At 45.3% G+C, this 59,187-nt stretch overlaps 1 protein-coding gene across 1 annotated transcript; it reads left to right on the plus strand.

Moving 5' to 3' along the window:
• The first annotated feature begins 14,043 nt into the window (after positions 1–14,043).
• Positions 14,044–50,348, plus strand: TCTN1 (tectonic family member 1). Its single transcript, XM_044275772.1, has 15 exons — positions 14,044–14,391; positions 16,244–16,364; positions 22,798–22,919; positions 26,703–26,857; positions 31,388–31,475; positions 33,525–33,631; positions 34,239–34,259; positions 34,474–34,599; positions 36,528–36,647; positions 39,167–39,249; positions 45,277–45,417; positions 47,021–47,192; positions 47,434–47,556; positions 47,684–47,835; positions 49,939–50,348. The coding sequence occupies exons 1-14, from the start codon at positions 14,082–14,084 to the stop codon at positions 47,825–47,827; spliced, it is 1,833 nt and encodes a 610-aa protein (XP_044131707.1). The 5' UTR covers positions 14,044–14,081; the 3' UTR covers positions 47,828–47,835; positions 49,939–50,348.
• The last annotated feature ends 8,839 nt before the right edge of the window (positions 50,349–59,187 follow it).

The following is a 59,187-nucleotide window of genomic DNA, read 5'->3' on the forward strand; positions in this document are numbered from 1 at the left end:
CACGGCGATTCCTCGCTGTATGACAGGGACTGCGGGTACAGGTATGATCCCATAATCTGAGTCGCTTTGTCCCGGTCATACAGACACCAAATATGATTGAGTTATGATTTCCAGAAGGCCAGATCCTGCCCGAAGCCCATGTCAGGCTGAACACAATTATTAGGGTTCTGAGGCTGTGGGTGCCATGAGGTCGGAGTTATGGCTTCTGATATTATTTCATTCATCTACTGAATGGCTTAGACCACCCACTGGTCTAGCAGCCTGTGGGTGGCTGTGCATTTTAAGTAACCCCCTCCCAGGTCTTCATTAGGATGTCCAAATGGTTTTCAATTAGCAGGCCTGTGCTAAATGGGGGCTTCTTCTGATAATGTGCAGTTTCTCACCTAGTCTTCAGACGCGCTGGCATGGAGAGGCACCATGTGCATTTACTTAATAGATTAATTAGCCGCTGCTATACATTTAGCTATTGATAATGTAAGTCTAGGAGAATATGAGATCTGTCTATCTCTCTATCTATCTGTCTATTTACCTCGGATTTCGTTACAATATTTTTTTCCATTATGTAATTCGTGTACGGGATAAATATTTTTATATTTTAGTAGTACAGGCATTTTCTGACACGGTGATGCCCATGATGTTTATTTTTTATTGTTTATGTATTTATTTATTTTATTATAGGAAAAGGGAGTGATTTAATTTTTTTAGTTTTTGAAAACTCTTTTTTTTTTTTACTTTTTTTTAGGCTCGCTAAGAGACTACATACAATATGCAGTATTCTGATTTATTTTGCTTAGTTAGGACTACTGTAGCTCTATTTCCTGTTATCCTATGGAGGCCTGCCACCTGCAGGCCTCTATAGGAAATGCAGCTCTGATACGCTGTGTCTCTTCAGAAAGACTCACATTAGAACACAGGAATGGCTTCTGTATCTGTATGTGTGGCACTGGTATCATAAGGGTTAATGTAACTCTATTTTTTAGTTAATGTATTTCAGTTTTGCTGTGTGTTTTCCCTTTGCTGGATGGAAATGCACCATAAATGCAGGTATGATGTTGCAAAAACATGGTTTTTGTGTGTTTCTTTGCTCCACCAAAAACACATCACAGCCTTGACGTGTGTCAGCACCCTCAGAGCCCCCTTTACGGTAGTGAAGTCCCTTTAGTGTTAATAAAATAAAAACACTAATACCGAGCTCCGATGAACATCAAGCTTTTCCCAGCAGTGGTGTGGTGATATCATCGCGCCTGCTGACCTGAGAAACAGAACCCACAGGCTGATTCTGCCGCCAGATAATAATCCCCGGCCTGTGCACCATCCTTCACAGCTCAGCAGGCGCAATGACTTCACTGCATGGCGCCTGCAGCGGGGGAAAGCACCGGGCGGTGAACAGTGGAGAAGAAAGCAGACAGCTACTTGCTTCACCATTGCATTCAACTCTATCTCCTTCCTCAGGATGCAAATACAGCTGAAATCAGGACATGCCTCATCCCTTCCGGGGCCACAGAACATCTGCTGAAATCCGGGACTGTCCTGATGGCATCAATGCTGATGGGGGTCATTTCCAAAAACAATTTTACGCAAGTTTTTTTGCAAAAAAATAAATAAATATAGTCACAAGACTTTCCACTTAGGAATGCCCAGGGATTGGCAGGGGCCGGGCCAGGACTTTGCCTTTGGCAAACTTACAATCATTTACATGTGAAAACAGGCATAAAGGAAGAGTAAAAACTACTCCAGTCAGTTTTTGCTCCGGCAGCGTAGGGGAGAAAACATGGTCTTTGTAAGGCTACTTTCACACTTGCCGCAGTGTGTTCCGGCGGGCAGTTCCGTCGTCGGAACTACCCGCCGGATCTGCCGGTTTGGATGTGACTGAATCCACGACTGAATCTCACAAATGCATTGCAAGAACGGATCCGTCTCTCAGCTTGTCATGCGGACAGAGGGATCCGTCTTGTATTTTTTTTCTTTCACATTTTTACAAGTCTGCGCATGCGCAGGCCGGAAGGACGGATCTGGCATTCTGAATGCCGGATCTGGCACTAATACATTCCTATGGGGAAAAATGCCGGATCCTGCATTAAGGCAAGTCTTCAGTTTTTTTCGCCGGAGATGAAACCGTAGCATGCTACGGTTTTATCTTTTGCTTGACCAGTCAAAACGACTGAAGACCTCCTGATGCATCCTGAACGGATTACTCTCCATTCAGAATGCATGGGGAAATAACTGATCAGTTCTTTTCCGGTATAGAGCCCTTGTGACGGAACTCTATGCCGGAAAATAAAAACGCTAGTGTGAAAGTACCCTAAATGACCCCCATTGTGTTTATGGGTCCAACAATGGGTACCGGTGCATGAGATAAAATTACACGGTGTCGTCATAATAGGTACTATCATTGACATTTCCAAATATGTCCCATTTAAGATTCTGCTGTGATGGGACCATGGCACAGCCAGGGAGAAGGAGACGCCCATTGAGAAACCCTGGCATCTCCTCCCTGTACCGATGCTCAGTATTAACATACTGGGCAGGAAAACAGCAGGGAAGCACAGCGGGGCATGCAAGAGGTATTCGAAAAAAAAGCAACCAGGGTGGCAGCATCAGCAGACGGTACCCCACAAGAAAGGTAGTTAAACCAAAAGATTTCCATGAAAGGCCCTCTTTAAATGACACACTAACTTTTATTAGAAGATTTAGATATAGGTGAATAAGTGAGTGTATGTACAGCTGAATGACATACATGATTCAAAAGTTATTGGAACGCACCCTCCTCCTATTAAAAATCTCTTCTTCAACCACCACATGTCAAAGGAGTCGGGCATCCCCTTTGTGAACCCATAGCAGGGCCGGTGCAACCATATAGGCGAACTAGGTGTTCGCCCAGGGCGCCAGCCTGCTGGGGGCTCCCTGGTGGGCTCCCTCTCAATGGGGCTGCAGCCCTGGGTGAGCGGCTCTTGAGCCGCCCCCCAGTGCCCTTACAGGGGGGCCAGGAGGTTGAGGTCCTTCTTAAATATGGCAGAGCAGGCATCTGCTTACCCTGATGCCTGCTCTGCCAGTAAATTACCGGAGGAGAGGAGGCGGGCGGCAAGGGAGGCTGTTCTAGCAGCTCCCCACTCCTCCCTCATGCGCCCTCTGTGATGCCGGAATATGACGTCATTCCGGCCCCGGCAAACTAAACGGCGAGCTGGAGGACTGAGGAGCTGCACCACACTGGACCCCAGGGAGGTGAGTGTTTAAGTGTTTGACTGAGTGAGTGTCTGCCTGTGTATTTATGTCAGTGAGTGAGTGTATGTATGTCTGTCTTTCTGTCAGTAAATGTGTATGTGTGTCTGTCATTGAGTGTCTGTGTGTGTATGTCAGTGAGATGAGTGTATGTCAGTGAGTGTGGATGTCTGTCGGTCACTAAGTGTCTGTGTGTTTGTCAGTGAGTATGTTCTGTCTGCCAGTGAGTTAGTGTCTGTCAGTGAGTTTCTGTGTGTGTGTTTCAGTGGGTAGGTGTATGTCTGTCAGTGAGTGAGTGTGTGTCTGTCTGTCTGTCAGTGAGTGTATGTGTGTCTGCCAGTGAGTATATCTGTCAGTGAGTGTATGTGTGTCTGTCAGTGAGTTTCTATGTACGTCATTCAGTGCGTGTCTGAGTGCGTGTCTGTCAGTGAGTGTATGTCTGTCTGTCAGTGAGTGTATGTGTGTTTGTCAGTGAGTTTCTGTGTACGTCATTCAGTGAGTGCGTGTCTGTCTGTCAGTGTGTGTGTGTGTCTGTCAGTGAGTGAGTGACATGAGGGGGTGGCAAAATGGATCTTTGCCTAGGGCGGTAAAAATCCTTGCACCGGCCCTGACCCATAGTGTGCAATAGCATGATTTCACAGTCGGGGACTGTTGTAGACATGGACTAGTACATATGATGTCATTATTGGTAATGTCAATGACATAGCCTGTCCAGCAGTGACCTCACAAGGAGCTCTAGGAGTGCCGGTCCTATAGATACATTGTATGGCACACAAATATAATCGCTGTCATCAGTTGCCCAAAATATTACAACATGATTTTATTAGTCTATTTAAATATAGCTAAATAAGTGAGTGTATGTACAGAGCTGAATTAAATATATGATTCAGGAAAGTACAGCCCACATAATAATCATCGGAGCCTATCCACCCTTCCCTATTATAAGCTCTGTTCACAGTATTATTCCATTGTGGGCAGGTCTGGGTGCCTGAATTTAAACTGAATAGAGGGCTGACAATTTAATGATTTTCCTAGTTTATGACGTAAAGTCATGATTTTATTAAAGAAACGGAGGCGAGTATTGCATTCTCTTCCTTTACTAAATTCCATAGCAGCAAGAAGAGTAACCATGGTAACAAAATAAACACCCCTAAGGGTAACCCCTCCCTCCAATCAGTCCATAAGTAGCCCTTCCTCAGCGAACACTTCCTCTTTCTTTGTCCAACTGCAACATCAACGAACGTCCATAAGTCACTGGAATCTACCAAACCGGTGCACTCCAACGGGAGACGACCATAACTCCGAACCAAACTTGTAAAGAGCCGCACAGACACCTGCCCAGATCAGGAAAGTCAACCTAGGAGAAAACGGAAAACAAACAGCATGGTAATCTCAGAGCAAAGAATACTGTAAAATAACAATAGCACCACAGCCGAATTAAACTGGCAAATACATATTAAATAAATAACATAACCAAAAGTGGAAAATCACAGATACATAAAATAGAATATACTGTTTATCAAAAATATATATAAAAGGAAACCATCTCAAAGGGAGGGAAGGGAGGGCAATACTCACCTCCATGTCTTTAATAAAATCATGACTTTATGTCATAAACTAGGAAAATCATAAAATTTTATCACAAGACACGGAGGCTCCAATTGCAAGTTCAAAGCGAAGAAATAACAGACGAAAATGCATGAGGACCAGGCCTAAAATAAAAATCCCTAAAAGTAGAGGCCCTGGACCAGTCCGCTAGTCTCAAAATATCTTCCAAACGGGCTCCCGAGACCGCCATAGACGTAGCGGAAGCCCCTCGAACCGAATGTGCTGTAAAGACAGAAGTATCGATGCCCGCAGAATCCACTTGACCCAGCGAGACAGGGTAACACTAGTAACCGGGGTAAACGGCCTGCGAAAGGACACAAAAAGTTGAGGCGAGTCCCTAGGCCGCAGGGACGCAGTCCGAGAGAGGTACTCCCTAAAACATGAAACCGGACAAACAGCGGGGCAACCAGAAAAAGCAGGGTAGGCGACTGTTGTAATACCAGTCTTGGTACGACGAGATATATTGAAAGAAATCCCCTTGGGAGTGAACGAAACCGCATCAAAGTCCAAGGCACGGACATCCAAAACGCGCTTACAAGACACCAGGCAGAATAAAGTGACAAGCTTTGCCGAAAGCTGACGTAACGAAAGATCCGAATTTGAAGGCCAACAAGACAAGAAGTCAATGACCAAGGACACATCCCACAAAGAGGAGAACCGCGGTCTAGGGGGTCTAGAGAGACGAGAACCCTTGAGTAACCGGCGAACCAGAGGATGCTGGCCTGCCGGAAGACCAGAGAAACCTAGATGACGGGAAGAAATGGCTGATCTGTACAAATTAATCGTACGATACGCCTTGCCATCCTCGAAGAGGGAGGACAGAAACTGCAAAACATCCTCTACAGGAGCCGTAACGAGATCCAGGTTCCGTTCCAAGCACCAACGAGACCAAGATCCCTAAGCTGCCCGGTAGGCCCGAATGGTACCGGGGGCCCACGCACTTTCCAGGAGAAATCTAGTCGTCTCCGATATTCCAGCGATGTCCCAGCGACCCCCGAGATCCTGCACGCCAGAAGACGGAGCGCGCCGTCCAACAGAAGGGGGTGGTGCTGACCCAGTGGACCCCGAAGAAGATCCGGCCGTGAAGGAAGAAGATGTGGGTCCGCAATCAACAACTCCAACAGCTGTGGAAACCAAGTCTGCGGACGCCAAAATGGGACCACCAGAACTAACTCTGCCCCTTGGCGACGCACCTGAGAAAGTACCTGGGGTATCAAGGCGAAGGGTGGAAAAGCATATGAGAGAGTGCCCGACCAATCCTGGAGCAACGCGTCCACAGCCTCCGACCGAGGGTCCGGCCTCCAACTGTAATACCTGGCCAGCTGGGCGTTCCAACGAGAACCAAACAGGTCCAAGGAGAACGGGCCCCAAAGGGATTTGATGGAGGAGAACACCGTTGAATCCAACTTCCAGTCGCTGAAGTCCGAGATGTAGCGAGAACTCCAATCTGCGTGGACATTGAGAAGACCTGGAATATACTCCGCCACCACCATGACTCCTTTGTCCAGACAATAGGACCAGAACTCCTTCGCCAGATGTGTCAACATTGCTGACCGAGTGCCGCCCATGGAGTTCACATAACGTACGGCCGACACATTGTCCATCCTGAGTCGTATACAAGCACTGACCTTGCCGTTGACAAAGCTCTGAATCGCAAAGGAACCCGCCAGCAGCTCCAACGCGTTGATATGCAGAGAGGATTCCGACGTTGACCAAGGGCCTCCGGTGGACACGCCATTGCAGCGAGCACCCCAACCCTGCAGACTGGCGTCCGATTCTATCACCACGTCCGGCTGAGGACCCACGATAACCATGCCATTCCACGCGTCGAGATTGTGAATCCACCACGTCAGCTCGTCCCTGGTGTCTTGATCCAGGACCACCGACTCCCCGTAGGAGGCACCCGCCTGCAGATGGGCAATCTTGAGCCGTTGAAGCGCCCGGTAATGGAGCGGGGCCGGAAAAACCGCCTGAATTGAGAAAGAAAGAAGACCCAAAACACGGGCCAAGTGATGTAGGGAAACCTGAGGCAGCCGGAAAGTGTGGCGCAACTCCTTGCAGATGGCTCGAACCTTGGCCATCGGAAGACAAAGAGTGCGATTGGAAGAGTCCACCCGGAACCCCAAGAACTCCATGGATCTGGATGGTTGAAGACAAGATTTCTCTTGATTGATAACAAACCCCAGACCGGTGAGAAGGGATACGGACAAACGCAGATGTGCTAGGAGAGTTGGCGGATCCTGGGCAATCAGGAGCATGTCGTCCAGATAGATTATCAGACGGACACCCTGACCCCGAAGCCATGCAACCACCGGCTTCATGAGTTTGGTGAAACACCATGGGGCCGACAACAGGCCAAACGGGAGGCAAGTGAACCGCCATATCTGCTCCCCCCACAGAAAACGCAGCAGGTCCCTGGACTGCCTGGCAATCGGTACCGTGAGATAGGCATCCTTCAAATCGAGTTTGACCATCCACTCCCCCGGAAGGAGCAGGTCCCTGAGAAGATGTATGCCTTCCATTTTGAAATGGCGGTACCGTACATAAACGTTCAGACTCTTCAGATTTATCACCGGGCGAAACTGTCCCCCCTTCTTCTCCACTAGGACAATATCGCTGATCACTCCCCCGTGGGGGCCTGGAGCTCTTTCTATGGCACCCTTTTCCAGAAGGGATGATAGTTCTGCGTCTATGAGCTTGCGAGACTATAGAGAGAAGACCCACTCAGCCGACCTAGGATGGTGTAAACTATCGGGGTCAAACAGGGGTTCCCCTGATGGGTCAGTAAGGGGAGCGTCACCTAAGGCGATAGCCCCCGCGGCCCCACTAGTAGACGGCCAGGACACCGGGATGTAATCGTCCACATCAGGGTCAACCATAACACCCTCAATATCGTCATCCGAACCACCCGGATGGTAACTCAAAGCCTCCTCATCAGACTCAATTTCAGAGTTATCACTAGGCTCGTGCTGAGTGCGAGCAGACTTCCACCGACGCGACTTTTCTGCCTGGCGTGGACAGGCTCGTTTGCGTGTGCTAGGCACGCTCTCATGTGATAGAACAGCGCTATCATTAACCGGGTTTCTGGAGGCAGTAGCCGCAGGCGGCGGAGCGCTGGGGGAGATCAGAGGGATAAGGGCCTGCGAGATGGATTGGGTGACAATTGAGGACATAGATCCCATTGCAGATGCAATAGCTTGGGATATAGCCTGCTGTAAGGCCAGGGCCTGAGGGTCAGTAGGGGGCACAGTAACAGCACCAGGTGAAGGGGAAGATCCCTGGGACATGGGGACCAGAGAGCTGGCTGCAGAAGGGGTCGGATCCTGTGCAGGGCGGGACATACTGATGTAAAGGAGTTAGTCACTCCAGAAGAATCTACTAAGAAAGAGCCGACGGAGTTACCCTACCTAACCTGCAGCGCTGGGTACACTAAAATGGCGACTGGACGAGAGCGCGGCCGAGAGAGGAATCGCCACGCCCCCCCCCTGCTAAGCGGCGCCAATAGGAAACGGAAGGAAAGAGAGGTGCCGCCCCCAGAAAGGACCGCCCTGGGAAACGCCTCCCAAGTGCGACCGAGGACCCCAAGATGGCGCTGAGTCAGTGCATGAGGACTTCCAAGATGGCGCCCGAAATCCCGCGACTCGCGAGACTTCGGGTGCAGCAAGAGGATTGTGCGAACCAACCTGGAAGATGGCGCAGACCGCCCCGAAGAAAAGGGGGACACCGGAGCAGGAAAACCCTGGTGAGAGGGAAGGGACAGGCAAAGGGGGGGCCGCGGGATGAGCAGGGGAAGGCAAGCAAAATAAAGGGCACTATGAGGAACCGTCAACAGTATATATAATGAATAAGACCGTAAGATTGAGGGCAGACAGACACCTAATACAGCTGGGTGCGACTGCCCAGAACAGGGAAAAAACTATATAACCAGGAAAAACAAAAACAAATGGAAAATGTTAGACACACAAATTGACAACACTCAAACTACTTATCTGCTATGGAGCAGCAAAGAAAGAGGAAGTGTTCGCTGAGGAAGGGCTACTTATGGACTGATTGGAGGGAGGGGTTACCCTTAGGGGTGTTTCTTTTGTTACCATGGTTACTCTTCTTGCTGCTATGGAATTTAGTAAAGGAAGAGAATGCAATAGGAGCCTCCGTGTCTTGTGATAAAATTCTGGGATAGCTGTTTAGGACACACAAAGAAGCCCCCCCCCCCCCCCATGTTTGGCCAAACTGTCTTCATTGGAGGGTGAGATTGAGAACATACAGTCACTTCTTCATGTATATAATTAAATTAAATAATAAAGATTATGATGTAATATTTTGGGGCACTGGATAAAATGGATTTTGTTGTAAGGGCATTGTTGCCCGTAGTGGGTAACATCACGGCGATGGTGACATATGGGTACTGTGATATAAGGCCCCACAACTAAAATTTTGGCTGTTTAACCCCTTCAGAACAGTTTTCACCTTCTGACCCAGCCTAATTTTGCAAATCTGACATGTGTCACTTTATGTGGTCATTACCTTGGAAGGTTTTTACTTATCCAAGAGACCCTGACTCTATTTTTACATGACACATTATACTTCATGTTAGTGGTAAATCTGGGTTGATATGTTTTACCTTTAAGAAAATAACATTTACAGAAAATATTAAAAATACCAAATACAATTTAAAGACAGTGATATTTAAAAACAAAATAGCTAATAATTATCATTCACCAGATATATACTTTATGTTGGCATCATTTTGTTTTTTTAGGACGTTAGAAAGCTTAGAATTTTAGAAGCGATTTTTCAACTTTTCAAGAAAATTTCCAAAACCGACTTTTTTTAAGGACCAATTCAGTTATGAAGTCACTTTGAGGGGCTTACATGAGATAAATCACCCATAAATGACCCCATTTTAAAAATGATACCCCTCAAATTATTAAAGACTGATTTTAAAAACGCTGTTAACCTTTTAGGAGTTAAATTAAAATGGAGGTTACATTTGAAAATGTCATTTTTTTCCCCCCAGAATTCCTATTTTAATTCATTTTATAAGGGAAAATAATTAAATCTACAGAACACCTAAACCAAACCCGAACTTCAGTGAAGAAGTCCGGGTTCAGGTCTGGGTCCCACATTCAGTTTTTTATCACTCGCGTGCAAAACGCATTGCACCGCGCGATAAAAACTTCTGTCAAAACTGACTGAAATTGCATATGCACTTGCGCAGGTTTCCCGTGATGCATCCGGAGCTAATCTGGGACACGGACAGTATGCCAATTCAATGTCCACTATGTTGTGCCCAATTTGTGCTACTGTGAAAAGTCAGCTCTCTATTAGGGCTCAAGCACACAAAGGCATTTTTTGTCCGTGTCCATTCTGTTTTTATACGGCCCATATGCAGAACCATTTCATTAGAAATGACTCAGTGTGCATTCCGTGTCTGCATGTCCATTCCACCAAAAAATAAAACATGTCCTATTCATTACGGACAAGGATGTGGAATGCACATGGCCGGTATCCCTGTTTTGCGGATCCACAGTTTACGAACAGCAAAACAACAACGGTCGTGTGCATGAGCCCTTAGGGTCCATTTACACGTCCGTAGTGCATTGCGGATCCGCAATTGCGGACAAGAATAGAACATGTTCTATTTTTTTCAGAATCCGTGGACCGGAAGAACGGTGGCTGCGCTCCGGAAATGAGGATGCGGACAGCACAGTGTGTGCTGTCCACATCTCTTCCAGCCCCATAGAAAATGAATGGGTGCGGACCCATTCTGCGGACGTGTGAATGGACCCTTAGGCCTCATGCACGCGACCGTTCTGTTTTTTGCGGTCCGCAAATTGCGGAAACGCGGAAGCCGTCCGTGTGCCTAGAAATACCTATTCTTGTCTGCAAAACGGACAAGAATAGGACATGTTATATTTTTTTTTTGTGGGGACACGGAACAGAGTAATGGATGCGGACTGCACACGGAGTGCTGTCCGCCTCTTTTGCGGCCCCATTGAAGTGAATAGGTCCGCACCCGAGCAGCAAAAACTGCGGCTCGGATGCGGACCAAAACAACAGTCGTGTGAAAGAGGCCTTATACTGTGTTTCCTGATTGTAGAAACACACTAAATGTGGCCCTAAACTGTTATCTGGAAATACGACAGGGCTCCAAAGTGAAAGTGCACCATGCACACAGGAGGCCTAATATGGTGATCTACACAGCATTGGATGAACGTTGCTGAGGCTCTGATGTGAAGGGGCCCAATTTTGGAAACTACACCCCTCAAGGAATTTTTGAATGGTTTAGTGACCATCTTGACCCTGCAGGTGTGGATGGTGAAAAGTGAATGCGTGAGATCTGAGGACTATGTCAGAATGTAATAAGGTGGGAAAATTACAGGGCACATAAAGGAGAAGATTAATACTGCGTAGATGAGTGGTAGACTTTAAAGCAGTCCTTTATGCCCACGCCAGGTTCCATGGTGATAAATGGTGTCCTTTTGTATCACTCTCTCCTTGCTGTTTGGAGGACTTCACCAGGGGAATGTTGCCATGGTACTATACGGGCACCATCTTGAAACTAAAGAGATGTTTCCTTTCTTGCCTGCAGATCCAAGTAATACATAAGAGTTATACAGTGCTATCTGTACGATGTGCACGTACCACAACTTTTCCGCAAGGCATGTACGACTTCAGCAATTTATCTGAAAGATCTCCTCCCCCTATTTTCCTATTGTAGTACAGGATGGAGTCTGGTTTGGGGGCAGTGGCACCTCGTACAAGGGCAGGGGAGCTGGTATTCCCGTGAACGGTGGTCAGTACAAGAACATCCCTCTTGTCCTTGTACTTAACCGCCAACATGTTCTCATTGAGGAGAGCCCTGCTGTCTCCTTTTCAGAGTCAATGCCCAATCAGGCATGGGGGAGGTTGGCACTTGATACTGGCACATGTGGGGGTTGGCACTTGATACTGGCACATGGGGTGGGGGGTTTGGCACTCGATACTGGAACATGGGGGGTTGGCACTTGATACTGGCACATGGGTGGTTGGCACTTGATACTGGCACATGGGGGGTTGGCACTTGATACTGGCACATGGGGGGTTGGCACTTGATACTGGCACATATGGGGGGTTGGCACTTGATACTGGCACATGGGGGGTTTGGCATTTGTTACTGGAACATGGGGGGCATGGAGAGGCACTTGTTACTGGCACATGGGGGGTTGGCACTTGATATTGACACATTATTATGGGGCACTATGGGGGCTTCTACTGAGGCCACAAAGAAGGGGTATTTTATATGGGGTGCTCTGTGTGGTACTAGTATTATCAGGATTATTATCTGTTTCTGCAGTATAGTATTGGGGTGATTTGTCCAGAAGATGGGAGGATGATGGAAAAGTAGTAAACTAAGATTTTTTTGTTGTTGTCAAACTGCAGAGACCGAAAATGGCGACAAAATGGTGGTCTGGTCTGAAGGAGAAGACGAGGACAGAGAACATCTACATCAAAGGAGACGTCACTGGATGCAAGAGGTATGGGGCGCTGTATTTATGTAGTGATGGGGGGAACATTAAAATCAGCAAGTGTCGTATGTGTGTGTGGGTCTGGGGGCTCCTTATTGTTTTTCGCCCTATTTCACCGAGAACTGGCCCTCATCGTGCTCACCATGTGGTGAGCGCAGTGATGTCAGCACAGGTCCTGCTAAATGAACATAGATTACATCATCAAAGGTCCTTTTGCAGCTCCTGAAAGAAGAAGATGTCGGCTGCGTGAACAAGCGGGTGAGGTGAGTAAATATTTTTTATTTTTTAACCCCTCAATCCACATTTTAGTAAGCATTCTGTATTAAGAATGCTATTATTTTCCCTTATAACCATGTTATAGGGGAAAATAGTAAAATCTACAGAACACCTAACCTGAACCCGAACTTCAGTGAAGAAGTCTGGGTACCACAGTCAGTTTTTTATCATGTGTGTGCAAAACGCATTGCACTCGCGCAGAAAAAACTGAGCAACGCAATCGCAGTCAAAACTGACTGAAATTGTTTGCGCACTCGCACGATTTTCCCTGATCCCAGACGGTATATTAGGTATATATAGCAGTAACATCAGCAGTAAACAGGTTACCAAATGACAGTGATAAGATACAAGCATAAGCAGTAAACTAGTGGTATCAAGGCATCATTGAGCAAAGGCTAGAAGGGTTCAGCCAATGAATTAGTGCAGATAGATGGATAATGATTAAACCCAAGTCATCAGTGAACAAGGCTGTAAAGTTACAACTAACCAATAGCTGCCGACAGTAAACCCTTTTACCAAAGTAGAAGAGAGGGGAAAGGGAAGGCTGGGAACATGGGGAGGGGGAGGGGTGCTGGCTTATCAATATCTCATTAGAGACAGTTTTTTATGTTAAAGGGAACCTGTCACCGGGATTTTGTGTATGGAGCTGAGGACATGGGTTGCTAGATGGCCGCTAGCACATCCGCAATACCCAGTCCTCATAGCTCTGTGTGCTTTTATTGTGTAAAAAAAACGATCTGATACATATGCAAATTATCCTGAGATGAGTCTTATCCCTGAATCATCTCACGTACAGGACTCATCTCAGGTTAATTGGCATTTCTATAAATAAATAAAAATACACAATAAAAGCACACAGAGCTATGGGGACTGGGTATTGCGGACATGCTAGCGGCCCTCTAGCAGCCCATGTCCTCAGCTCTATACACAAAATCCCGGTGACAGGTTCCCTTTAAGGCTCAGTTCTGTGATCCAATGAATAAAAGCGAGTGAGAGGGCAATACCACCACTGACAGTGATGTGGGGATTGGGGGGAGACACAAGTGAGTATCACATAAAAAATGGACCCTATAGGAACTCTAGGCGGCACAACTGACTTTTTGACCTTGTTCATACTTCAGTGATTTGTGAGCCAAAACCAGGGGTGGAGGCTACTCACACATAAGGAATAATGGAAAGGTTTACACCTGTTCTGGGTGTTTGACCCGCACCTGGTTTTGGCTCACAATCACAGACCAAGTGACTGAAGTGTGGACCAGGCCTTTCTTCTTAGCAGGTTTTTATGCAAGGCCAATTCTATAAGGAAGCCACAAGATGGCGCACGTTACAGCTGGAGAGCTGGCTTTTCATCCTTGTACGTTCTCTCCCTAAAGACTCTCACACGGCAACCGCAGGAAGTACAATGACGTCATTTCCTGGAGCCCGGGCAGGATCCTGGTTGTTTATAGCAACGCAGAGCAGGCGGCCGCCATGCCTGGATGTCAGCGCTGTGTGGCGGTTCTGTTGGTGGCCGCAGTGTGCCGGGTGGCGTCCTTTGGCACTGAAGCTCCCGAGCATTCATCTGCGGATAATATAACGGAGCTCGGCGAGCTGCTGGGCAATGGTACGGCGGCAGCCTCCACCTCTGAGCCTCTCCCCGCGGAGACCCTGCCTGTGCCCACACAGCTCCAGGAGGCACCAGGAGAACTGGGCACCACGGCTCTGCCACCGGTGACTGTCACAGGCCCCACCTCCAGCGATCTCCCCCAGTCCCGCTCCATCCCTCCTCTAGTAACCACGGGTGAGCAGAGCCATATCCGTACCTAGCGCTGCTCCAGATCAGTCTCATTATATGGAGAATCAGGGCAGACTGACATAATGGAGGCTTTCATCTGTGCCTTGTTATATGGAAACAATAGGAAGATCTCTATAAGGGGGTCTGCTGTGATGTGCTAAAGATTTACTGTCAGACATCTGCATGTCCAGTACCACAAGTCACACTGCTCGGGGTTTCCAGACCTCCATTCACACACTGTGGATTTGAGGGCTTGCAGAAGATTGGAAATCCATTGCAAACTCGTTTCTGCTATGTTAGGCCTCTTGCACATGAGCGTTGTGTGGCCGTATTGCGAAACACGGGCACCGGCAATCACGGAGATGCGGAACGGAAGCAAGGATTGGAACCCCACGGAAGCACTACGAATTGCTTCCGTGGTGTTTCTGTCCGTGTCTCCGCACCGCAAAAAAGTAGAACTTGCAGTATCACGGACCCATTCAAGTTGAAATGGGCTCGATCCGTCCCGGCTGCTGCACGGACGTTGCCCGTTCATTGGGAGACTGCAAATTGCGGTCCCCGATGCACGGAATGGATGCACAACGTTCGTGTACAAGAGGCCTGAGAGTGGTTCACTTTTGCAGTAGAATTCATAAGTATGTTGCAGATTTTCATTGCTAATCCATTCGGTGTGGACATACTGTAGGCTTACTTACAATGCAGTCGTAGTACAAGTAAATCCAGGAGTTGTTAAAGAAAACTTGTAGAGAAAGTGTGATGTAATAAAATTGCAGATTGAGGAGCCATTTAAGTCAATACAGGATTCACACAGCCGGCAAAGGAGTCCAGCGCCGCCCCGCATCCTCCGAATCTCCTCCTTGCTCCCCGACGTCACAAAGTTAGAGCGCCGTAATCTCACAATGCTCGAGCTAGCGCATGCGCAGTGTCGGCATAGTGTTCCTTCCCCCGTGCTGGCATCAGCCTCAGGGAACGAACTGCCCATGCGCTAGCCCTCGCATTATGAGATTACGGCTCTCTAGCTTTGTGACGTCGGGGAGCAAGGAGGAGATTCGGAGGATGCGGGCGGTGCTGGGCTCCTTCACGCTGGACTTATCTCAGGTTAATTTGCATACGGATCAATTTTATTTATTTTTTTAGACAATAAAAGCACACAGAGCTATGGGGACTAGATATATTGCGGTCGTGCTAGCGGCCATCTAGCAACCTATGTCCTCAGCTCTATTCACAAAATCAAGGTGACAGCATTACGGACAAGGATAGGACTGTTCTATTAGGGGCCCGCTGTTCCGTTCTGCAAAATATGGAATGCACACGGACGCCATCTGTATTTTTTGAGGCTCCGTGTTTTGCAGACCGCATAATACATACAGTCGTGTGCATGAGCTCTAGGGCTACATGTGACTTTGGCTGCCTGACATGTGGCGTGGTCAGATACCGCAGTATTGCAATGCTACATAATGAAAGTGAATGTGGTCATGTGATCTGCTAGTGACCACAGCTGTGACAAACAAGTTGCCAGAAATCAAGCAGGTTGGGATGTTTGTCAACTTGCTTGTCACAGTTGTGGCAACTTATGGGTTGCAATGTATCCGTATTCACCTATTCATTATGTTGCATAGTCACAATCCCATAGAAATAAAAAAAGGATTTGTCATGAGGAGTATACAATGCTATAAACAGAATAATACCTCTAAAAACAATGTTTCCATTCCCTGACAGCAAGCAGTCATTTTGGAAGTGTGGAATTCTGCACAAAGAATATTAAGCAGTTGTACAGTATAGGTTGGTTATGTTAGGCAGTTCAGATCCATATCTGTACTTGTCTTTGACACTTTTGATTGCACTTTGTTCTCCTCAGTGGCCTCCCTGTGTGTCTGTGACCTGCTGGTGGACGAGTGTGACGTCAACTGCTGCTGTGATCCTGACTGCAGCGCTACTGATTTTAGCGTCTTCTCCGGATGCTCCATTCCCATTGTAAGGTAAGTAAAGGTCTCTGATGGGTTTAAAGTAGTTATCTGACTCTTTGTAACTGATGACCTACACCCAGGGCCCTGCAATCAGCTGTTTCACAAAGCCCTGACATTACTGTGGTCACAAGTAACACAGAGTCAGATAACCCCTTTAATCTTTATTAGGCCTCATGCACACGGCCGTTGCTTGGCCATTCTGTGCATTGGTGACCGCAATTTGCACGGGCAACATCTGTGCGGAATCCGTAGACTGATCCAGACCCATTCAACTTGAATGGGTCCGTGATCCGTCCAGAGGCACGGAGAGAAACCCAAGAAGCACCCCGTAGTGCTTCCGTCGTATTTCGTGCTTGCATTCCGACCTGCACCTTCCGGATTGCGGACCCATTCAAATGCGGTGATGCGGTGAACACACGCATATTGCGGACCTACTTTTTGCGGGCCGCAATACGGCCACAGCCAGGCAACGGCCGCGTGCATGAAGCCTTATCCTTATTTACTCAGCTGTCATGCATATCTGCACCGCCATACTGGTTATTATTTCACTGATATATATATGTTATAGGGCAGGTTGGGGCTGCTGCAATACACGTCACATTGCCCAAGATGGCAGCATAACACTGCAACGTCGCAACTAGTGAAAGTGAGGGAGGTGACTGCGCCTTGCAAAACAAGAGGAGTGAGGGCCCTACAATCTCTGAGGACTTTGATGGGGTTTGTCTAAACGCATGTGAATGAGGTGCTTTCATCTTTATACATTGATGGCATCACTGGGGGTCTGATCTCTGAGAATGGAGGGGCCTCACTGCTGGTTTAGTGAGCTCCTGGTCCTCCCGGAAATCGCAGCTGGTGGCCAGTGCTGCAGTCCCTTCATTCTCAGTATATTTGGGGATCCCCAAGGTTGGACGGCAAACAACCACAAAGTGATGGTGTAGCCCTGCAATATGCTATGAGATTGTAAGATCAGAAAACCCCATTAAAACGGATGAGAGTTCTTTCGTCCCCTTTACCACTGTGTAGGGGAAGACACTTGTTCAGAACAATAAATAGCGAACAGAGCATTTGTCACTGTTTGAAGACGCATTAAATCTCGGAACAACATAAGAATTTTCAACAAAATACAAAGCTGGCATTTGGCCACCATAGTGACAAGGTTCTGGGACTAGAGCTAAATGGAGTGATAGTGCACATATGATGCTCCATTTAAGGCCTGTTTCACACTGGTGTTAATGGTTCCGACATGGGACCAGCCTGCCGGATCCGTAACTACCATGTGCTGCTGGAAGTCTGTCCGGCCTTATTCGCTATAATGGGGACTGGTGGAGACATGGCAGCAGCATAGTAAATATGCCGAGAGGCAGCCAGACAAATGCCACTGCCTGCAGCTGCCCATGGCAGGTACGGATCCTGCAGGCTTTTCCCCCGCCAGAACTATTAATATCAATGTGAAACTGGCCTAAAGGGGTTTTCTGAGATTTATATATTTTTTTCCACTGATGACCTATTCTCAGGGAAGATCATCAGTATCTGATCAGTGGTAGTCCGGCACCTGGGACCCCTGCCGTCCAGCTGTTTGAGAAGGCAGTGGTGCTCCTGTGAGCGCCGCGGTCTTCTCTCTGCTTTTTGTAGGCCAGTGATGTCACATTCATTGATCATGTGTCCTAGGAGCAGCTCAACCCCATTGAAGTGAATGAGGCTGAGCGCTATACAATGTACGGCGCTGTGCTTAGTGAGCTATGAGAAGGCCACTCACAGGCGCCCCCGTGCCTTCTCAAACAGCTGATTGGCAGGGGTTCCGGGTGTCAGACCCCCACCGATCAGATACTGATGACCTATTCAGAGAATAGTTCTTGTGATCGGCATGGGCCCCATTGGTCGAACCCCTGCTGATCAGACACTTATCCCGCCTATCCGGTGTATATGCGATACATTGTCTTAATGGGACAACCCCTTTAAAGGGAATTTGTCACCATATACCTCAATATTAAAGTAAGACCACTGTTAGATCCTTTATGGTATCTTATTCCAAATGTATTCACCCCTTCCTGATTGGAGCCACCGTTACTGAGAGAGGCTGCTTTTTCGAATATGCAAATTAGCAGTTTGCACCTCACCACAGCAAAAGCCCCACTCCTTATCGCTGACAGGGACAGGCAGTGGAGATATGATCTTGCTTGGCCCTGTGTTACTGCGTATGTGCCATCGCTTTGGGATTCTGCGCACGTGCACTACGGCCCTTATGCTTGCCTAGACTGAAGCATGTGCCGATTCCTGAAGCGATGGCGCACGCACGCTCACACAGGGCCATGTCCCTTTCACCCATAGCAATAAGGAGCGGAGCTTTTGGTGCAGTAGATGCAGATAATTTGCATATTCGAAAGAACTGCGTTTCTCAGTAACAAAGGCATCGATCAGGAAGGGGACAAGAATGTTTTGGCTCGAGATACCATAACGGATCTGACAGTGGTCTTGCTTTTATATTGAGTTATATGCTGGCTGACTCCCTTTAAAGGGGTTGACGACCCCAGCTATCAACTGATCTGTAGGTCTGATTCTTGCTCCTTACTCCAGTATAAGACATGTGCTAGTAAGGGCATAGTCACACAGCTGACCCGTTTTTCTGTTGTGGATTTGCAGTTTGTCATGCCACCTATCTGTACACAGACTAGCCCTGTTACATGAGGTTGGTCCATTCATGGCTTCCCGGACACGGGTTTAGCATCAAGAAATGACGTTTCTCTTCTTTTTCATCTGTACTGCTTTTTCTATGGAATGGATTCCCATTGAAATCCCTGGGACACAGAATACACATGTATTTCATGCGGATTTTGGCACAGAATCTGCATGCCAAATCCACCAGCTGAATATATCCTAGAAGTATATTCATTTTCTGAAATACTCTGTGCTCCTGGTAGTGTGATTTAGTGTGAATAAAGGCAAGCATGATGATAGACGATTGTTTTTTGGGGTGATCTGACACCGGTACATGGAATTCTAGTAATGACCATAAAGCATTGTTAGCAAACTGGAGATAGAACCACAAATGTATTTTTACTAGGTTTTCTACTTGGACCCCCCCTTTTTATGTGTCATTCAAACAGGATCTTCATTCAGAGATGCTCGACCAGGTCACAGCCATAACGGCATGCATTCATTCAATGCACTAATATGACTTGAGATTGTAGCAGGTCACATATCCCCATGTCCTCTTATTTCAAGGAATCTTGTATTTAAAGGGGTCATTAAGATAGACCATCAATAGATCTGTGGTGGGTCTGACTCCCCCGCCAATCGGCCGTTTGTGTACCAGACATGGCTTCAGACTGTTAGTAGCATCTCCATCCAATTCTCTCAAATGGGACGAAGCCGTAGTGCGCTGTATTTACCTGCAAAACCGTTATTAAATGAGTCGAGCACCACTCGCCTTCTAACAGCGAACAGCCCAGAGACAGACCCCCTTCCCCAACTAATATTGATAGCCTATCCTAATGAGGGGACTTGTTCCTTGACTGCCGATGACCACACTTGGGTGACATGTCTGGCTAGCCACAAGGTGGCAGTCAAATCACTTCTCTTTCTTGTAGGCTTCTGCTGGATATAGACATGATTAGTCCACTGTCAGTGGACCCTAATGCCTCGTTTCCACTGAGCGGATCGGTTCGGGTCGGCACAGTTTAGAAGATTTTTAATGGTCCGGTCTATTTAGGTGAGCGTTTCCACTGCAACTCGGGCCGCCAGGTCCATACGTGGTTTAGAAAAAAATGCGTAGTGTGATGTCACACTAGTGCAACAATGGTGTTTATGTTGCGCTTACGTTTGACGTTATTCAGGCCGCAAATCAGGAGAATGTATTGTGTGACGCAAGTAGCTCTGCCCTAACCGAACCGTTCCATTTTTCTATGGCCCTACATCTGAAGCAGGACCCTGAATGGAGCGGTACGGTTCGCTTGTATGGATCGCTTTCATAGTGGAAACACCCAAAATAGCAAACCGTACCGTACCGACCCGAACCGATCCGCTCAGTGGAAACGAGGCATAAGAGGTACTGGATCATTATCAGGTCACAGAAAAGTCTATATACTTCACTTGTGAGGATGAAGTACGCTGAGGAAGAAAGCCAAAAAGAAAACACAAAATCCACTACTATAACCTTTGCTTCTTCTCTTATGAAATTCCACATAGTGGGTACATTTGAATTTTTACATGAAAGGATCGTACACTAGTAATAAGCGGTTTAAGGCTACTTTCACACTGGCGTTTTGGTTTTCGTTTGTGAGATCCGTTCAGGGCTCTCACAAGCGGTCCAAAACGGATCAGTTTTGCCCTTAATGCATTGTGAATGGAAAAGGATCTGCTCAGAATGCATCAGTTTGCCTCCGTTCCGCCTCCATTCTGCTCTGGAGGCGGACACCAAAACCTGCCTGCAGCGTTTTGGTGTCCGTCTGACTATGCGCAGGTTAACGGATCCGTTCTGACACACAATGTAAGTCAGTGGGGACAGATCCGTTTTCTATGACACAATCTGGCACAATAGAAAACAGATCCGTCCTCCATTGACTTTCAATGGTGTTAAAGACAGATCAGTCTTGGCTATGTTAAAGATAATACAAACGGATCCGTTCTGAACGGATGCAGACGGTTGCATTATCTGAACGGATCCGTCTATGCAGATCCATGACGGGTCCGCACCAAACACAAGTGTGAATGTACATATATGATCATATTGTTATATTAAAACATTGGCATGATTATTTATCAAAATCCATAAACTAAAATAACATGGATATGGGTTATTTAGGATATCCTATATCATAAACGCACAATAATAAAGCCTTGATGAGCAAAGAGTGAGGAACATTGGCCCAGATTTCCTTTCCCTATAGATGACATAGGCTTAGACTGGCTGCATAGACCTGCACCAGATTTATCACAGGGGCTCAGGCTGGACGCAGGGATAGACACTTTTCTCTGACTCTACCAACTATTGGTTGGCTTACTTTCAGACAGAAAGTGGCGCAAAATAGCACATTGTAGGCACTGCCCCCTTTCCTGTGAAGATCCACCCGTTCCCACTAATTGCCGCCTCCTTGGCAAGCATGTCAGAAAAAAAGAGTCGAAACCCCTCAGCGTATTCAAAAACTGACCCGGAACACTTGTCCATTATCCCACCAGCCAAGATCAATCTGACCATTCATTTTTCATTCTTATACCTTCTAGTGTATTTGTGTACACTGATGCATATATTTTGCATTTTACACTGGAAGCCATTAGGCAAACCTTAAAGGAGATCCAGTCAAAGTGATCTCATGATGTGTGGAAGCTACAACTGAGAAGATGACATTGGGGAAGTCATCCCAGACATCTACTGGTTTCCAGAATGCAAGACTTCTAGAACGTGCTCAAAACCCTTTCTCTTCTCTGTCCTGCCGTGATTAAAGGGTTATTTCCATTAGCCTTTCATGGCTGAGACTGGAATAACCCCAGTAATCTGAGTCTAGTGTTTGTGGGAGTTACAGAAGCAGCCAAGGGGGCCGTGTGATGCTGTTTCCGAACTCCCAAATCAGTGGATGAGAGCTACGCAAACAGCATAGTGCAGCGTAGATTAGCCCCAGAACCTTGTTACTATTGTGGCCAAAATGTTAGCTCTTTATGGTATCCAACAGTCTTGGGTTATTCCGAGATTTAAAAGGGTTTTCTGAGTTTTTTTTAAATTAATCCTCAGGATAGGTGATCAGTATCTGATCGGTGGGGGTCCAACACCCGGGACCCATGCCGATCAGCTGTTTGAGAAGGCACCGGCGCTCCTGTCAGTACCACGGCCTTCTCGCAGCACAGAACCGTACATTGTATAGTGGTTGTGCTTGGTATTGGTGTAAAGTAGAACTGGCTTAGTTGCCTATGGCAACCAATCAGATTTCACCTTTTATTTTCCAAAGGAGCTGTTAAAAATGAAAGGTGGAATCTGATTGGTTGCGATGGGTAACTAAGCCAGTTCTACTTTACACCAGTTTGATAAATGGCCCCCGAAGACTGTCACGGAACTAAGCATCAGCTTGAGAGCGGTGGGGGAAATGTTTTTTTTTTCTTAACATTTGCTTTAGATGACTTCAAACAACATATACTATCAAAAAAACGTCTTGTGATGGACCCTGACTGATCACCATGGGTCTGATCTCTCTAATCCACACTATCCTGCATCAGGCCATGTTTTTGCCCTGTCGTACTACAACTTAATAGCCGCGGACTGGCCAAATCCACCAAGACGAGAGCCGCACACAGTGCCATTCCATTCTGGCTCATAGTGAACATTTATATAAGGCATATGAACATAATCTGTCCCGTCAATCTCATGAAATGAAATACAATATGTGAAAACACTGACTTTCCCTTTTTTTTTTTTCCTCCAAATGATTTTTCATGCTTTTTGTTTTTGTTCTTACAGTGGTGACAGCCAACTCTGCAATCGTGAAGCAGTTCTGTATTCTATCAGTACTTCAAATGTCCTTCAAAGAGAAACTGTGGAAGTAGTGGACCCCAATATATTCTGCATCCAAGCAACTAACTGTGAGTGCTGCTAAAATATGGAAAAAAAAGAGCAGAAATTGCAAATGTGAGAGTAAAAATGAGTACCATCGGGCCTCTCAGAACTAGGGATCGGGTTTGTGAATGGGACTGAGCTTGCAGTACATTTCTTGAATGCTATATAGTTTAAGGAACTGTGCAAATTTTGGTACCCTGTTACTACTTTTAGCTGATCGGTGTGGCTGCCAGTAGTCGGACCCCAGAGATCTGATTTTAATAACCTGTCATCCTTAGGTGATCTATTTTTAAGTTCCCGAGAACCCTTTTAAAGTGGTTTTCCGAGACTTTTTAACTGATGACCTATCCTCTGATCAGTGGAGGGTCTAATACCCGGGACCCCGCCAGTCATCTGTCTGAGAAGGCACTGGTTCTCCGGTGAGCATTGTGGCCTTCTCGCAGCTTACAAAGCACAGCGCTGTACATTTTATCGCGACTGTGGTTGGTATCGCTCTCAGCCCCATTTACTTGAACGTGATGTCCCTTGGCCTAGGAAAAGCTGAGAGAAGGCCGCGACCCTCACAATATTGCCGATGCCTTCTCAAACTGCTGACTGGCGGGGGTCCCGGGTGTCGGACCCGCACCGATCAGATACTGACGACCAAATGTTCCTGCTGGAAACAAATCCTATGTATACAGGTCACAAAAGACCTGAGAAACACTGACTTTCATGGTCCTTGAAGCAGGTTTAGGCCTCATGCACACGACAGTTGTTTTGCGGATAAGATGGGGACCCATTCATTTCAATGGGTCAGCAAAAAAATGCTGATAGTTCATCAGTTTGTGTTCCGCGTCCGTTATCCGTGTTTCCCTTCAGCAAAAAAAAAATAGTGCATGTCCTACTTTTTTCACATTTGCGGACAAGGATATGCATTTATTACAAGGGATCTGTGGGGGAAAAAAAAGGATTCTTAAAAAAAACAAACAAAAAAAACCCAGATGCCGCATCCGTTTTTTGGGGCAGACGCACAATTTGCGGACGCAAAAAACAACTGTCGTGTGCATTAGGCCTTATTATAATGCTCTTACAAATACAGCAGAACTTTTACTTTATGAACTTTTATCCAACACTACAATTCCTTTTGTCTTCAGTATGCAGACGAGTAGGATGCCAGATTGGTGACGTTTATGATTCATGCACATACTGACCACTGCCATGTAATACAAATATGGGGTTGTCAAAATACCAATCCTCTGAACTTCCTATTCACATGACTAGGAATCTATAGAGGTCCATGATCACAGGTACCTGCTGCATGTATGTGCGGAAGCATCGTGAGACCACTGTAATGTTTGTCTCTGATAACATACAGCGATTCTTACAGCATCTCCACATACAGTGCCTTGCAAAAGTATTCACCCCCCTTGACTTTTTTCCCATTTTGGTGCCTCACAACCTGGAATTAACATGGATTGTTTGAGGATTTGCATAATTTAATTTACAGAACATGCCCACAACTTTGAAGATGTTTGCATTTTTTTTTATTGTGAAGCAAACAACAAATAGAACAAAATAACAGAAAAAGTCAATGTGCATAACTATTCACCCCCCTAAAGTCAATACTTAGTAGAGCCACCTTTTGCGGAAATCACAGATTTGGATAGGTCTCTATGAGCAGTTGCCACATCTTACCACTGGGATTTTTGCCCATTCCACCTTGCAAAACTGATCCAGCTCCTTCAGGTTGGATGGTTTGCGATTGTGAACAGCAATCTTTAAAGGGATTCTGTCATCACATTTTACCCCATAACCTAAGCATATGCTCATGTCCAGACTAAGAAGAATCTTAAGCTGGCCTTATTAAACCTCACTGTGGCTCTATTTGCCCAAAGAACAGGTTTTTATAACCTGTCAATCACTTACTTAAGGTGCCCAAGGGGAGGTCCGTTAATACAGGTCCAGTGCCCAGCGCTGCCTTCCCTGTCTTCAGCTCAGCGCCGCCTCCGCAATCCTCCCAGTCCCTCTGCCAGATCCCGCACCTGTGCACTAGGCTCAGCCAATCTGCAGGACATATCAGGGTTGAGCGAAGTGCACATCAGGCCGGCGCATGCGCACTTCGCTCAACGAAGCCGCTGCCAGGTGTCCGCACGGGCACATCAGGCTGAACCTAGTGCGCAGGCGCGGGATCTGGCAGAGGGACGGGGAGAATTGCGGAGGCAGCACTGAAGACAGGGAAGGCGGCGCTGGGTGCGGGTGGGCACCTTAAGTAAGTGATTGACAGGTTATAAAAAACAGTTTTGGGGGCAAATGGAGCCACAGTGAGGTTTAATAAGGCCAGCTTAGGATTCTTCTTATTAGTCTGGACATGAGCATATGTTTAGGTTATAGGGGTAAAATCTGATGACAGAATACCTTTAAGTCTGACCACAGATTTTCTATTGGATTGAGATCTGGGCTTTGACTAGGCCATTCCAACACATTTACATGTTTCCCTTTAAACTAGTCAAGTGTTGCTTTAGCAGTGTTTGGGGTCATTGTCCTGCTGGAAGGTGAATCTCCATCCTAGCCTCAAATCATGCACAGGTTTTGCTCAAGAATATCCCTGTATTTAGCACCATCCATCTTTTCCTCAACTCTGACCAGTTTCCCAGCCCCGGCTGCTGAAAAACATCCCCACAGCAAGATGCTGCCACCACCATGTCTCGGTGTGGGGATGGTGTTCTTTGGGTGATGTGATGTGTTGGGTTTGCGCCAGGCATAGCGTTTTCTTTGGCCGAAAAGTTCAATTTTAGTCTCATCAGACCAGAGCACCTTCCTCCATACATCTTGGGAGTCTCCCACATGCCTTTTTACAAACTCACAAAGTGCCTTTTTGTTTTCAGCTGAAAGTAATTGTTTTCTTTTGGCCACTCTGCCATAAAGCCCAACTCTATGGAGCGTACGGCTTATTGTCATCCTATGTACAGATACTCCAGTCTCTGCAGCTCCTCCAGGGTTACCTTGCGTCTCTGTGCTGCCTCTCTGATTAATGCCCTCCTTGCCCGGTCTATGAGTTTTGGTGGGCGGCAGTCTGTTGGCAGGTTTGCTGTTGTGCCATGTTCTTTCCATTTGGTTATGATAGATTTGATGGTGCTCCTGGGAATCATCAAAGATTTGGATATTTTTTTTTTTTTATGACCTAACCCTGACTTGTTTGGAGAGTTTCTTGGTCTTCATGGCAGTGTTTTGTTAGTGATGCCTCTTGCTTAGGTGTTGCAGCCTCTGGGGCCTTTCAAAAAAGGTGTGTATATGCAATGACAGATCATGTGACACTTAGATTGCACATAGGTGGACATCATTTCATTAATTATGTGACTTCTGAAGGTAATTGGTTGCACCACAACTTTTTATGGACTTCCTAACAAAGGGGGTGAATACATACGCACATGCCAATTTTCTGTTTTCTTTTTCTAAACAATAGTTTAGATTTATTTATTTTTCTCATTCCACTTCACCAACTTAGACTATTGTGTTCTGATCCATTACATAAAATTCAGATTAACAAAACATTAAACTTAAGGCTGTAATGTAACAAAATACAAAAAAAGGGGTGAATACTTTTGCAAGGCACTGTAAATACCTTTCAATAGTCATTTTAGTTATTTTTTCCTCTAAAGGGTCAAATTATGTTTACATAGTTAAGATTTATTTTTAAGGTGAAAAGTTCCAGAATGTGTCTGTCTCTTTTAGGGTTTTGTAGCCAATGTGTAAAGTAGTCTTGTCTAAAATCTAATAATAAGAAAAAATATTTTAATGATTTCTATATATTTCAATAATTCTTGCTCTAGACCAGCCAGCATTGTCCTTCATAACCCCAGATGAACCAACAGAGGCAAACTTTGAGAGTCTTGTCAAGGAATTTGGTGGAATGGACTTTAACAGTGAAAGTTACGTTCAAAGCCTAGTTGGCTCAGCTGAAGCCCGCAATGCATCAAAATATGAGGTAATATAATATTATGATCTCACAAAAGGTACAGAAAAAACATGCACATCTGAAGTATTTAAAAATATCACAATCTTGTATAAAGCAGATTGAAAACAAGTAAAAAAGAAACTCTCGTCAAGCACCTCATAAAATAATAATGGCACATCCGCAGGATATAAATAAGTTATAGCCAAAGTGGGTCAGGAGGTAAAAAAAAAAATACTGTGCCAGTGCTGTAATCATATAAAAGGAAGGAGAGTCGGGGTGTTCCGGCTTTTAGATGAGAAACTTGACAGATGGTGACACCACTGGTATTGGCAGAGCAACAGTACAAGACTAAGGGCTCTGTCCATTGCAGGATTTACACTCCATGTGGGAGAGGGTTTGTGCGTTCTGGACTACAGAAGCATGTTCAGTTATGGAAAGGTCTGGCAGAGGCACACAGCACTATCAATCATGATATTGCCATGCACTTCTGTAGTCCAGAACACACGATCCCTCTCTCACACGGAGCGTGATTCCCACAGTGGATATGCTCGTGTGAAAGAGCATCCTAAACGTCTAAGGCTACTTTAACATTAGTGTTTTTTTTGCGTATCCGTCATGGATCTGCACAAATGCTTCCGTTACCATAATACAACCGCATGCATCCGTCATGAACAGATCCGGTTGTATTATGTCTTCTATAGCCAAGACGGATCCGTCATGAACACCATTGAAAGTAAATGGGGGACGGATCAGTTTTCTATTGTGTCAGAGAAAACAGATCCGTCTCCATTGACTTACATTGTGTGTCGGGACGGATCGGTCTTGCTCCGCACCACATCGCGGGCAGAAAAAGGCTGCTTGCAGCGTTATTCTGTCTGCGATGGGAGTGCAACCAATGACAAAGAATATTGCTGAAAATATTTTATTACTATATATTGATTATTTAGAATCTGAACTGTGTTCTTTAAATGGGAGTCAAGTTTTTGATACCAGGATACCACTTTAACTTTTTCTCTTCTTTTAATTCTGTTAGCAATGACTTTGCTTAAAGAGAACCTGTCACAACGTAAATGCAATATAAGTTACAGGCAGTGTGTTATAGAGCAGGAGGATCTGAGCAGATTGATATAAAGTTTTATGGGGAAAGATTCAGTAAGACTTGTGTTTTATTCATTTAAATTTCTATTCATTCTGGGCTTTGAACTCAGGGAGGCGGTCCTATCAGTGATTGACAGCTATCTCTGTATACACAGTCATAGAGGGAAGGCTGTCAGTCACTGATAGGACCGCCTCCTGGACTTCAAAGCCCAGAATGAGTAGAAATTTAAATGTATAAATTACAGGTTTTACTGAATGTTTTCCCATAAATCGACTGGTATATATCAATCTGCTCAGCTCCACCAACTTCAATGTGACAGGTTCCCTTTAAGTATAGTGGAAGTACCTTCATAACTATCTTGGTTTTGTAAAACACTCTACTTAAAACCCATGCTGACTTTGTTCTTACTCTTATTTTATGTCTTTTGTTCTTAAGTGAATAAGTAGTTTATACTGTTTATGTTTTATCCATTTTTATTGCATTTTTTACTGTCTAAAGAGGAGTGCATGTATGCAAAACATCAGCAAACACAAAAAGTCAAAAGGGGAGAAGCACTGGTATCAGTATACAGTATAAACATGTAGTGTAATGATAGAAACAGTAGGAAAATTCCAGCATTCCTACTGTGAAGAACAATGTTTATAGTCAGTGTAGCCTTCCAGGAGCTCTTCTCAAGGAGGAGGGCCGTCTGCCACAACAGTCAAGCACCAGTTTGTATGGGATTGTAGGAGAGACCTTTCTGATGAGACTTGATCTGTTGCAAGAGGCAGAGAAAAACATTGCACCCAGTTGATCAGAGTCCCAAGAAAAGAGACAGCAGGACCCATATGTGGATAGAGTGTACGAAGCCTAGTTTGGGGACCAAGCTTTCCTAAAAAAACAAGATGGGGCTTACACTAGTTGACACCCTAGGGTTACGACAGATACACAGTAGTCATAGAAGCTTGTCTGGAGATGAGATCTGTGAGGTACCCTATGGCCTGGGACATATAGCCAGTAACAGGAGGCCAGGCGATAGGGATAGCCTGAGGAGATGATGGCTGTGATGACCAGCATGGGTCATTTGGTGTCCAACAGGATAGCACTCTGTTCGAAGAACTGCTTTCTTCTTAAAAGCCAGCAAATCTGGAGGCGTCCTGATCAACAGCATCTGGTTGCTGTTAAGTTCTCACCTGGCGAGGTGGATCCTCTTGTCCAGAATAGCAGGCATTGATCTTCAGAGATGGGCGGCACTGATGCAGAGGGACAGATATAGTTGGACCGGAAAACCGGTGTGGTGGAACGCAGACCTGATGCAGTCCAATGACTAGGTAGGAGTAGTGGGTTTCAAGTTGCAGTGTAGCAAAGTTGATTCTGTAGTGTAGCAGAGCTGATGCAGCAATGGAGCAGAACTGAGGCTGCGCACAGGGAATGAGTCCAGAAAACAATAACCAGCAAAAAAATATCCACAATGGCTATAAGCTAGTAGACAGGATGCTCGGGCGCTATCTTGAATTATCAGGCGGTATCCGGTTAGCCATGTTGGGTTTAAATACCCTACCAGGGTGACGTCATCAGAATGGCTCAGGTTGCTGTGGCATCCAGACATGCAGGAGAGGGGGCTAGACCAGCTAAAAGAGGGGGACACTGCAGCACTCAGCGCCGGATCCAAGAATGGGGTGGGCCTCCTATGAACTTAGGAAAAAAATGTCTCAGTAAAGTAGGTTTAAGCGTCAACTCTGCTCTTGAGTCAGACCTGCTGTATAATACCACTGCCGGTATTGGTAAATTAAAGCATAACCACACTGCAAATCATAAGAGTTGGCAGGGCAGGGTCATCTTTTAGCTGGTGCCACCATATTCATGCCTAGATGGATTCAACATGGCTTCTTAAAACAACATGGAATCTCTTAGGAGTATAGAAACAGCATAAAGTGCACAGAAGAGTTAACCCGAGGGCATAAAAGGACATAATTGCAGTTTTTTTATATAGATTTTTAGGGTAATTTCAGACAAGTGTGTTCAGTGCGGAAAAAAGTGGGTGAACATGATTTCCCGCTATGGAAACCGCTCCTTTCACAGTATCGCATTACATTATAATGATTTATAATGGTGTGTGTCTCTGCCCAACCTTGCATCTACTGATTTATAGTGACAGCATTATGTCACTATACCGTAAGTCAGTAGATACGGGTCATAAAGATACACAACATTTATAAATCAGTATAATTCCATGTGATCCTGTAACAGAGACCAGTGTCCATAACGTGAAATAAAGCTCTCACACAGGGCGTGTTTTCCACACTGGACACGCTCCTCTGAAATTAACCTTATCATCAGGATAGGTCATCATTATCACAGGGGTCCAAGTACCGGCACCACCACCGATCAACTGTGTCAGGGAGCCGCTGTGCTCACCGGAGTCTGGTGCCAAGGATATCGCTGTACGTTGTATAGTGGCAGCGCTTGGCATTGCAGCTCGGCCCCAATGACTTGGATGGAGCGGAGCTGCAGCCAGGACATGTGACTGATGTACAGTGATGTCACTGGTCTAGGAAGAGGCTGCGGCGCTCAAGGCCTCTTCTAACAGCTGATTGGCAGGGGGTCCTAGGTGTTACACCCCTCCAGATCTGATACTGATGACCTATCCTGAGGATAAGTTAAAACTAGGATAAACCCCTTAAAGTCATTCCAGTGGAAGGGTTTGTGTGATGATACAAATATAATAAACGGCGATGAGACTGCACATTGTGCTTTACTTTTTGTTGTGTTTCTTTTCTATTTTACTGTTGGTTATTTGTGTGGCTGAGATACCACAGACAGAGGTTTAGTTCCTCTTTCTATGTAAATCTGAACGCAGGTGCAACACATTCGCACATCGCCCAGCCCTTGTAGACAGCGTCCTTTGTATGTCATAGGCAGACGAGGAGCTCAATATCCTGCTTATCTTTACTAAACAAGAGAAACCTGTTTCCCACACTTTCAAATCAAGAAAACACTTAATCGTTATGTGTAATAAATTACCTAAACTGCGTAGTCTACCCTGTTGAGAGGGGTGGGGGGGGGGGGGTGCTAATGTCCAGTTGTCAGTTTATTCATAAATATTCAGGAGGAATAACAGAGGGACGGCACAACGCAAGGCTATGAAAAAATGCTTAAGAATGGTTATTTCACTGGGAATAATCAGGAGTAATGATGTGTCCTCTTTAAACAGCCCTTACGACAGATCAGTCAGTCTTCAGCCTACCCCATTGTCTTCTCTCCCCTCTTTATAATGCTTACATTGCTGTGGCAAATGCTCAGAACATAACGGTATAAATCTCGTATCATCCCGCTTTCAAGAACATTACTGTATTTCTCTTTATTAGTGTCATGGCCATTAAATTTAATCCATTGCTCAGAGTAAAAAATAAAATAAAATAAAAAGATATAAAAAATAATATATATATATATATATAATGTGTTTTTTTTTTTTTTTTTAGTATGGTTCTCCCATCCTGACTCTGGACTCTTTCTTTAAAGTCCCTGCTCCTCTGGGTACAAGTGAATGCACAGACAGTAACCCAGTAGGTAAGACTGTTTACAATTTGTGAAGATGCTGTTTTATTCTTTATTGTATAATTTTCCCCCCAATGTTTCACAAATCTATCTAACTCACCAATATGAAGGATTGATAGATTGGGGCACATTTAAAGGGGTTATCCAGGAAAATATATTTTTGACTTATCCTCAGAATAGGTCATCAGTATCAGATCGGGGGGGGGGGGGGGGGGGTGCCACCTGGAACCCTCGCCGATCAGCTGTTAGAAGAGGCCTTGTGCGCTGCAGCCTCTTCCTAGACCAGTGACATCACTGTACATCAGTCACGTGGCCTGGTTGCAGCACTGCTAAAATCAATGGGGCTGAGCTCCTAAACAAGCACTACCCCTATACAATGTACAGCACTATCCTTGGAGAGCTGCCGGGAACCTGCATCACTCACTATAAGGGTCCATTCACACGTCCGTAAGTGTTTTGCGGATCCGCAAAACACGGACACTGGCAATGTGCATTCTGCAATTTGCGGACCGCACATCGCCGTCACTAGAAAAGAAAATGCCTAATCTTGTCCGCAATTGCGGACAAGAATAGGACATGTTCTATTTTTTTGCGGAAACGGAAGCACAGATGCGGAAGTGCGGATCCGCGAATGCGGACAGCACATTCCGGCCCCATTGAAAATGAATGGGTCTGCACCCTTTTCCGCAAAATTGCGGAACGGATGCAGACCCATTTTGCGAACGTGTGAATGGACCCTAACAGCGGCTCCCTGAGACAGCTGATCGGCGCGGATACCGGGACTTGGACCCCCGCTAATGTGATAACGATGACCTATCCTAAGGATAAATTATCATTTCCCAGATAACCCCTTTAATATTGCAACTGTGTAAGAATTCTGGGACACATGACTTACACTGCATTTTATTAATGGTTTCTGTCACACCTGACAAGGGGCATTGCTTAGCAGAAAAGGAGAAGCAACACCGTGTGCCAAAAGTGTGCCAGAACTGTCATACAATTCTGCTGTAAATGAAGCCAGCTAATTAGGCTACTTTCATCCTAGTGTTTTGGCTTTCCATTTGTGAGATCCGTTCAGGGCTCTCACAAGCAGTCCAAAACGGATCAGTTTTACCCTAATGCATTCTGAATGGTAAAGGATCTGCTCAGAATGCATCAGTTTGCCTCTGTTCAGTCTCCATTCCGCTGTGGAGGCGGACACCAAAACGGTGCCTGCAGCATTTTGCTGTCCGCCTGACGAAGCGTAGCCAAACGGATCCGTCCTGGCACACAATGTAAGTCAATAGGGACAGATCCGTTTTCTATGACACAATCTGGCACAATAGAAAACGATCCGTCCTCCATTAACTTACATTGTGTGCCAGGACAGATCCGTCATGGCTATATAAGACATAATACAACTGTAACGGAAGCGTTTTTGCAGATCCATGACGGATCCGCAAAAAACGCTAGTGTGATAGTAGCTTAATATGTGGGATAAACGTAGACTAGACAGTCTAAATAGGCATCAGATTTATCATCCAGCATCAGTCACTGTGATAAATCTGGCACCTATTTAGGCTACAGTCACACGACCGTAGTGTTTTGCGGTCTGCAAATTACGGATCTGCAAAACATGTATACCGGCCCTTGTGCGTTCTGCAATTTGCGGACTGCAAATGGCCGCCACTATATACAGACTATAATAGAAAATGCCTATTCTTATCCGAATGCAGACAAGAATAGGACATTCTCTATCTTTTTTGCAGGGCCACGGAATGGAACATCGGTTGCGGACTGCACATTATGTGCTGTCTGCATCTTTTGTGGCCCCATTGAAATAAATGGGTCCGCACCCGTTTTGCAATTTTGTGTCTCACAGGGTCGTATGAATGAGCCCTTAGACTGTCTGCTCTATAGCTTTCCCTATCTAAGTTTTACATGTTCTCTGTTCGCTCTTTGTGTCTGATATAAAGGTTATGGTTCTGTGGGTTGATAATTAAAGTAATCGGCAGTATTGTCCGCCAAATGGATTGTGCTTTGCATATGAACACTGCATGGATGAACTGGTCTTTTCTATAGGATTTCTGGAGAGCCAAGATTTCACATGTAGCCGAAACATTCAGATTGAAAATTGCTCAATCCCTGTCCTGACTCTAGGAACCTACAGAGACATTGGCGTTTTGACTGTGAGTAATTTAAAAGTGGACTGATTATTATTCTCATCCGTTATTTATGAAGATCCAGCATACTACACCGCTCTGCATAGAATGCAAATATAAAATGGGATATTTTCTTAAGTGAGTGCAGAATACTTGAGATTTCTTACTCTAAAGTCACTTTCCCTGTTCATTCCTATGAGATGTCTCCTAGGAAAGAATACAGAAATCGACTTCCGGTCCACCCAAAAACGCTGGACGATTCCGCTAGTCAGAGCGCTGTTACCTGGTATAACAAGGGCCTGGAACAGAAGTAAGCAGCCTGAGGAGATAAATGGGTGTTTCTAGATATAATGTTTTAGAAGATAGAAGTTGTAAAGTTTTTTTTAAAAGTTCCTGAACATTTTTTTTTTTTTTAATTCCTTGCCACTTTGGCGCTGCTGCTCTTTCCTGCAGAGGTGATTTGTGGTGCTTACCAGTCGCTGACCTCGGGGGTCTCATGCTGTACATGCATGCCACTGGACTCTTTACAAATCCAAGACCATCTCTGAAACATCATTTATTCAACATGATTTATTTTGTCTTGTCTTTTTCTTCATAATAAATGTTATTATTTTTTTTTTACATATTATGGCAGGTGCCTACTTCACAAAATGCGGTAAGAATTTTTTATTCTGTTCAGTATCTTGTACTACTAATGATTTGTGTGAAGAATCTTATTTCTGTTTGGGCAGCATTCTCATGCAGACGCTGCTGGTCTCTACATTTTGAGCTGTGATTTTACTTCACATTCTAGCAAACATCATATTGCAATGTACGTATCCGGTTATCGGTAAATGTCTTGAGATTATATATTTTTTGTTTTATTGCAGATTAATGTGGTTCTTCAGGCTATTACAGTAAAATCTGTGGATGGAGCGGTCTTTCGTGGAAACCTTAGTGACTATGTACCTTCCTATGACAACACTACAGGGATTTGTAATGATGTTGTTCTTGGGGTAAGAAGTTATGCCATGCTGTATAAGGCACAGGAGGAAAGTTAATGTTATGTTAGTGTTCTGTATTGAAATGACAAGCTGGACAAATACCTCCTGTCCTCATCTGCATGGGGACAGGAGGTATGGCACTGAAGGCAGCACTATTCCTTCTGTCAAAAATGATGTGAACCGCAATGGACTGACCTCATTTAAGTCAAAGGACTCTGTTGGTTCCTGGTGATGTCTGCCTTATGGCAGAAACACAATGATGAGAACAGAGCCTCATATTTAGTCACTCATTTTGTTCATTATAGCAAAATTGCACAATATTAAAGGGGTATTCCCATCTTAGACAATAGGGGCATATCGCTAGGCTATACCCCCGTTGTCTGATAGGTGTGGGTCCCAGTGGACCCGTACCTATATCTAGAACGGAGGGAGGAGCGCTGTGGCTGGAGGACCCCAGATTTGCCAGGGTCCGTCTACCACCAAGCGCTAATTCCCACCTCTCCCATAGAAGTGAATGGGAGCGTGCCGTGCATGCGCGGCCCATGCTCCCATTCATTTCTGTGGGGCAGCGCTCGGCTATTTTCGGCGGCCCCATAGAATTGAATGGAGGGCTTTGTTCATCCATTTGTCCATTACGCAAACAGAACATGTCCTAAGCCTGGCTGAGAAAAGCAGACCACAGACCCATTTAAGTCAATGGGTCCACAAAAAAAGCAGATGAAACACGGACAGTATCAATATTTTGCAGATCCGCAATTTGAGGACCACAAAATACATGTAGTCATGTGCATGAGGCCTTATGCAGTGTCTATAAATATGATCTTCCATTTCTCCAATGTGTTCATTTTGATTGTATAATAATATGGTATGACGCACAGACTGGAATCAACTTGGCAGAAAGTGTCAGTGAAATCAATTCTGAGCCTTTGTTTAGAGCCGAGGTGACTTCCACTTTTCTTCCAGCCACCATAGAAATAGCATATCCAACCGGCTGGCATTTTAATGGACTCAGTGAAGATAGCTGTTGACCCCATTGTAGCTGGATCAACAGCCATCTCGGGCTCTGTTTGCTTCCTTTAGACATTCCATCATGCTTGTAAATGGGAGGAATGCAGTGCTATTTTATTGTTTAGTTCTGTCTTCAGCTGTGTCAATTTCTCTATTCATTCCTATAAGGACTCATGTACATGAACGTATTTTTGGTCCGCATCCAATCCACATTATTTGACCCATTCTCTTCAGTGGGGTCACAAAAGATACGGGCAGCACTCCCGTATGTCTGTTTCGTGGCCCCGCAAAAAAATAGAAAATTTTTACGGACAAGGATAGGACTGTTCTGTAGAGGATAGGCCATTCTGTACCTACGACCCTAGGCCTCACAATAGGGCTCTCATGGGAAAGAATAGAGAAACTGACTTCCTGTCCACCCATTAGACTCTGTGTCAGGTGACAGCTGAGGACCAGAACAAAGTGGATATCACAGTCACCAGTAAGAAGATTACCACAACTTACATTGTGTACTTTTCTAATGGGTCAAAGACGACATGTTTTTGGGGATGCTCCTTTAAAGAGGTATTCCCATCTAAGCCATCCATGCTAAGATCATTAGCATGGATGGCTTAGATGGTGGCCACCATTGTTTGTGGTGGCCACAAGTGGTCGGGGTTACAGCAGCAGCCTATGCTATGATGTTTCTAGAACTCTCATTTACTTTCTATGGAAACTGTGAAAATTGTAGAATGAGTGAAACTTTTAACGGACAATTGTATGTTATGATAAAGAAGCTGTTACACATGCATCCTGGGCTTTCTGATCTGGTCAGAGGTACGTATTTGAGTAATGGTACCATACATTTACAGAGTAAGGTAGAATTTTGTCATTTCAGGCTTAATGTATGATTATGTGACGTGGTGCTTGGTTTTTTGTGTTTTATTTCTTAGGGAAGCTATACGTTTACGTACACAAATAAAGGGGAAATCACAAGCATTGCAGCATCTTTTATTCTTGGAGCCATTGACCAGAACATGGTCCAACAGAACTTCCAGATACGTTTCATTGAGGTACAGAAAGCTGCATTTTTATTTAAGCACTATATGTTGCTTTGCAGTTGAGGAATTGGACCTGTTGTCCAGAGCAGTAAGTCAGGTTAAAGAATGAAGGGAGTGATCTGATCGGTTGTTGATGGGATGATATTCTACAGGAAAATCGTATGAAATGAATGAGCCAGGAGCTCTTGAATACAAGAACTCCTGAAAACATTCTTTACAGAGTGGACTGCAGTGATTTGGTCCCACTGGAGTTGCTCAACAGGGATTTAAGAGATTACAGCACAGAAAAGTAAGTGTCACCAGTTTGTAGTGTCCTCAGTCTGGACAGCATAAAACTGGTGACAAGTACTATTTGGTAGATATCTTACATTATTCATAGCTCCTCAACATTGAAATTGCAGCACCAAGAAGGTAAAGTTGTGGAATTATAGAAATTACGGGATCAAAAGACATGTTGATTATATGCAACTTATAAAAAATGGAATTAAAATTTTCTAAACTTCTGAGGAATGTTCCGCCATGTTGAATGCACTTGAGAACACAAGATTCGCTGCTGGCAGCTCCTTTTGCAATTGTCATCCAGTGACGTTCCAGTTGTGCTCGATGGGGGACAAGTCTGGAGATGCCACAGATCATGGTATCCTATTTAGACCACACAGGCTGCTTTACAGTAGCATGAGCAACATGCGTCCTGACGTTGTCCTGTTGAAAAACGACTCCAGGGACTCTTTTGAGTAATGGCTGTACCACTGGTTCCACAACCAAATCAATGTTAGTGTACCTGAAATGAAGACTAGAAGGTCAGCCATAGAATGGAGGTAGGTGCTTGAAAATGTGATCATCCGCAGATCTTTGCGACATTGGTACTTCCTCGATTTACATTACCTTTTGGCTTGTCCTTTTTGGTTTTGCAATTTCAGTTTTGGGGAGTGTATATTTGGCTCCTGTAAACTTTCCACCAGTTGCTGTTATAGCTCTCTTCTGAGTTCTCCAATGCATTTAGTGGCATATTGGTAGAATTCTGAATTCGGCTTTAAATATGAATGGAGAACACAATAACCTTGATTCATCAAGACCGGCGTCTGCTAGGCGCAGGCCTCGTCGTAAATGACATGGCTCCTCTGGCAGTCCGTGCGCCGAAATTAAATCTGTGGCAGCTCGGAACTACCATAGATTTCAGTCTTTATTTGTATCACTTTCCCACATAAATAATAATGAATGAGCTGGGACCCATGGCCCTGCCCACACTCTGCCCTCGTTGCATTCATTTTTTGTAAAATTGCCAAGGGCGGTCTAGAATGCCAATTGCAACTAGAAAAGTCACAATGGCATCCACATGGCAGCAATTGTTTGTTGGGGCGGCTTCAATATGAAAAGTAGTTTTCCAGATCGGACATCCATGATATACTTATCCCAAATGTTCTGTCACTGAAAATCTTTTCCGTTCACCTGAATGTGGTTTACAGAAATTCATTTGTTTCGCACCAAAACAACCCTATTCAGATGAACAGAACAGATTTTCAGTCGCAGAAAAGTTTCTACAGCAGAATCTGCCGCTTGTGAAGGCGTCCTAACACTGCAAACAAATTTGGATGAATGTAACTAAAAAAGACTGAAGAGGGTTTCGGGGAGTCAGGGAACTGAACATACTGCAATACTGGAAATTCCTGATATAGGCATACTATAGGGATCAAGTATTGCAGTACATTGGCCATACTAGATTAGCGCTCAAATGTAGAAACTCCTTACAGTACATGACATTTATATAGATGATGGACTCTTTAAAGAGGTCTCCAGGAATACAGATTTTTCAGCAAGTTCCCCTAGCCTGCCTCTGAAAACAGAAGATTCATACTTCCCTGCTCCTGTGTCCTCTTCTGTTCCAGTCGCCAGCTCGTTCTCTTCTGGCATTGCAAGGGGCATGATCGCATGCTCTGCTGCAGCCAATGATTGGCTTCAGTGGTGGCGTGGCCAGAAGCAGCATGTCACTGCTGAAGCCAGTAAATCCGTATTCCCAGAGAACCCCTTTAAGGCTGTAGTACAGCATTATATTACTAATATGGTGGATTGCCAGATATTAGTCTGTAAGAGGACAGATCCCGGAATGTGAGCGCTATTTGGAGAATCCTAATGACTTTTTTATAACAAGGTTTTGCATTTATGGCATAATGGCTGTAACTTTGTGCTTCTGTTTGGATACTGTACAACTGAACCATGGTGCAGAAGATAGAGCGAAGAGTTCACAGGAGTGTCTGGCTAATCCAGTGCTTGTCTTCCCTTCCGCGATAACTGGTGATTAATGGAGGAATAGTATTTATATTGTTTTCCCTGTGAAATCATTAACCCGACATAGAAACAGTTGCTGATTGCTCAAAGCCGTTGGTACAGATTGTGCTTCTGATGTAAATACTATTTTCTCTGAGTTGAAAGGAATAAGAAATATTAATGCAACAGTCAACAATGTCTTATTGACCTAAGTGTTATCTTTGTGTCCATCAAACCCATGGCACTAACCTTCTGTTCTGTTACAGAATGGCACAGCTCCCACCCCTCTCAGTGGGAATCCGGGCTACGTATTTGGGCTGCCTGTGGTTGCTGGGTTTAAATTGCCACAATATCCTTTTTGAATTTGGTGTTTGACTTATATAAGCGTACATGGTTTTGTGGGCCACATGTGGTTATTGCTTACAAGATCATTATAGTACTGATGTTGAAAGGGTTCTGTCATCATTAATATATTTTTCCAGGATGTCCTCCATGACAGCACCCATGAAGGATGTCCCTATTGGCTTCTGTAGGAACAGGAAGAGAGACAGTTTAAAAGGCCCCTCCCCACCCCCTTTCTCCAGTGTTCTTCCTGTCCCTACTGGGATAGGGGGAGTGAGACAAACTCCCTCCTAGTAAGTTAGGTAGGGAATGGGTGGTCAGGGGGTGCTTACCTCTCCTCTTCAGACTCCTGCAGCCCCTTAACCAGCACCCCTCTGGGAAGTGGTCCCCTGGTTTAGTCCCCAGTACCTTTTTCTGAAGCATGGCTGCAAGGATCGGGGACGCCGAAGCCACTTCTCCCTCCTGGAGCTCTGGGCTCGGCAGCGGCTCCTGTGCTCCCATGCGCGCGCTAGGCCTGGATTGACGAGCGCTCCCACGTGACCGAAAGCCAGCGCCCGTCACCGAAAGTGTCATGGCGGCGCGCATCGGCATGCTGGAGACCTTCTGAATCAGGAGGTCTTGCATGTCTAGGGGGTTGACTCTTCCCATGAAGAGCGGGAGAAGGCGGAGCCAGGCGGCGACGGGCAGATCGGTAAGAAAAAAATATTTAAATGTCTGATGGCAACCTGGTGAGGTTGCATCATGAAGGTCCAGGCGTCTAACAAGCAGGAGACTTGCTCAGACTCCCCCATCCAGGCCCCTGTAAGTAGCGGCTTTTATGTGCTTAGACAGGGGTTTTTATGGGAAACTTTGACTCTAAAAGTAGTCTCTATTCCGTTTTCCCTTTTAGACTACAAATGAGTCAGGGCACAAATCACATGGAGACCCTAAAAAGAAGGGAAGAAAGTGTGCGACCTGCCAAACAAGGTTTTTGGAGCCATATAAAAAACAATTATGCCCAGAATGCCTTTCCAAAATTCTTAAGGACGAGCGGTCATCTCTACTCTCGGATTTGAGATCTATCGTACAATTTCCCCCCCCCCCCCCCCTCCCCTCCAAAAGAGCTAGGATCCAGTTAGACTCTGATTCAGAGGAAGAGGGATTATGTGCTTCAGATGAAATGGAAGATGAGAACTCAGTGGCCTATCCTCAGGAAGAACAAAGAAGATATTTATTTTCATCCGAGAAACTAGACCCACTACTCACCGCCATTAGGCAGACCATGGCTATTGAGGAGGAGGAACAGGCGCGCTCCGTTGAAGACGAAATGTTCAGGGGCCTTAAAGTCAGAAAAAGGAAGGTCTTCCCAGTAAATGAAAATTTAAAAGACCTCATTACAGAAGAATGGGCAGATGGAGAAAAGAAGCTCTTCATTCCCAGAGAATTTAAAAACAGACTGCGCTTTGATCCAAAGGACACTAATCTCTGGGACGAGGTCCCAAAAGTAGATGTCCAGGTGGCCAAGGTATTAAAAAATACCTCAATCCTGTTTGAGGATTCGTCGCAGCTGAGTGATCCCATGGATCGGAAGTTGGATGGTCTACTGAAAAAATCCTGGGAGTCAGGGGCGGCTGCAATTAACACTAACATTGCTGCCACTTCAGCTTCCAGAGCCTTAGTCCTATGGATAAATCAACTAGAGAATCACCTCAGGGCTAAGACATCCAGGGAAGAGATCCTAGAGTCACTCCCTTTGCTAAAGATGGCCTAAAGTTTCCTGGCTGACGCTTCAGTGGAATCTATTAGATTTGCAGCTAAATCACAGTCTCAGACTAACGCTGCTAGATGTGCCCTCTGGCTCAAGTCCTGGTCTTGGGATGTAGCGTCTAAAAACAGACTCTGCTCCATACCATCCTCTGGTTCTTTCATGTTCGGCCCAGTCTTGGACGCTATCCTCCAAAACGCGGCTGATAACAAAAAAATGGTTTCCTGAAGAAAGACCTAAAAAAACGCAGCCCTTTCGTAGAGCCTCTGGCCACAATCAGGCTAAGTCTTATAGAGGGAAAGGTAAATCAGGCCGTTGGAGCTACCCCAAAGGGGGCAGGGGAAGGGGTTTCCTCTTCAACCCCAATACCAACACATGGAAACCATGACGCCAGACCGGTAGGGGGGAGACTTCGTCACTTTTGGAAAAATTGGAAGCGAGTTACCCACAATCAGTGGATCCTGGACTACATCAGGGACGGCTTCAGGATAGATTTCAGAAATCCTCCTCCACAAACCTTCCAGTTGACTTACTTCGAATCTCCTCTCCTCCAGCAACAACTGCTGTCAGATGTACAAAAGTTTCTGGTTCTGGGAGCCGTCACCCAGGTCCCTCCTCCCCAACATTTCACAGGACACTATTCAAGACTATTTTTTGTGAAGAAACCAGACGGGTCAGTAAGGAAGATCATCAATTTAAAATTTCTAAACAAGTGGGTGACCTACTACAGGTTTAAGATGGAATCAATAAGGTCCACTACTCCTTTGATCCCACCAGGTGCTCACCTTTTCACATTGGATCTCAAGGATGCGTACTACCACATCCCCATACATCTTCAACATCAACAGTATCTAAGGTTTGCGCTCAAGTACAAGGAGGAGATTCTTCACTACCAATTTCAGTGCCTGCCGTTCGGGATTTCATCTGCCCCCCCCCATCTCTTCACAAAGATAGTATCGGAAATTATGGCCTATCTTCACCAGAATTCGATTACAATTGTTCCCTACTTGGACGATTTTCTGCTGATAGCAGATTCAGTACAAAAGCTGGAGGGGGACATCCATCAGACTTTAGTACTAGGTCCGATTTTTGATAGTTTACAATCCACCCCAGATCTTTGAATAGGGACAGACACGAGGAAAGAATTCCTGGGCACTCTCCTGGACACGAGGACACAGCACTCCTTTCTGCCGGAGAGGAAACAAATCAATATAAGAGAAAAAATGGAGTCGTTCAAAAGGAAGAGAACCCACTCAATCAGAGAAGCTATGCAGATCCTGGGACTGATGACCACCTGTATTTAAATTATACCTTGGGCCCAGTTCCCCTCCAGGAGGCAGTATTGACAGCGTGGGACAGAGACCACCGCTCTCTGAACTCCAAGATAAGATTGCCAGACAGAGTATTGAAATCCCTGTCCCGGTGGATAGAACCCAAGAATTTGGAGAAGGGGGTCTCCGTGTGTACCAACATCGCTTCCAAGGTACTTGGGTGCTTCGGGACAGAATAAGGTCCTCAAATTACTGGGAACTAAAAGCAGTGCTGAAGACGCTGAGGGCATCCAAGCACATTCTCCAAGGTCAACACGTCAGGATATTATCAGACAATATAACAACAGTATGTTATCTGAAGAGACAGGGCAGAACCAGATGCCCGCCCCTTCAAGATCTAGCAGATCAGATTTTCACATGGGCAGAGAGGGAAGTTCTGTCCATTTTCAGCGACCCATTTAAAAGGTTTTCAGAACTCGAGAGCCGACTTCCTAAGCCGTCACAGAATCGACGTGGGGGAATGGAGCCTGAACAAGCAAGTTTTCAAACAGATCTGCCAGGTATGGGGCCAACCAGAGATAGATCTCTTTGCGTCCAGGGAAAATTCACAGCTGGACTGTTTCTACTCTCTAAACCCCAGTTGAAGTCCAGTGGCAGTAGACGCCCTAGCCCAGAGATGGGACCTGAAACTGGCATACGCCTTTTCTCCTCTGCCCCTAATCCCGGCAGTCTTAAAGAAGACGAGGACCAGCGCTACCACTCTGATCCTAATTGCGCCAGACTGGCCCAAGAGAGCCTGGTACCCTATCTTAAAGGAAATGTCAATCAGAGATCCGTTTCCCCTTCCACACAGGAGAGACCTGTTAACGCAAGGGCCTCTGGAGCATCCCAATCTCAACAAGCTGAGACTGGCTGCCTGGATCCTGAGAGGCAGACCCTGAGGAAGAAGGGTCTCTCCGACCAGGTAATATAAACTCTGCAACAGGGCTGTAAACCAGTAACTTCGGCCATATATTTTAAAATATGGAAGAGGTTCTCATCTTGGCTAGCCCAAAATCACCCAGGGACTGAAAATCCGTCCATAGACCACATACTAGATTTCCTCCAGAGAGAGTTTGATATGGCTTTAAAACCTAGCACACTCCAAGGTCCAGATCTCGGCCTTAAATAGCTGCTTAGACTTTCCCTTAGCAGAATACAGGTGGGTTAAGAGGTTCATCAGGGCAGTTTTCAGAATGCGGCCCACCTTAAGACAGACTGTTCCCATGTGGCACTTAAACGTAGTACTGAGCAGCTTATGTGATTCTCCCTTCGAACCCATTGAGAATATATCTGACAAACTTCTATCCTTCGAGACGGTATTTCTACTAGCTATCACTACTGCCCGTAGTTATAAGAACACTGGAGAGAGGGGGTGGGGAGGGGCATTTTAAACTGTCTCTCTTCCTTTCCCTACAGAAGCCAATAAGGACATCCTCCATGGGTGTTGTCATTCCAGACTCCTGGAAAGCCATTTACCAGTAAACTAAATATATGTTTTTCAGCATGAGAAACTAGTTCCTTTCGTAATCTACTTTATGTTGCAAGACTGCTCCAGTTGTGAGATATTCTCTTTATTTCATTGTAATGGTGCACCCTGGTGTTTAATCTAAAGCTATTTTCACACTAGCGGCAGGACGGATCCGACAGGCTGTTCACCCTGTCGGATCCGTCCTGCCGCTATTTCACCTTGCCGCCGGACTGCCGCTCCGTCCCCATTGACTATAATGGGGATGGGGGCGGAGCTCAGGTGCAGCACGGCAAAAATCCGCCGGACTAAAAGTACTGCATGTCCGACCTTTTAGTCCGGCGGCCTCTCGCCGTGAACTGCCGTACTGCACTGGAGCTCCGCCCCCGTCCCCATTATAGTCAATGCTCAGTTCCAAATGCCACCAGACATATCTAGTGTTAGAAGCTGTGACAGTTACAGGGAGAGAGCTGCTGCAGAAATGATACAGGCTGAGTCACTAGAGCATGTGGCTCTCAATCATGGCAGCTCTACGTTCTGGTTCATACAGGGGTGGGCCATCGCTGGGGACTCCTCTCTATTATGTCCTCAATAGGAGTTGTCTTTATGAGAAAACATTTAACAGCTGAAAGAATTATTGCTCAGATCTAGTGAACTGTGCTGTCCTCTCCATCTAGGTTGGGCTGTTTCCTGCAGCCTGATCCTTCCTGAAGGCTGAATATATGACTGTGCATTTAGATGATGATGCCCATTGTGCTTTCAGTGCACACACCCAGCAGTTCTTGTTGTGCAGTAAATAAACTAGAAGACGCAGGTAGGAATTGAGGGGAAAGGTCTTCTAGGAGTGATCCAAAGTCCTAGTTTACACAGCTTGAAATTGCTCCATAGTTATGACGTGAGGCCACAAAGGTTATTAAATAAAGGTAAGATCACTTCTATAAATGCACTCCTATTTCTGTCCATTTATTAAAGGAGTATTCCGGTTTCATAATATTGATGACCTCAGGATAGGTCATCAATTGTACATCAGTGGTCCGACTGCTGGCACCCCGGCCGAATAGCTGTTTGAAGCTGTTCAAGTGAATGGGATGTAGAGCTGTAACTCGGCACCACCACTACAATGTAGACTGCTTGCAGGGTGCTACCATTCCCCTGTCAGCACTAGTCAGACAGTGTCGGGCTGTTTAGGGACACGCCCCTTTGACGAGGGGAATGGTAACACCCAGTTGTCAATTTAATCATTATTTTCTAGGAGAAATAACAGAGAAATTAAGCAGTGCAGAGTTCAAAGAAAAGGTGCTGCCGATTTGTTATTTAAAGGGGTTGTCCGCTTTTTACTATTGATGACCTGTCCTAGGATAAAGAGGTAAGTATAGCAGCATTTTTTATTTTGCAGCATTCAGGGCATGTCTGAGATTTTCTGTTATCTTGGACAACCTCTTTTAATCTGTAAGATGTTTCAATATTATTTCATCTCATATGGTCAAATGTGTCCTTAACAAACTTGAATAAATCGGGTATTGTTCAGAGTACCAATAGATTTGGACAACTGACTCTGCTCAAGAGCTCAAATGACCAAAACTGTTTAGCAGGAGAAGGACTCAGGACTCCAGTTCTGTTTGGTTATAACACGATGTCTGGCTGCAGACTGCGGTAAGGAGACTTCATAATGAGAATTTCCTTTTCAAAGCTTTGTCTTGTAGCCATAGACTAAAGACCACAACACGCAGAAGGGTTAAAATAATGTGGCAACAGAAACTGGTCCTGAGGCAAACCAGATAAAGTTTTTTAAAGGGAGTCGGTCCCCAGGAAATTCACTGTTAAATCAGATGCTGGATGTAATGATGGGCGCAATCCACTCTGCACCCTTGTTCCTCCTGCTTCCTCTGTCCGCCTCTCCTTCTCCGCCTTAATTGAGATTGCCTGTCCTGTTAATCATGGAGAGGGAGGGACTGGCAGAATGGGCAAGGGTGCAAAGAGTGATTTGGGTGGGCCCTCGGTGCACTTAAAGGGGTATTCCAGTTACAAGTCCTGTGGACAGGGGTTAGCTACACTGCCTATACCAAAAAAAAGTTGCCACCTGGATTTAACTAAGCAAATAGTTTTGAGCCTCCTATTAGATAATTACTGCATGGGCGATTATCTTTCAGCTGGCAACAAGTTATTTAACCCCAACTGGTGCAATGAGTTGCTTCTCATTTCTTAAACAACCATGTCGAAAGACACATCTCGTGGTCGTGCATAAGATGTTAGTCTGTTTGAGAAGGGTCAAATCATTGGCATGCATCAAGCAGAGAAAACATCTAAGGAGATTGCAGAAACTACTAAAATTGGGTTAAGAACTGGAAGGATAGTGGGGACCCATCGTATTCGAGGAAGAAATGTGGCGGGGAAAAAAAATCCTGAATGATCGTGATCGCCGATCACTTTAAACATTTGGTGAAATCAAATCGAAGAAAAACAGGAGAACTCAGGGCTATGTTTAATAGTGAAAGTAAGAGCATTTCCACACGCACAATGCGAAGGGAACTACTGCCTACTGTACAAGCCTGTGGGGGCAGTGCTATGATCTGGGGTTGCTGCAGTTGGTCAGGTCTAGGTTCAGCAACAGTATGTGCTCCAAGAATGAGTTCAGCTGACTACCTGAACATACTGAATGACCAGGTTATTCCATCAATGGATTTGTTCTTCCCTGATGGCACAGGCATATTCCAAGATGACAACACCAGGATTCATTGGGCTCAAATTGTGAAAGAGTGGTTCAGGGAGCATGAGACATCATTTTCACACATGGTTTGGCCAACACAGAGTCCAGACCTTAACCCCATTCAGAATCTTTGGGATGGGCTGGAGAAGGCTTTGTGCAGCAGTCAGACTCTACCATCATCAATGCAAGATCTTGGTGAAAAATGAATGCAACACTGGATGGCTATAAATCTTGTGACATTGCAGAAGCTTATCAAAACAATGCCACAGCGAAGGTTTTTTTTTTATGGTGGTGATTTTTTTTTTTTTTTTGGGACAGGCAGTGTATATCAGTGTCCATTCCAAGCCTGACACTATTCAGACAGTGTGTGATAACTATGTGGACAGAATCCTGGGTTTAGTATTGAAGAGATGCAAGCTATATTATTGTGTTGCCATTTAGGCAGTACTACCAGCTGTCATAGAGACACCGGACATATAACACCAGCTGAAATACTAAACATACGATATATTTACATATAACTGAAATGTCTTTTTCTCTCCTCTTTAGAGTCAATTATACCGGTGCTGGATTTTGTAAGCTTACCAATGCTGCCATTCTGAATGTGCTGCAAGGACAACAGTTTCCCAACTATGTGGCCCAGTTTGGGAATTCTCAGCCAGAGAATGTACTAGACTGGGTACCAATTAATACCATTACCACGGATCAAGCTGAGGTTCAGGTAACTTTACATTCCCTTGTAAAATAGCATTTAATATTTATATGATACATTTTTTAAAACAAACGTTAAGGGATAGTACTAGTATGTTCTGGGCTAAGTATAACTTCATGTTTAAGTTATTTATTAATATATTTAGGAAGTATGTTTCTGGAAGTTATGTGGCACCCCTTTTTTATGTTGACCAGTATAAGTGCACTTTTTAAAAACATTCTGAAAATTACATTTTGTTCTTGATTTTTAGGGTATGTGCAAAATCCCAGTTTCTTTAAAGCTGGAAGTTAGGTGGACAAAATTTGGGTCCTTGGTGAACCCACAGGCACAGATAGTGGATGTGGTGGAGAATATCGCCTATGCTTCTTTCCCTGTAAGTATCTATAGCTCTTGATATATCACATACATATTTCATGCTTAGACAGAGTACAACCGCTGAATATTTTACGCAGTGTAAGGAATCTAGGCACGTCTGACTGTACAATGTGTTTTTTTCACAGATTAATCTGGAAGGTGGAAGATTTCTACAGATCTCTTCCTCTGTGACTTTTGTAGATGTCTCCCAGCCAGCAAGTCCTGGTTACAAAGCTCAGCCCACCATTGATGCAAAATTGCCCTTTGATTTCTTCCACCCATTTGTATAAATACACTGGTAAAACATTACTTGTTTATCTGGCTTGCGTCTTCACATAATAATTGGCTCTGTAAATGATTGGGCAGTTTCTTGCCTTCTGGTGTTTTAACATTTCTGCAGTAAAACAGAATGAGGCAGATTTACCATTGAAAATGCACCAGATTTTAGTGCAATTTGCACCAACTGGCTTTCATACTTTGAACTGCATTTATCAGACACTTTTCTAACATTTTATGGTGAATGTGACAAAGGGGTGTGGCATATTTGAAATGGGAGTGGTTTAAGTTAGTGCGCCTCCATGCGCCAACTTATAAGTGGTGTAAACTTTAGGGCCCTTTACACTGCCTGATGTTCGGGCATATTGCTAATGTGCATTCGTACAAAAGCTCGTTAGCGATAATCTGCCTGTGTAAAGGTGCTGCCCAATGAACAAGCTAAACATCTGGTAATAGGATCATTTGTGTGGACACCTAAATCATCGTTTGCGGACAGAAGATCGCTCTGTCTACATAGCCTCTGCTGCCAGAAAACAATGGTTCTGTGTGGGGACGAGTGAGGACATTAGTGACTCTCCGTACTCTGGAGGAAAGCTCTGCATGTAAATGCATCACAGTCTCCTTCAGTCTCCTTCACTGATGAGCAGGAGCTTACCAGGAAGGAACATTTACTTCCCGACAATCCTCGATACATCAGGCCATGTAAAGGGGCCTTTAGACTAGTCTAAAGATATGACAGATTTATCATCAAGCATCAGTCAGTGTAATAAATCTGGAGCAGTTTAATGGTCCTTTCAGACGTACAGATGATTTAGCAGATTATCAGGAACGAAGCAGACAATCCTGATATCTGTCAGATCATCGGTGGAGATGAGGGTTTTATTTACATGCAACAATCACCTGTATCACTGTATGGGGACAAGCGATCAACATGTTAACTTTTCCCCATAGAGAATCATTTATTCCTGCGCAGCAGCTGGTTCTTAAAAGTCCCTTTTAGATGGGACGATACAGCAGGCGATTGTCTGCAAGACATCGTTTCTTCCGGACGATCGCCTGTTCGTCAGCAATGGAGACCGCTGCTATTACATGCTGCCATCACGCATCCCCATACAGACTTGTTGTTTGCCGGCAGCAGAGCGTGTTTACACAGCACAATCTGCTGCCAGCAAATGGCGATTTTTGTGTCCGCACAAGCGTTTCACTCATTCATCAGGTAATCAGCGGCACCTATAAACTGCCAGATAATCGCTATCAAGCGTTCCTATGAACACTCATTAGCGATTATCTGGCAGATTCTAGGCCCTTTATACAACAAGATCTACTGCACAGGAACGAGGATTTTCAGTGCCAGGAAAATAACACGATCACCCAATGAACAAGTGTTTGCCTGTTCACCAGGTGACCGCCAGCACCTTTTACACAGGCAGATGATTGGGAACGAGTGTTTATACAAATGCTCATCCCCAATAATTTGCCTGATTAATCGGTCTGTGTAAAAGGACCTTAAGACTGCCTGTCTGAGCTTGCAGTGTCTTACTTTTAGACTGTATTAGTAAATCCGCCCCAAAGTTTGCGGTATTCACAAAAGTGATTTACAGGAACGTGAAACCTAGAAATAAATGGTAAAATAAACCACAGATAAACTTGCTACACAGTCTGCAAAGCTTTCCGTATGTTCCTATGTTATGTCTTGTAGAAAACCTGCATTTAGTGGATTCCTTTTAATTAACAGTGATTATTGGGCCTTTTAAGGGGTTTTCCAGTGTCCAGATGTTGATGAGCAATCCTCAAGATAGGTCATCAGTATCAGATCATCGGGGGTCTAACTCCTGCCACTCCATCCGATTAGATGTTTTCACACTGGAAACAACATAATGGACGGAAGGCTCCAGTTACTTTGTTAGTGGCCATGCTGTGTTACTGTAGCTCTAGTCCCATTCACTTGGAGCTTAGCTGCAGCAAGCCAGCATGGCCACTACACAGTGGATGGCGCTGTCTGCTTTTGACTCAGTTGACTATGTTATTTCCAATGCCAGTGGCTGCCAAAAAAAAAAAAAAAGACCTATAGTGATAAAATAAATCAAGAAATAAAATAATCACAGAAATATGTCTTCTCTTTCAGATTGATCTTCTGTAGCAGCAATGAATGGGTAATACATATGGAAGAAAATGATGTCACTAATAACCAACCAGCTTGAATATGGACAAATATCTGAAGATGGTTCTAGAAAAGACTTTGCACTGTTGAGAGTGAGGCCTAAGACCGCATTCACAGTCAGTGTTTGGTCAGTGATTTCCATCAGTGATTGAGAGCCAGAAACCAGGACTGAAGCCTACACAGACATAAGGTATAAGGGAAAAATCTGCACCTGGTCTGTGTTCAGACCTGCACCTGGCTTTGGCTCAAAATCACTGATGGAAATCACTGCCTAAACACTGATGTGTGAACTAGGCCTTACTAGTCTTCTGGAAACGATAAAGAACCCACACCTACCCTTTGCATTTGCTTGTTATAAATAACAGTTGGATAGACTCCAGTCTTGAAATCATTCATGAAGGACTAGTGCAGACAAGGACCTGCTTGTAGATTAAGAATTTATTTTGTATCAGTCACTTCCATCTTAACCCCTTAGAGACCAGGGTAATTTTGGAGACTTATGTTTTTTTGGATGAGTAGCACATTTTAATGGCACAATTTGGCGTCTTGCACAACTCTAAAAACATAGGGTGAAACAGGAAAAAAAGGGCAATTCTGCCATTGTCTTTAGGGTTTTTGTTTTTACAATGTTCATTGCGCAGTAAAAATGAAATGAAAAGCATATTCTGCAGGTCAGTACAACTATGGTGATACCAAATGTATATATTTGTTTATTAGGATTTACTGCTTTTAAGGAATTAAAAGCAAGTAGCATGGGGGGCATGAGCGGACGGGTCTAAACATTGCTCCGGCTCCTGATCTGCATCCTGTTTAATCCTGCACGCTGACATCATCTAAAAAGTCCTCAGTACGGTGCAGAACAGCGGGGAACTTACCGAACGTAACCATGAGCCCCAGCAAAGCACAAGCGGCGGCGGGGCGCTTAAAAGAATATGCCAGACAAGAGGCCCAAAATGGTGCCGCTCCCGCTGCCACACTGCATGCTCAACACCCTCACGGGCAAGCGGCTCAGCAGGCGAACACTGGAGAAGCAGAAGCGCCTGAACTCACTCTGAAAGAGGTACACGAACAGCTCATGTCTGCAATCCTTTCATGTCAGACCTCCGTCACTACAAAGATAGAGGAGGTGAGAGTGGATCTCGGCCTACTCAGGCAAGATGTACAGCAACGTACGAGGTGCAGAGGAAAGAATCTCTGATTTAGAAGACCTCACGCGACCCTTACCAGCAAAGATTCAAAATCTAGAGGGATCAGTTACTCTATGGAGACAAAAGTGTGACGACTTGGAAAACCGTGCCAGGAGAAATAATGTTCGCGTACTAGGCATGCCTGAAAGAGCAGAGGGTTCTGATCCATCCACTTTCCTGGAGAATTGGTTTAAAGCTACTTTTTCGTAGGCGACCTTCTCCATGGCGTACACGGTAAAGAGAGCCCATAGGGTTCTGGCATGACCACCACCACCCGGTGCTCCTCCTAGACCTCTAGTGGCACGCATGTTGAATTGGAGAGATAGACCTCGACCGCGGCGGTTGCATCTCTTGATGTGGCCAAAGCATTTGATAGCGTGGAATGGCGTTATCTATGGCTAGTACTCAAGAGAATGGGCTTTGGAGCTGAATTTATATCATGGGTCCAATTATTGTATTCATGCCCTAGAGCAGTGGTGAGGGTTAATGGCGATGTGTCTGACCCGTTCATGCTGTTCATGGGCACTAGGCAGGGGTGTCCACTGTCGCCGCTTTTGTTTGCAGTGGCAGTGGAGCCCTTGGCAGAGGCTCTTAGAATGGCTGCCACAGTCAAAGGTCTTAGGTATGGTACGAGGACAGGAAAAGTGGCCTTATATGCAGATGACTTGCTTTTGTTCTTGGACTACTGGGAGCAGTCTCTTCCTGCTGCAATGACTATCATTAATCACTTTGGGGATATGTCTGGACTGGTGATTAACTGGTCGAAGTCTACCTTATTACCCTTAGATAGTAGTAATAGTTTGCCGCCGCCCACTGCGGGAGGACTACAAGTAGTCACATCCTTTAAGTATTTGGGGGTGTGGGTTACTACAGATTTAGGCGACTATGAACGTCTGAATCTGGTGCCAATGCTCGCTGAATTTCGGAAGAAGATACAAGCCTGGAACAAACTGCCCTTGTCTGTAATTGGTCAAGTCAATCTCTTGAAAATGATATTAATGCCAAAACTTCTATACCTTCTCCATAATGCACCAATCTGGATCCCGCTTAGGTTTTTTAACACTGTTAACGCAGTTTTTAGAGACTTGATATGGAGGGGGGGGATCCCCAGGATTAAGCTTTTAACCCTTCAGCGGCCTAAAACACAGGGGGGGGGGCAGCAGTGCCGGACCCTTGGTCCTACTACATTGCAGCACAGCTACAACGTTTTAGGGGATGGGGGGACCAGTCCTAATTGAACAATGCTGGACGTATTATTCAGTACTTAATTCACCGTACCTATTTATTGTCTGCTTTAGAATATGGGTCATTCCACACTCATGGTACTCAATATCCGCTGATAAGCATGATGCATAAAATATGGTGGAAAACCAAAGAACGGATAAATATTACTGGGTATATTACCCATACGCCTATATGGCCCAACCACTGAATTAAATAAGGTTAGTGGAGTACAACAATGGGAGCGGTATGGGTTGAGTAAAATGACTCGGTTGTTCTCCGAAGGGTCACTGAAGAGTTTTGACATTCTGAGGCAGGAATTTGGCATTCTGCATAAGTATTTTTATATGTATCTGCAGCTGAGGCACGCCATTCATACACAGGAAAAACAGAGGAAGGTTCAACCGGCATCCAAATGTATTATCATTGAGCACACGGTGAGAGCAGGTACCAAAAGTGGGGTGATATCCCTTTATTATGACACACTCAGAATAGAGGCTAATAAATCCAACCCGCTGAAATTGTATGAGAGGTGGAAGACGGATATTGAGGATCTAACAGAGGAACAATGGGAGGAAATCCTTGATGATTTGCCGACGCTGTCATTTAGCGAGTCATATAGAATTTCCCAATTGTATCTCTTACACAGGGTTTATAGAACGTCAGTGCTATTGTTCTGAATGGGCTATAGGAGGGATGATGTGTGCCCGCGCTGTAATGTCCCGCGAGCAAACTTGATCCATCTTATGTGGAACTGTCCACGCTTGAGTAGGTATTGGGTGGAAGTAGAGGAACTTATAAATCAGGTTTTCCAATCTAGCCTGGAGGTTACCCCACTAACTTGTCTGCTTGGCTTCGTGAAGGTGCCAAGAGTCATGATGAAAAGGAAGGTGGCTATTATACGAATATTGTATCAGGCACGGAAATGCATAGCGTTTCATTGGATTGTTAATTCAGCTCCTACAATCCAGGAGGTAGTGGGTAGGGTACACGCGCTGGTTAAATTGGAGGAGTGTGTTTACTTAAAGAGAAACTCGATAAAAAAATTTGAAGCAATTTGGTATTCATGGGTTTCACATTATAACTTGTCTTAGAGTATATATGCGGGACTTGAATGTTGTGATAAGAGTGGGTAGTGCTTGTGTATGAGTATGTCAGAATGTGGGTCTGCGGATAGTGAATGGATGCGTGTGCCGGAACGTCTTATGATTATTTTTGAGCTACTGAAGCACTTCAGCGACATATGTCGTTTACCAGAAGAAGGACTATGATATATTCAGAAGGACTTGCCAACAACGGATGTGGACTGTACCTTTTTTTTCTTTTTTTTTTTTTTTGTCCTCTAAATGGTCGTGCTGGGGGAAGGGGGGGGGTTGGGTGGGACGGGTTTTTTGTTGATGTACTTGTATTAAAATCTCTGAAAAGTTTTATAAAAATTATCTGATTAAAAAAAAAAGAATTGGAGAGATAGAGACCTTATTCTCAGCCAGGCAAGAATCAAGCGCACTATAATGTTTGAAAATGCAAATATTTCACTATTCCCCGATTTGTCGGCCGAACTCCAGAAGAAGAGGGCGACCTTTGTATCCGTAAAACGGCGTCTTCGTGACCTGAACTTACCATATGCAATGGCGTATCCGGCTCGCCTACGTGTGACAGAGGATGGGAAATCGCACTTCTTCAGTGACCCGAAAGAAGCAGATGACTGGGTGTCCAGGAAACTGCGCAGGACACCGCCGACCTGAAGTCACTGGACTTAATTACCCTGTCTTCTTCATTTGACTTGAAGAAGAGGACTCTTCCATCAGAAGACACTTACCGCTAGTTCCTCATTATAGTTAAAGGAAATCCACCGATGCTGATTTTATTGAAACGTTATCCACGATCGGTTCAGAGTGAGTCGCAATGCCTTTGGCAGCAGCTACTAATAATTGGTCAGCTTAATGTATAACACACAAGGAGACGGTCAGACACCTGCATAGATTTTAAACAACCGGAACTATGCAGGTCCCTGATCACATAGCCACAGGGAGATTTATCTCCCATTACTGTTGTTTCCATCACAATGTTATAATGTTTTGGATAAGGCAAGATGTAATAATAGAATGTACGTGAACACTAAGGTACACTCTCTGGAAAATCTGAGAGAAGTTTGCACTCACATAGTCTTAATGATGTATAAACATCCGGGAAAATATAGACTGACAGCACTATGGCCACCCTGAGTGTTATGTTCTGGAATGTGAGAGGGATGGGTAATCCGGGAAAAAGAATTGCAATATTCTCACATATCCGTAAATATAACCCGCATGTCCTCAGCCTATAAGAAACCTATCTGACAACAGACACAGCAGGCAGAATCAAAAAGCCTTGGGTACAATGGATGGGAAATGCCTTTGGTAACTCACACTCCAAAGGGGTTTCATTACTAGTGCACTGTACCATTAGATGGGAGCCTCATAATGTGGAGGTGGACCCAGAGGGAAAATATATTTTTGTTTTTGCCCATATAAACTGTGTCCCATATGTACTCTTGAACATATATTGTCCCCCTCCAGCTAATATCTCAGTCCTTCAGAATGCAGCAAGTTTTGTAGTTCAATATCCGCATGCCAGGCTGCTATGTATGGGAGACCTTAATATGGTAGTGAACAACCAATTAGATAGATTTTTTTTTTTTTGGCTGGGTCCACATCCGTTTCACATAACCACTGCCTTATCCACTTGGATTGAGGAAATGGGATGGATGGACCTCTGGAGGGAAAAACATCCAGATCTTGTAGAGTACTCATGTTTCACCCCCTCAAGAGGGGCATTATCACAAATAGATCATATGATAGGCACTCCCAACATTTATATGGACCTAACAGACATCTTTTATGGCTTTCAAGGTACTTCAGACCACGCATCGGTGATAGCCAAATTTAATGTACCAAACGCTACATATGTCCAACCTAAAATGAGAATACACCCATTCTGGCTTGCTCTCATGACAAACAATGACAGAGTACCAGACCAACTTAGGGTGTTTCTAGAGTTACATTATGAAGAATCAAATACTCTGCTATTGTGGGACACTCTGAAAGCATATCCTGGAAATTGAGGATTTGAGACAATCTCATACATAAAAAAAAAAGATACACAGCGGAAAGAGAAGGAACTGAGTATTAGTGTCAAGGAATCGGAAACCTGGTTCACTTCTGACCCTTCTGAGGCGAACGGGGAGGGGATTGGTTACATAAGGGGAGATTATATATGATTCATCTTAAGGAAAAATGTAGCCGTAAATTATTGTTCTATTACCACCTCCGGACCGCCTAACGCACATGTGCGTTCCGGAGGTGGCAGCGCTGCGCACAGTCACGCATATACGCGTCATCTCGCGAGACGCGACTATGCGCGCGCGCATACGCAGTTCGCGCCGGCATTTCGCACAGAAGTATTTCGTCAGCAACCTGCCAGCCAATGATCGTGGCTGGCAGGTTGCTGATTTTTAAAAAATCCAATCAAAGTGCCAGATAGCAGATCATATTAGTAAATATGATCTGTTATATGGCTGCCTGCTCCTCTGCTGGTTCTTTTCGTCGGTTGGATCCAGCAGAGGAGCAGGCTTCACAGTGAGTACACCAAACACTACACTATAGCCCCTGATCACCCCCCTGAACCCCAATTAACCCTTTGATCACCCCTGTCAATCACAAGTGAAAAGAAAAAAGTGATCAGTGCAAACTGTTATTGACCGTTAGGTTTTAGGTATAGTTTAGGTCCCTTGGTTAGGTAGTTAGCGATCAGTTAGCGCCCAGCCCACCGCACCGCAGTCCGTTATTCGCTGATTAGCGTATCGCTAATCAGCATTTGTACTTTTATAGTATCTGGAAGTGATCAAAACTGATCACGGTCAGATCTATAATTGTATTAGTGTCACTTTAGTTCGCCCTCCACCCAAAACGCAGTGTTTGCCCGATCAGGCCTGATCGGTCGCCCACACGTGCGTTCGCCCACACCCGCCCCACCGCAGTGACAAAAAAAAATTTTTTTTTGGATCACTGCACATTCAGTTTACACGCACTGCGGCGATAAAAAAATCAGTTTTGATATTTTTTTATCAACCGCAGCGGCCTCCGGTACTTCGCTAGCCTCCCCTTTGTAAGACAGGCTTGCTTTTTTTTTCTTGGGTAGTCTCAGGGAATACCCCTAAATTTAGTTGCCCACATGTCTAACAGGGGGTATTCCTCTGAAGAGGCCTACAGGCTTCTGACCCAGTCGGATGAGGAGTGGGAACCCTCATCTGATGAATCCAGCGGGTCAGAATACGAACCTGTAGAAAGCAGTGGCTCTCTGACCCAAAGTTCGGACGAGGAGGCTGAGGTCCCTGATACCACCAGGCGTACCCGGCCCCGTGTCGCTAGACCGCAGGTTGCGCAGGATCCGCTTCAAGAGCAGCAGAGTGGGGCTGGTGCTGTCGGATTACGTGGTGAGGCATACACCAGCAGCCCAGCCCTCCCTGGACCTAGTACCAGCACTGCCGTGCAACCTGGTGAAGTAGCGAGCACCAGAAGGGCAGTTGAAGCTGGTACGGTGGCACGTGCAGTAGTGACCCCGTCGCAGCCACCGCAAAGACGTGCCCGTAGAGCCCCTAGAATCCCAGAGGTGCTGGCAAACCCTGATTGGCAGTCCCCAACTTCAGCCGCACCTGTAGTTTTCCCTTTCACTGCCCAGTCTGGAGTTCGGGTTGAGACGGCTCAGATCGGTTCGGCCCTGGGATTTTTTGAGCTGTTCTTGACTGCGGAGCTTTTAGACATAGTTGTGGCCGAAACAAACAGGTATGCCACACAATTTATCACCGCTAACCCGGGAAGCTTTTATGCCCAGCCTTTCCGGTGGAAACCAGTCCAAGTTTCCGAACTTAAAACTTTTCTGGGCCTCCTCCTCAACATGGGCCTGACAAAAAAGCATGAATTGCGGTCATATTGGTCCACGAACCCGATTCATCACATGCCCATGTTCTCTGCTGCCATGTCCAGGGCACGTTTTGAGGCCATCCTGCGGTTCCTGCACTTTAGTGACAACACCGCCTCCCGTCCCAGGGGCCACCCTGCTTTTGACCGGCTCCACAAAATTCGGCCCCTCATAGACCATTTCAACCAGAAATTTGCAGATATTTATACCCCAGAGCAAAACATCTGCATAGACGAGTCCCTGATACATTTTACCGGGCGCCTTGGCTTCAAACAATACATCCCAAGCAAGCGCGCCCGGTATGGGGTCAAATTGTATAAGCTCTGTGAAAGGGCCACAGGCTATACCCACAAATTTCGGGTCTATGAGGGAAAAGATCAGACCCTGGAGCCGGTCGGTTGCCCTGACTACCTGGGGAGCAGTGGGAAGACAGTTTGGGACTTGGTGTCACCCTTATTCGGCAAGGGGTACCATCTTTATGTGGACAATTTTTACACAAGTGTGGCCCTCTTTAGGCATTTGTTTCTAGAACGGATTGGCGCCTGTGGTACCGCGCGGGCTTCCCCCAACGGCTCGTTACCACCCGTCTTGCAAGGGGGCAGAGGGCCGCACTGTGTAACGAAGAACTGCTCGCGGTGAAATGGAGAGACAAGCGTGACGTTTACATGCTCTCCTCCATTCACGCAGACACGACAATACAAATTGAGCGAGCAACCCGTGTCATTGAAAAGCCCCTCTCAGTCCACGACTATAACCTCCACATGGGAGGGGTCGACTTCAATGACCAGATGTTGTCTCCGTATTTAGTTTCCCGACGCACCAGACGCTGGTATAAGAAGGTGTCTGTATATTTAATTCAATTGGCTCTGTACAATAGTTTTGTTCTCTACAGTAAGGCTGGGAGAACTGGATCCTTCCTCAAATTTCAGGAAGAGATCATCGAGAACCTCCTGTATCCAGGAGGTTCCGTGGCCCCAACCACCAGTGTAGTTAGCCGTCTACACGAGCGACATTTCCCCAATGTCGTTCCTGGTACCTCAACCCAACAGTCACCCCGAAAAACATGTCGTGTCTGTAGCAGGAGTGGAATAAGGCGTGACACCCGCTATTTCTGTCCTGACTGTCCGGACCACCCTGCCCTATGCTTTGGAGAGTGTTTCCGGAAGTACCACTCACAGGTACACTATTAGCATAGGGATCATCTCACCAGGACAGGCACACAGGGCTATTAGGGCCCATTCACTCACTGCTGCTGCAAACGTCTCCTTTCACATGGGACAAAGTGCATAACGCACTTCGCCACATCTTTGGGCGATTTGCGCTTTGCACATTGACCCATGGGGAAGGAGAGGTTTGTTCTATAAAGGTAAAAAAAAAAAAAACACACCAGTAAGCAAACACGTTAATGTTCAGTTAAAAAAGTTAAAGTTTATATGTTCTGTTGCAAAGTTAATAAAATTATTGCGTTGCGGCCTGGTTTTTTCATTTTTTTCTTTTTTTACCTTCCAGGTGGACCAACCGATTGACTAGCTGCAGCACCGATGTGCATTCTGACAGAAGCATTGCGCTGCTGTCAGATTACACGCAAGTCGGTGTATGCGGCGCTGCAAGACGGGATTTTCTCCTCTGCAGTGACAGATACGTTTGCCGAGGCATACGAGCTGAGGAGGAGGCGGCGTTCCTATGCTTTGGCAAGCACTTTGTGTATATATATATATATATATACAGGTCCTTCTCAAAAAATTAGCATATTGTGATAAAGTTCATTATTTTCTGTAATGTACTGATAAACATTAGACTTTCATATATTTTAGATTCATTACACACCAACTGAAGTAGTTCAAGC

This window comes from Bufo gargarizans, chromosome 1 (assembly GCF_014858855.1).
Source record: "Bufo gargarizans isolate SCDJY-AF-19 chromosome 1, ASM1485885v1, whole genome shotgun sequence".
Classification (NCBI taxonomy): domain Eukaryota; kingdom Metazoa; phylum Chordata; class Amphibia; order Anura; family Bufonidae; genus Bufo; species Bufo gargarizans.

Bases quoted from the DNA above. Each gene is read 5' to 3' on its own strand.
- TCTN1 (XM_044275772.1), top strand. From the start codon at position 14,082: ATGCCTGGATGTCAGCGCTGTGTGGCGGTTCTGTTGGTGGCCGCAGTG. The intron at 22,920-26,702 runs GTGAGTGCTGCT...TTCTTGCTCTAG, and splicing joins CTGCATCCAAGCAACTAACT to ACCAGCCAGCATTGTCCTTC. The intron at 34,600-36,527 runs GTAAGAAGTTAT...TTTATTTCTTAG, and splicing joins GTAATGATGTTGTTCTTGGG to GGAAGCTATACGTTTACGTA.